Source organism: Macaca thibetana, chromosome 5 (assembly GCF_024542745.1).
Source record: "Macaca thibetana thibetana isolate TM-01 chromosome 5, ASM2454274v1, whole genome shotgun sequence".
Lineage (NCBI taxonomy): Eukaryota > Metazoa > Chordata > Mammalia > Primates > Cercopithecidae > Macaca > Macaca thibetana.
This window is the reverse complement of record NC_065582.1, coordinates 25,252,440-25,324,528: the sequence shown is the minus strand read 5'-3', so window position 1 is coordinate 25,324,528 and position 72,089 is coordinate 25,252,440.

Sequence of the window (72,089 nt, the reverse complement as noted above, 5' to 3'; positions counted from 1 at the left end):
GTATTTTCAGAAACAAAACAAGCAAGACAAAACCCTCTTCCCATTGCTATTAAGGGAACAAACCACCAATAGAACAAAAGGAGAGAAAGTCATGGGAATACAGAACTCAACAGGGAAGTCATTCCTGGGTTTATGTCAATCTGACAGTTCAACAGATGTGACTGAATAAAGACTGAATTTCTTAGAAATCAGTTTGTGAAGATTTCATTGTACTATTAACACTAGGCAACTATAGACAATCTGGAAAGTACAGATTGCCATTGTAAAAGAAAAGTACAGGACCTCCAAAATAAAATCGTCAGTATCAATGAGGAGAATTCCAGATTAGCCTAGAAAAAAATCATTTATTGACCATACCTCACTAAAGTTTTTTTAGCAGTTGCCAGATTCAGATATTTAGTCAAGATGTTCCACCTAGGTACTAGACTTTCTTCTATATGCTGGAAAGCCAGAGATGAATTAAAATACAGTCCATGACCTCAAAGAGCTTACAGTCTAAGGAACTAGAATTCTTCATATCCTGTGTGCATGTGTACATGAGTTTAGTGTATTGCACACTGTATATTGTTGCCATTTTATAGAATCATTTATCCATTAATTCTCTATTGATCCTTTTACTGTATTTCTTGATAAACTTCTTTAAGACAATGTTATTGAGAAATAGTAGTAGAAGCAGATTTACCTGATTATTCTGTCTGGATAGCAGTGACTTATCTGGTAACAGATCAGGCCACCTGTTATACCATGTAGAGGCCAAAGCAACTCCATCTTGCATGGTAATTCACCACGGTGGATTCTGATTAACCCCTGTTCTGGGAAGGCCTCTAAGACTTCCAGTTCATCTATTGTTCCTTGTGTAGAGCAGGTACTTACTGTAAATCCTGCCCCCAGGTAAAACAACCTTGATGTTATTGTACTTCAATTGTCCCACACCTCCCTTCCGAACCACCCCTTCCCTATGATACACAAGCCCTCCGTCCGAGGGGTTTGAGGGGTAATGGCACAGGAATCCACCATCTTGTCTTGCCACCACTCAAGACACAGACATGGCTTCTGTTTGTCAGTCCTTATTAAATGTTTCTTTCTAAGAAACTCAGTTTGCCTGCCTCTTTCTTTGGCCTCTCAACTTCCTCGGACTTTAGGGATAGGTCTGCATAGACCTGCCTGCTACAAGACATACCCTCTGAGGACTATGGCCTTAACAAGGCTTATTTGAAGCTGGAAGTGATACACATTTTTAACAATGGCACATTATTACTTTCTAGTAGGAAAAAATCATTGTGAATGGTTTTACAGAAAAGTGATATTACATGTGAAAGGTAAAATAGTTATTAACCTGTCTTTAAGAGATTTCAACAAGAATCTAAATTTTCTTTTTATAGGGAGAATCCAATTCTTTCACAAAGTATGTCATCATCACTTGGGCATAATTCATTGCCAAGGAATGACTTCTCACACAGATACTGGTGTTAGTAAGGTATTTGCATTTTTCATGCACTTCTCTGCAGCTCAGAGCTTTATATTTGGAAAAACAAATTAAGGCTAAAGTTATAATCCTAATCTGTTCCTACCTTCACTGAAAACCAATACCTCTCTGGCATGATTTCACTCTTCTAGCCCAGGCTGAAACTGCCATTTTGGTATATTTAAAAGTATCTCTTCTAACCGTATCAAAGAAATTCTTTCAAGCTGAGTTACATGTTAGTGAATTTTGGCATTTCTGGAGGAGGAAGTTGGCTCTATTTTGACATAAGATGTGATGATCATTTTTAAATGGACAAGATAGACTTCAGTCAAAAGACGTTGATTTGTTCCTTCTAAGGTGATTTAGTATTCTGAAACAGGCAGCTGTGGTATGCTTTTAAATTTTCTACCTGACTCGGAGAGAAGGAACGGAAAGAGGCAGTTTGATTATTATATACATATATGCATGTGTGTGCATGCATGTGTGTATACATGCATACATTCTAAGTACATATGTGTGTGTGTGTGTATATATATATCCCAGAATATATATGCAATGAATGTAAAAGTCTTGAGCTAGTTTTTTCCTTCACAGTAACATGTGAGAGCCCACCTTGAACTGTTTTCCATCATGTTTAATTGCTGAGCAACAAAAGGTTCCCCAAGTCCTCACAAAGAGTCTTTTCATGGCTTACAATTAATGCATCTCCTTTGACAAAGTCACTAGCAGGAAGGATAAAACAGAGCTTAAGTAGCGAACACACCTCCATTTGTTGTAAAGCCAAGCTAAGCTTTTTATAGCTACTTTTCATTTTCTTTGTCTTGAGCTAAGTAACTTCCAAACAAGGGGAATCTCTCTGTAGCTACAATGTGACTAGGGCACAGGGTTAGCCTTTTGGAGTAATCCAACCCAGTTTTCTTCCTTGCTTTTAAATACTAAGCATGAAGTCATAAATTAGAAAATGCATAGATTTTCAGTTATAATCGCATTTATTAAGATCTGACAGAATAACTCTATCTAGTTAAATCTAGTTGCAGTTCCCTAAGATTTATTAAAGGAAGCTGTAATACATTGCTTTCAAGGAAGAGCCAGGCACGCCTACTGTATTCAGAGATTATGGTGATTTAGCAGAAATGTGCAGGATATTTCTTTTTCCTTCTGACTTATTTTATGACATTTTTGAATGCTTCAAAAATAATAAACTATAAAATGAAATTTTTCTCTCTCAAAGATTGTCTTTTGGGTTTGGTGTTCCTCACTATCTAAAATGCATTACTATAAAAATTTTGCAGGTGCACATATCTTTGTCACAGCAGAGAACTTTGTAACAAACAAATTACAACGAAGTCCATTTACAGTGGAGTCAGAGGTGTTCCTCATTTATTTTCCGATCTAAATTGTCCCATAAGGGACTGTAATCTTGGTATCTTGGTTCTTGCATAACAATTAGTGGAAAATAATTTTAATGATAGATTTTTTTTTCTTTCTTTTCAGACAGAGTCTCACTCAGTCACCCAGGCTGGAGTGCAGTGGCTGGATCTCAGCTCACTGCAGCCTTTACCTCCCAGGTTCAAGCAGTTCTCCTGCCTTAGCCTCCTGAGTAGCTAGGACTACCGATGTGCACCAGCATGCATGGCTAATTTTTGTACTTTTAGTAGAGACGGGGTTTTGCCATGTTGGCCAGGTTGGTCTCGAACTTCTGGCCTCATGTGATCTGCTCACCTAGGCCTCCCAAAGTGCTGGGATTACAGGTGTGAGCTACCACTCCCAGCCCGTACATTTAATTCTTAAAAACTATAATAAAATAAACAAGACTATATACGTGACTAAATAACGAAGGTAATAAAATTCACCGGTAAGTTGTCTATTGTCTTTTTAAAAAATTTTACCAAGAATAAAAAAAATATGATGTTGCAAAAGCTGTTCAGTCACAAGAGCAGTTCATATTGGAATGCTTCGGCCAGGCACTAAGATCACTTCACAGAGGCTCCAAGTAAATCAAGCAAATAGGAAAATACATATTTACAACTTTCTATGAACATTCAAAAATTACTTGCTTCAGCCGGGTGTGGTGGCTCACACCTGTAATCCCAGAATTTTGGGAGGCCGAAGCAGGTGGATCACCTGAGGTCAGGAGATCAAGACCAGCCCGGCCAACATGTGAAACCCCGTGTCTACTACAAATACAAAAAACTAGCTGGGCATGTTGGCATGCTGGCGTGCATCTGTAGCCCTGGCTACTCGAGGAGCTGAGACAGGAGAATCACTTGAACCTGGTAGGCAGAGGTTGCAGTGATCCGAGATCGCACCACTGCAGAAGGTAATGGGGGCGGGTCATGGTAGCTTATGCCTGCAGTCCCAGTGCGATGGGAGACTGAGGATGGAGGATCGCTTGAGCCCAGGAATTTGAGCTGCAGCGAGCTATGACTGCACCACCGCACTCCAGCCTGGGCTACAGAGTGAGCCTCCGACTCAAAATAAGTAAATAAATAAATAAAATTACTTGCTTCAAAGGTGTGTATGGGTGCTTTCTTTTCTAGGCTCCTCTTGCCCCTGTATCTCACATGAGTTAATTGTTCCAACAGGGAAGGATTTGTGAGCAGGAAACCCAACGTTCTCTGTATCTTCAGGGCCTAGTCGTATATGTTGGCATACAGCAGATACTCTTCTAAATTGCAACCAAAAATATGATGGAATGATTAAGTTGATGTGAAATTTTTTTCTTAACTTTTAGGTCTCTTTACATTTCTCAGTGAGATATAGAGAAATAGTTAGAAATATAATCCTTTCCCAGTTCTTAGATGTGAACTGCCTGCCTTTGATTTTTAGACATGCCCTTGGGCTCTCTGGCTGCCTCTTTTTCTTCTACACTGTGTACTCTTTGCGCTTTCTCCATTGCTCTGATGCTTAGGAGCTGGCTTTCCTGTATGACCCCATCCATTTATTTTCTTGTGGAAATACTAGAGTTTGTTTTGGTTATTTCTTTATTAGCATAGTTGAATGCTAATTGCATTTCAAGAACTTTTTTCATTTTCGTATCTTTTCTTTGCTGCCTTAAATCAAATGTGGATCCTTGCTTTTTTAGTAGAGAGAAGACTTCAGAGGATTAGAGACTATAAATTGTTTGTTTTAACAGAGATCTAATTTGATCTAAAAAAGGAGGAGACATTTCCATTGTGATTTGTTGTTGTTATTGTTGTTAGTTTGCTCTTTAAGAGACAGGGTTTCTCTCTGTTGTTCAGGCTGCAGTGCAATGGTGCAGTCATAGCTCACTGCAGCTCAAATTCCCAGGCTAAAGCAATCCTCCAGCCTCAGCCTCCCATGGCACTAGGATTGCAGGCATAAGCTACCATGACTCACTCCCGTTATCTTTTGAGCTGGAAAGTTAAAATCATGGGAATGAGGATTAAAGAAAGTAAATCAAATGAGAGATAATAAATAAAAAAGAATAGTTAATCCTTAATGATGTATTAACTGATTATCCAGGTAAATGCATCTTGTTTCCTTTAATTCTCTGTTTCTGGCCAGTTTACAGATTAAAAACATAAGTTAAATCAACTTTCACAAGTTAAACATTGTAATCTCCATCACCGATAATACAAGTAATAGAAATTGCTACCTTTTTTTATTAAATAGAATGTGTTAATCTCTGTACTATGCACTTAACCTGCATTAGCACACATTCAATCTTCCCAGTGATGCTGAGTTAGACATAATTACTGTTTTATAGATGCGAAAACTGAGATTTATAGAAGCTGAGATCATACAGCTACCTAGGGACAAAGCCGTGTGACTCCAAAATCTGTGCTTGTAAACATTATACTCTTCTATGTATTTAATAACTACTACTCCACCACTCTGTAAAGGACCCAACTATTTGGGGAACAGGTTTGAAACAATTATTAAAGCTATGTTTGAAATTATATCCTCATTTTATTTACTCATTCTATTCTTGATATGTTTTCGCTTGTAAGATTAGGGTTATCTTAAATATCTGATCGTAACAAACCATAACGCAACCATGACCACGAATGTCCAGATGGCAATCAACTCTGGCCAACCTACCATATTTCTGTAGTTTGCTTCCCTCTCCAAAATGACAATTTTATTCTTACTCTTCTCTTCTCTTTTTCTCTACCTTCTTGTCATATCAAATCCACTGACTCAGCTGATGATGTAGCCTCATTTTCTTTCAGAAAATACGTACCACTGCAACTTTCTCACCTTCCCATTGTGAGCCCTACCTCCCTTCCTGCACCTGAATCACAAGGATAAAATGATTCGCCCTTATCAAGGACACCCCTTCCATTTGTTTTCTGGATCCCAAGAACCCTTCAAAGATTTTTCTCGTTTCTTTGTCTCCTTTCTCTCCTGCATCACCTTCCTTTCCACTGAATCTTTTTACTGAAAGTGTCTTCCGTTTTATTGAATTGTTCTTACTAGTGTATGAATAGGCTTGCACTTTCCCTCTTAAAAGAACCAACTCTCTCTGTAGCCTTCATTTACCTTCAGCTGTGGTCCTTCAAATTGTCCTCTTCACTGCAAAACTTGTTGAATTTTCTGTAGCAACTGTCTCTATTTTGTCGCTACCCATTTTCTTCTCAACCCACTCCCATCAGGCTTGTGTTCCCACCAATTCACTGAGACTATACTTGACAGCATGACCAATGAAGTCCATTCCCCAAATCCAGTCATCACACCCTCTGACATTGTTGTCCTGAGCCCCTATTAACCTTAATATGGAAAGTGTTAGGTTGAAGAGGCCAAAGAAGAGACCAAGGGCCAGCAAATGAGATGTGGGGTTTTACTGGGGGCTTACATACAGGGGAGAGAGTGCTGTGGTGGCAGACTAGACAGGAGAAGTACCTTACATACAGAACGGTCCAGTGGCAGCAGGTTGGACAACATATCAGCCTTCCTACGGTCTAGTGGCTATGAGCTAGGCAGGAAAACTGCAACCACTCGCGAACTGCACTTTCACTTAACATCCTGACTTTAATGACCCCCATCCAGCCACCTTCATTTAACCTATAACTGAAGAACTCAATGCCCTGTATGGCCCACGTTTCACAGGACGGGATGGAGGCTCAGATGTTTCTCATAGATAAGAAATGAAACTCCCGGTGGGCCAAGCCTAGATTCCCTAGCTCGGAACACACATTAAGGTGCATCTGCCATCCAGGGTCATTCTAAGGGTGTGCTTAAGCTATTGCCATCTGGTGTGTTAACCCTGCAGACACTGACTTGTTATGGCATTTGGCCACTTTCTTCTTTTTGAATAATTTTCTTCTCTTAGCTCCCAAGACATCATCATTTCTTGTTTCTTTCCTGCCTGATTGTCACTCATTCCCTTTCTCTTTTGCCTCCTTCATTTGACCTTTAGATGTTGAGCTGCCTGTGGGCTTTTCCATTTATACACCTTGTTAAGCAACCTCATGGCTTTGAATACGCTTGATACTGAAATAACTTCCAAATAGCTCTAGCCCAGGTTTTCTCCCGAATCCATTCACCTACTTAACGTGTCATTTAGATGACTAATAAATATCTCAAACTCACATTTTTTTCTTCCTGTTCTTTCTCTGGTCTCATCCAGTATACGGAACTACCATCCTTCAAATTACTTATGTATCCTTAATTCATCTCATTTCTTCATTTTCCATATCCAGTACACCCATCACAGTATTTTTGCTCTACCTTCAAAATATTTTCTGTCTAATACTCTCAATCATTACGACTATCACCTTAGACCAAGAAGCTTGAATTACTGCTGTGGTTCCCTCACTGGCCTACTGTTTTCAATAGTATCTTTTCTATTAGTGACATCTTGCATTCACCTGTTTACGTAATTCCTCAATACAATCAGAGAAAATTTTTTTTAAGTTACGGGAACATAGGGGCTCTTCAACATAAACATAATTTTTTAGTCCATGAAAGATTCAGGTAAGGATACCTTTGTAGATGTCTCATGATTAATTCAGCTAATTTGAAAATTTCCTGAAGAAACTAAGATATCAAAGAGCACAGAGAAAAAGTACTCTCATTTTTTATTCCCAGAGAAATAGACTTAGGTTTCACTATTTTACATACAAATGACATTTTTATTATGACTTCTTTGCTGTGAAAAATTGAGAAAAAAGCTTATGCTAGTGGGTGCTTACCTAAAGGTCAAGAATATAGTTCATACACTATAATGAATCTTGGTGTATTACCATGATGGTGAATAAACAAAAGGCAAGCAACCACTTCTACCATTGCAATGCTCCTCCTGTTTTACTTGGCTCTTACAAAAACACCAGTCAAGGCTGGACGCGGTGGCTCACGCCTGTAATCCCAGCACTTTGGGAGGCGGAGGCGGGCTGATCATGAGGTCAGGAGATCGAGACCATCCTGGCTAACACGGTGAAACCCCGTCTCTACTAAAAATACAAAAAATTAGCTGGGCATGGTGACAGGCGCCTGTAGTCCCAGCTACTCGGGAGGCTGAGGCAGGAGAATGGTGTAAGTAAACCCAGGAGGTGGAGCTTGCAGTGAACCGAGATGGCGCCACTGCACTCCAGCCTGGGTGACAGAGCAAGACTCTGTCTCAAAAATAAATATATAAAAATAAACATCAGTCGAAATATGCCTGCCTATTTTTTTCACTGTCTGAGCATCATTGCAAACAATTACAACCAGACTTTTCTTATTATTACTTATAAAAAACAATTTTCATTAAAAATACATCATTTTAGCTTGTAGGTAAGGAAAGTTGCTTGGCTCACAGGCTAACCAGGAGGGGGATTTGAGGCCACACCTTCTACCTAGATGTGTGTCTTTGTTAGTTAATGCTCTGTTTTACTTACTGCTATGACTTCTGATTGACGTCAAATCAATGACCTTTAAACCATAAAAAAAGCATTAAACTGAGAAAAAAAACTTTGTATGAGAGAACTGGATTCCAAGCATATTAAGAAACAGAAGTGACAATAGTTAATTTGATTATGGTATGAAAATTAGGTAGTAGAGATTTTGAAGATGCCCACTGGCCACATCTTCACTCACTCACTCACTCACAGGTTTGTTGGTCTATAAAAGTCTTAAGAAATCTTCTAGTAGTGTCTCCTCTGTAGTACACACACGTAAGATTTTCTAGATGTGCTTATTTGTGCATTCCGAGGTCTACTACTCCTTCAATTGTTCATTTCTTTGATTCATTCTTTTTCCTGACTCTTCATTTTTCTCAGACCCTAGACACTGCTAAATGAATGTCTTTCAATTTACTCCCATATAATGCCTCTCATTTACTCTGTTTGAAGGACCAGAATAAAGGAAATAGAGAAGAGGAAGGTTTTGTATTGTGAACTATCAATTGACTGCATCTCTAAAATGTATAATGAAAAGCATTTGCAAGTTTCTATTTGATTTACTAAAATTGAGTTATAGTTACAATTTCCTAGCAACATGTCAGTTAAGTGGGTAAGACCTGCATTGCTGTTGCTTAGTAAACCAGCTAACTGGAAGGCAAATTTTTATCAAGTAGTATGCGGTACTCATACTAACCAAACAGTTATCCTAAAGCTGTGATGACAATGATAGGTATTCGATATATTAAAGGATATGTGCAAAATTTATAGTGATTTTTTGATTCTTTATATCAATTATTTACTATACACTTCTCACTAAAAATTAATTATTAGCTTTTTGGTGAGTATGGTGCTTTCTATATATACCTTTTGGGTTATTTCTCACCATTTGAGTATAGGCTGGCTATGTGTTAAGTTACTTTTAAAAAGTAACTTAGATATTTTGGTTTCAAACTCTTCCATGCTGATTAGGAAGGCCTGGCTTGTTTACAGCTCTTCTTTTTAACAGGCAAATAATAATTCATATTATTAGTGGTTGGTTTAGACATATTTTGCCTCTTAGAATTTGAGAAATCTCTCTAAGGGCTAAAGCAACACATTCATTCACATACCACGCTGAGGCTTTTGTGTTAAATTTGCAGTTAGGCAGCTGGTACATGGGGCAATCAAAGACAATTTCAATGATTCTTAGCATTTAAGTGTTCTAGAAAACACTTGTGTTATAAAACAATGAACATGGGAGCTTTCTCTGTCTCCAGCCGAGGTAGAAGTAGAGAGGTTGTGGGTGGGAAAAATTATTTGATTTTCATCATATTTGGGGGAAAACTAGAAATTCCTGTGGTCCTTTGGGACAATCATGTATGCAGACACTGGAACCCCTACTTTGTGTTATCTGCCATCAAACTTCTCATAATATTACCCAGCTTCTCTCCTTTCCTATAAATTAACTCTTCTCTTTCTAACCAATGTGAATATTTTTGCTATTTAGATGTTTAGTTCTGTTGACTATTCCATTTCTGTGGTTTGAAAAAACACCTCTTTGCTGTTCTTTAAGTCAGTTATTGAGATGACATTGTGTTTTGTTACAAGCAATGGTTCCCAAACATAGTCTTTAAAAGATGATATCAGAAATTATATATCTATTGAAGCAGTGAGATGGAAAAGAAAGAAATTGGGGGACGGAGCAAGATGGCCGACTAGGAACAGCTCCAGTCTCCAACTCCCAGCGCAAACGACACAAAACACCAGTGATTTCTGCATTTTCAACTGAGGTACTGGGTTCATCTCACTAGGGAGTGCCAGACAATTGGTGCTGGTCAGCTGCTGCAGCCCGACCAGCGAGAGCTGAAGCAGGGCAAGGCATCGCCTCACCTGGGAAGCGCAAGGGGAAAGGGAATCCCTCTTCCTAGCCAGGGGAACTGAGACACACAACACCTGGAAAATTGGGTAACTCCCATCCCAATACTGCGCTTTAAGCAAACAGGCACACCAGGAGATTATATCCCACACCTGGCCGGGAGGGTCCCACACCCACGGAGCCTCCCTCATTGCTAGCACAGCAGTCTGTGATCTACCGGCAAGGCAGCAGCAAGGCTGGGGGAGGGGCGCCCACCATTGCTGAGGCTTAAGTAGGTAAACAAAGCTGCTGGGAAGCTCGAACTGGGTGGAGCTCACAGCAGCTCAAGGAAACCTGCCTGTCTCTGTAGACTCCACCTCTGGGGACAGGGCAATAACAAACACAGCCGAAACCTCTGCAGACGCAAACGACTCTGTCTGACAGCTTTGAAGAGAGCAGTGGATCTCCCAACACGGAGGTTGAGATCTGAGAAGGGACAGACTGCCTGCTCAAGTGGGTCCCTGACCCCTGAGTAGCCTAACTGGGAGACATCCCTCACTAGGGGCAGTCTGACACCCCACACCTCACAGGGTGGAGTACACCTCTGAGAGGAAGCCTCCAAAGCAATCAGACAGGTACACTCACTGTTCAGCAATATTCTATCTTCTGCAGCCTCTGCTGCTGACACCCAGGCAAACAGGGTCTGGAGTGGATCTCAAGCAATCTCCAACAGAGGGTCCTGACTGTTAGAAGGAAAACTATCAAACAGGAAGGACACCTACACCAAAACCCCATCAGTTCGTCACCATCATCATCAAAGACCAGAGGCAGATAAAACCACAAAGATGGGGAAAAAGCAGGGCAGAGAAGCTGGAAATTCAAAAAATAAGAGCGCATCTCCCCCGCCAAAGGAGTGCAGCTCATCGCCAGCAATGGATCAAAGCTTGACGGAGAATGACTTTGACGAGATGAGAGAAGAAGGCTTCAGTCCATCAAACTTCTCAGAGCTAAAGGAGGAATTACGTACCCAGTGCAAAGAAACTAAAAATCTTGAAAAAAACGTGGAAGAATTGATGGCTAGAGTAATTAATGCAGAGAAGGTCATAAACGAAATGAAAGAGATGAAAACCATGACACGAGAAATACGTGACAAATGCACAGCTTCACTAACCGACTCGATCAACTGGAAGAAAGAGTATCAGTGATTGAGGATCAAATGAACGAAATGAAGCGAGAAGAGAAACCAAAAGAAAAAAGAAGAAAAAGAAATGAACAAAGCCTGCAAGAAGTATGGGATTGTGTAAAAAGACCAAATCTACGTCTGATTGGGGTGCCTGAAAGTGAGGGGGAAAATGGAACCAAGTTGGAAAACACTCTTCAGGATATCATCCAGGAGAACTTCCCCAACCTAGTAGGGCAGGCCAACATTCAAATCCAGGAAATACAGAGAACGCCACAAAGATACTCCTCGAGAAGAGCAACTCCAAGACACATAATTGCCAGATTCACCAAAGTTGAAATGAAGGAAAAAATCTTAAGGGCAGCCAGAGAGAAAGGTCGGGTTACCCACAAGGGAAGCCCATCAGACTAACAGCAGATCTCTCGGCAGAAACTCTCCAAGCCAGAAGAGAGTGGGGGCCAATATTCAACATTCTTAAAGAAAAGAATTTTCAACCCAGAATTTCATATCCAGCCAAACTAAGTTTCATAAGTGAAGGAGAAATAAAATCCTTTACAGATAAGCAAATGCTTAGAGATTTTGTCACCACTAGGCCTGCCTTACAAGAGACCCTGAAGGAAGCACTAAACATGGAAAGGAACAACCGGTACCAGCCATTGCAAAAACATGCCAAAATGTAAAGACCATTTAGGCTAGGAAGAAACTGCATCAACTAACGAGCAAAAAAACCAGTTAATATGATAACGGCAGGATCAAGTTCACACATAACAATATTAACCTTAAATGTAAATGGACTAAATGGTCCAAGTAAACGGCACAGACCAGCAAACTGGATAAAGAGTCAAGACCCATCTGTCCGCTGTATTCAGGAGACCCATCTTACATGCAGAGACGTACATAGGCTCAAAATAAAGGGATGGAGGAAGATTTACCAAGCAAATGGAAAAAAAGCAGGGGTTGCAATACTAGTCTCTGATAAAACAGACTTTAAACCATCAAAGATCAAAAGAGACAAAGAAGGCCATTACATAATGGTAAAAGGATCAATTCAACAGGAAGAGCTAACTATCTAAATATATATGCACCCAATACAGGAGCACCCAGATTCATAAAGCAAGTCCTTAGAGACTTACAAAGAGACTTGATAATAATGGGAGACTTCAACACTCCACTGTCAACATTAGACAGATCAACGAGACAGAAAGTTAACAAGGATATCCAGGAATTGAACTCATCTCTGCAGCAAGCAGACCTAATAGACATCTATAGAACTCTCCACCCCAAATCAACAGAATATACATTCTTCTCAGCACCACATCGCACTTATTCCAAAATTGACCACATAATTGGAAGTAAAGCACTCCTCAGCAAATGTACAAGAACAGAAATTATAACAAACTGTCTCTCAGACCACAGTGCAATCAAACTAGAACTCAGGACTAAGAAACTCAATCAAAACCGCTCAACTACATGGAAACTGAACAACCTGCTCCTGAATGACTACTGGGTACATAACGAAATGAAGGCAGAAATAAAGATGTTCTTTGAAACCAATGAGAACAAAGATACAAGATACCAGAATCTCTGGGACACATTTAAAGCAGTGTGTAGAGGGAAATGTATAGCACTAAATGCCCACAAGAGAGAGCAGGAAAGATCTAAAATTGACACTCTAACATCACAATTAAAAGAACTAGAGAAGCAAGAGCAAACGCATTCAAACACTAGCAGAAGGCAAGAAATAACTAAGATCATAGCAGAACTGAAGGAGATAGAGACACAAAAAAACCCTCCAAAAAATCAATGAATCCAGGAGTTGGTTTTTTGAAAAGATCAACAAAATTGACAGACTGCTAGCAAGACTAATAAAGAAGAAAAGAGAGAAGAATCAAATAGATGCAATAAAAAATGATAAAGGGGATATCACCACCGACCCCACAGAAATACAAACTACCATCAGAGAATACTATAAACACCTCTACGCAAATAAACTAGAAAATCTAGAAGAAATGGATAATTTCCTGGACACTTACACTCTTCCAAGACTAAACCAGGAAGAAGTTGAATCCCTGAATAGACCAATAGCAGACTCTGAAATTGAGGCAATAATTAATAGCCTACCAACCAAAAAAAGTCCAGGACCAGATGGATTCACAGCTGAATTCTACCAGAGGTACAAGGAGGAGCTGGTACCATTCCTTCTGAAACTATTCCAATCAATAGAAAATGAGGGAATCCTCCCTAACTCATTTTATGAGGCCAACATCATCCTGATACCAAAGCCTGGCAGAGACACAACAAAAAAAGAGAATTTTAGACCAATATCCCTGATGAACATCGATGCAAAAATCCTCAATAAAATACTGGCAAACCGGATTCAGCAACACATCAAAACGCTTATCCACCATGATCAAGTGGGCTTCATCCCTGGGATGCAAGGCTGGTTCAACATTCGCAAATCAATAAACATAATCCAGCATGTAAACAGAACCAAAGACAAGAACCACATGATTATCTCAATAGATGCAGAAAAGGCTTTTGACAAAATTCAACAGCCCTTCATGCTAAAAACGCTCAATAAATTCGGTATTGATGGAACGTACCTCAAAATAATAAGAGCTATTTATGAAAAACCCACAGCCAATATCATACTGAATGGGCAAAAACTGGAAAAATTCCCTTTGAAAACTGGCACAAGACAGGGATGCCCTCTCTCACCACTCCTATTCAACATAGTGCTGGAAGTTCTGGCTAGGGCAATCTGGCAAGAGAAAGAAATCAAGGGTATTCAGTTAGGAAAGGAAGAAGTCAAATTGTCCCTGTTTGCAGATGACATGATTGTATATTTAGAAAACCCCATTGTCTCAGCCCAAAATCTCCTTAAGTTGATAAGCAACTTCAGCAAAGTCTCAGGATACAAAATTAATGTGCAAAAATCACAAGCATTCCTATACACCAGTAACAGACAAACAGAGAGCCAAATCATGAATGAACTTCCATTCACAATTGCTTCAAAGAGAATAAAATACCTAGGAATCCAACTTACAAGGGATGTAAAGGACCTCTTCAAGGAGAACTACAAACCACTGCTCAGTGAAATCAAAGAGGACACAAACAAACGGAAGAACATACCATGCTTATGGATAGGAAGAATCAATATCGTGAAAATGGCCATACTGCCCAAGGTAATTTATAGATTCAATGCCATCCCCATCAAGCTACCAATGAGTTTCTTCACAGAATTGGAAAAAACTGCTTTAAAGTTCATATGGAACCAAAAAAGAGCCCGCATCTCCAAGACAATCCTAAGTCAAAAGAACAAAGCTGGAGGCATCACGCTACCTGACTTCAAACTATACTACAAGGCTACAGTAACCAAAACAGCATGGTACTGGTACCAAAACAGAGATATAGACCAATGGAACAGAACAGAGTCCTCAGAAATAATACCACACGTCTACAGCCATCTGATCTTTGACAAACCTGAGAGAAACAAGAAATGGGGAAAGGATTCCCTGTTTAATAAATGGTGCTGGGAAAATTGGCTAGCCATAAGTAGAAAGCTGAAACTGGATCCTTTCCTTACTCCTTATATTAAAATTAAATCAAGATGGATTAGAGACTTAAATGTTAGACCTAATACCATAAAAACCCTAGAGGAAAACCTAGGTAGTACATTTCAGGACATAGGAATGGGCAAAGACTTCATGTCTAAAACACCAAAAGCAACGGCAGCAAAATCCAAAATTGACAAAAGGGATCTCATTAAACTAAAGAGCTTCTGCACAGCAAAAGAAACTACCATCAGAGTGAACAGGCAACCTACGGAATGGGAGAACATTTTTGCAATCTACTCATCTGACAAAGGGCTAATATCCAGAACCTACAAAGAACTCAAACAAATTTACAAGAAAAAAACAAACAACCCCATCAAAAAGTGGGCAAAGGATATGAACAGACATTTCTCAAAAGAAGACATTCATACAGCCAACAGACACATGAAAAAATGCTCATCATCACTGGCCATCAGAGAAATGCAAATCAAAACCACAATGAGATACCATCTCACACCAGTTAAAATGGCGATCATTAAAAAGTCAGGAAACAACAGGTGCTGGAGAGGATGTGGAGAAATAGGAACACTTTTACACTGTTGGTGGGATTGTAAACTAGTTCAACCGTTATGGAAAACAGTATGGCGATCCCTCAAGGATCTAGAACTAGATGTACCATATGACCCAGCCATCCCATTACTAGGTATATACCCAAAGGATTATAAATCATGCTGCTATAAAGACACATGCACACGTATGTTTATTGCAGCACTATTCACAATAGCAAAGACTTGGAATCAACCCAAATGTCCATCAGTGACAGACTGGATTAAGAAAATGTGGCACATATGCACCATGGAATACTATGCAGCCATCAAAAAGGATGAGTTTGTGTCCTTTGTAGGGACATGGATGTAGCTGGAAACCATCATTCTTAGCAAACTACCACAAGAACAGAAAACCAAACACCGCATGTTCTCACTCATAGGTGGGAACTGAACAATGAGATCACTTGGACTCGGGAAGGGGAACATCACACACCCGGGCCTATCATGGGGAGGGGGGAGGGGGGAGGGATGGCATTGGGAGTTATACCTGATGTAAATGACGAGTTGATGGGTGCTGACGAGTTGATGGGTGCAGCACAGCAACATGGCACAAGTATACACATGTAACAAACCTGCACGTTATGCACATGTACCCTACAACTTAAAGTATAATAATAATTAAAAAAGAAAAGAAAAGAAAGAAATTATAGAGACACTTAATATATGTATTCTCCCTTCTTCAAGTGCATTTGTGTGCATGTGTGTGTGTGTTCCTTGGCCTTATCCTATTTCCCAGGTGATTCTTCCACAGAGCACTGTGTAGGAATGGCCACTATGTAACGGTACATCCTAACCTCCCTCACAGGACTCTTACAGAAAGATGAGGGAAGTCCCGAAGTTACCTGATGGGTCAGATAGTCAAACAGTACACATTTTAATATGGGGTGGAAAGAGACAGAAACTTTTATCTTTGTGTAAGAAGATCTTTCTTTAGGTTATTTCTCTCTTGTGAATCTTTTCCTTTTTACAGTCTTTCCCTATGGGATTGGTGTATTAAAATGGGACCAGGTGTTCTCCAGCTTGTGAGCAGACACTGAAATAAGACCAAGGCTCAGGAGAATGAAGGCAGGAAGCAGTGTCTACATGAGCTTTTCATCTAGGGCAAGTCCTTTACCTGATAATCAGGTAGAAGTGAAAAAAAAGCAGATAGGGTCCTTGTGGCCTTTATGAGGTTCAGGGAGCAGAATTCTAGTTAGTAATAAAATAGTCATTTGCCTTTATATCATCTTTGCTGTACATGCCCCTTGAGGAATTTGCTAGCATGGCTACCACATGGAAGACAGCGTGGGGGAATTGGTGAAGTTAGGGTTCTGCTATCATGTCCTGGGAGACATTATTAACCAACAATGCTACAGAAAGAAAATGTGGGCTGGTCACAGTGGCTCATGCCTCTAATCCCAGCACTTTGGGAGGCTGAGGTGGGTGGATCATGAGGTCAGGAGTTTAAGATCAGCCTGACCAACGTGGTGAAACCCCATCTCTACTAAAAATACAAACATTAGCTGGGCGTGGTGGCAAGTGCTTGTTATCCCAGTTACTTGGGAAGCTGAGGCAGGAGAATCACTTGAACCTGGGAGGTGGAGGTTGCAGTGAGCTGAGATCATGCCACTGTACTCCACCCTGGGTGACAGAAGGAGACTCCATCTCAAAAAAAAAAAGAAAAAGAAAGAAAGAAAATAAAAGAAATAAAGAAAAGAAACTGTGTATGTTGTAGACAGCAGTACAATAAAATTTCTTGAGTGCCTCTGAGTGTGTCATTATCCTAGAAGACCCTTACTTAAGCTTGTTGAACTGGCATGTTACACTAAAAAACAAAACAGCAACAAAAAAGTCAAAACTTCCTATAAGAAAACAAGATTATCAGTATTAAAATGCCTTTCTAAAGTCCTTGTTCTTGATTCTAACAATCACTATAAACTATCAGCTCTTTAATTTTGAAAAGGAAGTTTTGTCTGGGTTCTATATGACTTTGTGTTGGTTATGAGAGCCTCAGTACCATTCACTTCCAAAGCAGACTTCAACTACTGAAATGTAACTTGCACCACAAAGAGAAAAGAAGCTTTGCAGTTCCTCCCCCGGCAGTAGCATGTCTGCGAATGGGATCGTGGCTCTCACAAAGGTTTGGTTTAGCCCAAATTTCATCCTATTTGACCTGACCATTTAAAGGGCTGACCTTTTATAATACAGAAACTTAAACATATTCCACATCTCTTTTACGGCTGCACTGCTCTCTTTCCAACTTGGTTTTTTTTGTTTTTTTAGGTATGAAAGGGTTTAGATCAGATACTGAGAACCTCATAACACTAAAGGGAGCTTAATTAAAGTCAGTGGAAAATGCACAGTAAGAGAAAATAAAAGCAGCAAGTAACAGAAATCACACAAGCTAGATCTAGAAGCCCATCTGGGATAAACCCAGGAGGCATAATGCCTTCCAGACCATCTATCAGATTAGGGGAGAGAGAATTAAAAGTTGAATCTAAGTTAAAAGAGAAATACGTCATGATAAATATTGCTAACTCCAATTCTGCATTCAGAATATCCTAAAAATCTAGATGTCCAACAGTGTCAAATCCCTTTACTTTTTTCATTTATGTTAAATTAGATTTTTATGATCCTGTGGCATGTCATGAGGCAGGCCTCCTAGGAAGCCTTTTGCAGGTGGACATGGGTGCTGGGTTTGTGGATGGAAGGGTGGTTTGGAGCAGAATCCCATATGTGGCATTTACTATACAGGTATGAATATTTCTGTGAGCAAAGCCAGCAGAATCACTGGGCACTTAGGATATGTTAGGTCTATAGCAGTTGTAAATTTTTTAGGTCACTGTCTTCTTTTGAGTCTCTAACGGTCTCTATCCACCTTATTATTCAACTATTACTTTGCATGATTTGAGCCTTTGATGATGTGACATGGCATGGAGGACCAATGTGAATAAAAATAACTAAAGGGATTAGATCCAACAAGATCTTCAACATTTAAAAATGTTTCCTGCAATTTCTAATTATGTTTGCCATTTGTTGATCATGTGTGTTTCACGATCTAGGTTATAAAAAGAATCAGACATTTTTCAAGTGGCCATTTGGCTGTTCGGAGTTCTGTTAGAAATCCCAACAGATTTCTGTGCATGTTACATAGTTGCTGTGGGAATATCATGAGCTTGCTGTCCTTTCAGTAGCATAGCAACAATTCCAGGCATGACTGTTCCTCAGCAGGTTCAGCAAAACAGCATGTACACTGCTTTCCTATAAAGCAGGAGAGGCTGAACCAGAGTGTGACTAAGGCCTGGCCTTGACCAATTATGCTGGTGGAAATGCGAATAACATGCAGGGCAACTACGCCCTGCTTTAAAGCATTCCTCTGTTGCTGCCTTAAGATGAGAAGTGTGTTTAAGGGTTCTTGTTATGATTTATGTCCATACACATGAAATATACTTTATGATATTGAGATAAATGTGGCCTCTTATATTTCATTTAATTTGAAGGGTTGTGAAAAAATGGCAGTCTCATAAATAACTAAAGATCTACTGCAGATGAATGAGAGTTGCCCATTGGTGTGATCATCTGGATGTTACCTTCTTTGTTTAATTTAATTCCTTCCTCTAGACAGTGATCTTCTAAAAAATCAAAACAAAATAATCTCCTGCAACAAAAACAACAAACAGCTGGCATTTGGGTATCCTCCCTATTTGCACAAACTCAACTAAGCATTCTATAGCATCCAACGCTTACAACTACAGCATCCAATGCTTACAAGCCCTATGAGACAATACTATTATCCCCATTTTGCACATGCATAAACTGAGGCTCACAGAAATTGACTATTTCATCAAAAACACAGAAAAAGTTAGAGATGGGATGTGAACACAGGTCTACCTGACTGTAAACCTGTTCTATAAGTGGCATTCTCTATTTTCCCAAGAATCATGACTTGTCATTGTATACCAAATGCCTAACACAGGGCTAGACACTTTTAGCTTATAATAAATATCTTTGGACTGATTTGATGAAGCTTAACAAAGATATTCAGTTAGTCTGATTATAAGATTATGGAAGACAAGAAGTTTCCATCTGTTTCTCCAGGCACTTTAAAATTATATTTGGAATTCTTTTACAGAAATCAGAATTTCAGGAACTCAGTTTAAAACTCAAGAGCCCTATAGATCTGATATGGACAGCAGTCTTACTTGGGGACTTAGTTCACATGTCCCACATGACAAAGTGGCAAACGGGGCAAACAAAGGACATTTTGATGAAGGATTTGAGTGAGATGAGTAAGTAGGGAAAGGAAATGGCTAAATTTGTTGTTGTCTCAGAGGCTAATGGAAAATATCCGTGCTTTGCTGAGCGTAACTCACTGCATAAAAGATGTAGCAGAGTTGCTTAACAAGGTCACTCAGCTCTGGGAAGATTTTTGATCTATGCTCAATCAAATCCTTTCACCTGTAGTGGTAGGTCAAACCTTGCACGTGGAGTCAACCAAATTAGTCATCCGAAATTCAAGTGCCCAGATTGCACTTTCTTAGGATTTAGTTCCTTGTCACTGTCACCACCTGGGAATGACACTCCTAATTGAGTGTATTCAGTAATGCCCAGAGGCTATTCTGCTGTAAACCCCAGAGGACACCTATTTATCTTATTTAGATTCAGGCTATTTGCTGAAGAAAGGCATTCACGTCAGCAGAAAGAGCCAACTTCGGAAAATAAGGAAGATTCCACCAACATGACATCAATTATCACTGCATCCTTTTTTGCATAAACCAAACCAAACCAAACCAAAAAAATTTAAAAAACACTGAAAGCACAAATATAGGATTAAGAGTTCAGACAGCGTTTTTGGTTTCAGCTGCCAATATAGAGCACCAGCGCTTTGGCCCAAGTCCTAGTCACTCAGTTTAATGTTTCTATCCAGAACACATACAAACAAAAAGAGATGTCAGAAACACCTATGCATAGGGATGCTGGATTCATTGCAGTCAGCCTCCTGAAGATAATTGAACTTCACTATTTTAATATTATTATAGTCAGCTATGATGACATAACTTGCCTGATTCTGTTTCTAACTGTATTATAGCATGTTGACTACATACTACTGTGCTGTAACAAAAGACTTGTTCTCACAGGATTAGATCTGGTGACTTCAGGTAGAGCAGCAAAATTCGTCAAAAATTGTTACCACCATCTTGGCTGAAGTATTGAGTTTAATTATTATCTCTCACCTGAACTATTGAGATTGATCAACTGATCTTCGCAATTCTTATAACTCCCCACACCAATTATTCCTACTCATTGCTGAGATATGAATCACAACTTTACCTATGAGACTTTCCCTGCACATACAATTTTTATGCCTCTTTATTGCCTACAGAGTGAAATCTGAAGGTCTTAACACAATCATTCAATTATTGATCTCATATATTCAACTATTCTGCTGTGGAACAAGCATTTTTTCTGTGTGCAATGTAGTTTTTCCTGTTTTTGTCCATGCGTTTACCGTCTACTGAAATTCCTATCTTCCCTATGTTTAATTGTGAACTTTCATCTCAAAAGTGATTTTTTTCACGAAGTTTTCTGATTTCCTTAAGGAGGGATATTTTCTTTCCTTTGCATGTCTCATGGTAATTATCTCTATTTTGCTTTTTTGTCTTTATTTATTCTAACTTTATTATTATTTATAAATTTATATTATCTCCTAATTAGGTTGTAAGTAACATAAGGTCAAGGTTACATTTTATCTTTGTCTTGCATGTAGAATCTCAGTTAAAATTTATTGAATTGAGTTGGACTCTTGCTAATTGGCTGCATTAATCTGTTTTCACATTGCTATAAAGAACTACCTAAGACTAGGTAATTTATGAAGAAAAGAGGTTTAATTGACTCACAATTCCACAGGCTTAACAGAAAGCATTACTGGGAAGCCTCAGAAAACTTACAATCATGGCAGAAGGCAAAGGGGAGGCAAGCAGCTCTTACCATGGGGGCAGGAGAGAGAGAGAGAGAGGCAGAGGTTGGGGAAAACTTTCACATCCTTTTAAACCATCAGTTTTCTTCAGAACTCACTCACTATCATGACAACAGCATGGTGGAAACTGCTCCCATGATCTAATCACCTTCCACCAGGTCCCTCCCTTGACACATGGGGATTACAATTCGAGATCAGATGGGTGGCAACACAGAGCCAAACCACATCAACCATCCCTGACCCCTCCCAAATCCCATGTCCTTCTCACATTTGAAAACACAATCATACCTTTCCAACAGTCTCCCAAAGTCTTAACTCATTTTCACATCAACCCAAACTTTCAAATCCAAAGAATCATCTGAGACAAGGCAAATCCATTCTGCCTACGAGCCTGTAAAATAAAAAGCAAGCTAGTTATTTTTTAGATATAATGGGAGTAGAGACCTTGGGTAAATACTCCATTCTAAAAGGGAGAAATTGGCCAAAACAAAGGAGCTACAGGCCTTCTGTAAGTCCAAAACTCTACAGGGCAGCCATTAAATCTTAAAGCTCCAAAATAATTTTGTTTCCCTCCATGTCTCACATCCAGGGTATGCTGATGCAAAAGGTAGGCTCCCACAGACTTGAGGAGCTCTGCCTCTGTGGCTCTGCAGGGTACAGTCCCCACATGAATGCTTTCATGAGCTGGCATTGAGCGCCTGTGGCTTTTCCAGGAGCACGGTGCAAGCTGTCAGTGGATTTACCAATCTAGGGTCTGAAGGACAGTGACCCTCTTTTCACAGCTCTACTAAGCAGTACCCCAGTGGGAACTCTGTGTGGGGTCTCCAATGCCACATTTCCCCACTGCATTGCCCTAGCAGTGGTTCTCCATGAAGGCTCCGCCCCTGCAGTAGACTTCTGCCTGAGCATCCAGGCATTTTCATACATTCTCTGAAATCTAAGTGGAGGCTCCCAAAGCTCAACTCTTGCCTTCTGCGCACCTGCAGGCCAAACACCACATGGAAACTACCACAGCTTGGGGCCTGCACCCTCTGAAGCAATGTCTTGAGTTGTACACTGGGGCCTTTTAGCTGGAGTTGCTGAGATGCAGAGTGCATGTCTCAAGGTTGCACAGAGTAGCAGGGCCCTGGGCACCACCCACAAAATCATTTTCCCCTCCTAGGCCTCTGGGCCTGTGATGGGAGGGGATGCTGTGACTATCTCTGAAACGCCCTAGAGATGTTTTCCCCATTGTCTTGGCTATTAACATTTGGCTTCTCTTAACTTGTGTGAATTTCTGCAGCTGGTGGCTTGACTTTCTCCCCAGAAAATGGGGTTTTCTTTTTTACTACGTGGTCAGGCTCTAAAGTTTCCAAACTTTTATACTCTGCTACCTTCCTTTTAAATATAAGTTTCAATTTCAGGCCATCTCTTTGGAATGCCTATGACTGTATGCTTTGAGAAACAGCCAGGTCAACTCTTGAATGCTTTGCTGCTTAGAAATTTCTTCTACCATATACCCTAAATCATCTCTCTCAAGTTCAAAGTTCCACAGTGCTCTAGGGCAGGGATAAAATGCCACCAGCCTTTTTGCTACAGCATAGCAAGGATGGGCCAGGCATGATGGCTCAGGCCTGTAATCCCAGGACTTTGGGAAGCCGAGGTGGGTGGATCACCTGAGGTCAGGAGTTGGAGACCAGTCTGGCCAACATGGCGGAACTCGATCTCTACTAAAAATACAAAAATTGGCTTGTTGTGGTGGTGCATGACTGTAATCCTAGCTGCTTGAGAGGCTGAGGCAGGTGAACCCGGAAGGCAGAGGTTGGAGCAAGCCAAGATCATGCCACTTCACTCCAGCCTGGGCAAAAGAGCAAGACTCCATCTCAAACAAACAAACAAACAAACAGCATAGCAAGGGTGACCTTTGCTCCAGTTCCCAATAATTTCCTCATCTCCATCTGAGACCACCTCAGCCTGAACTTCATTGTTCACATCACTATCTGCATGTTGGTCAAAACCATTCAAAAAGTCTCTAGGAAGTTCCAAACTTTCCCACATCTTCCCATCTTCTTCTGAGCCCTCCAAACTGTTCCAACCTCTGCCTGTTACCCAATTCCAAAGTCGCTTCCACATTTTCAGGTATTTTTATAGCAGTGCCCCACTCTCTTGGTACCAATTTTCTGTATTAGTCAGTTTTACACCGATATAAAGAACTACCTGAGACTGGGTAATGGTTCACAGTTTTGCAAGCTTAACAGGAAGTATTACTATGAGACCTCAGAAAACTTACAATCATAGTAGAAGGTAAAAAGGAAGCAAGCACTTCTTACCATGGTGGCAGAAAGAGAGAGCGAGAGGGAGGAACTGCCACATACTTTTAAAACATCAGGTCTCATGAGAACTCACTCACTATCATGAGAAAAGCATGGGAGAAAACCCCCCTTCCTTAATCCAATCACCTCTCAACAAATCCCTCTCTCAACACGTGGGGATTACAATTCGCAATAAGATTTGGGTGGGGACACAGAACCAAAACATATCATAGGCCATTTTAATTTCTTCTAGATTTCCACTAGTGAAAATTTCCACTATTTTCACCTAGGGAATACAGGGTGTCATTGGTGATGATCTAGCACTTGCAAATTTCAAGTAGTATTTGAAATACTGATGTCTGTTGAATGTGATCCATTTCTAATGTTGAAAGGAAGTGGGTTAAAGCTCATGGGGAAGGGTAATATTTTCGCCTGAAATTCCCTCTACTTTAAATTCTCTTTGTCATCAAAGGAATTAGACTTCTGCAGCATTTAATTACGTATGGCACTCCAAACTACTTGGCATTGTACAAAACTAGTTAAACACTGTTTTGTTGAAAATGATAAGTAGAGCTCATTTTCATGTAATTTTGTATACATTTGGTCTGGGAAGAACTAGAGAATGGAGATTATACCCGGTAGCCTTTTTATATTTAATTGTTTGTTATTTTAATTCTCAGTGTTCTCTTCTGGCATTTCAAGTACTCCAGAGACTAAACTGACACCCATGAATTAGAATGCTTTATAACTACACTGAAACTTGACTCAAGAATAGTAGCATTTCAAGCTGAATTGAACAAAAAATTAATCTAGGGGGCTGTCATACTTTATTAAGGATACATAGTACAAGTATTTGCTAACTGTTCAACAGGCTCTTCAATTATGTCTAGTTCTCTCAGGCTGACGTATTTAAAAAAACATTCAGGAACTACAATAAAGTTTCAAGCAGAAACATAAATTGGAATTACTATAAGTTCAAAACTACTATTTGAAATATTATTTTGGCAATTTAAAAAATCACAATTTAAACTTTACGTATGAACTCTTAAATATCTAACATGGTCTATTGTCTTACACCTGTAAAGGCTCAACAACATCAAACTAATAATTATACCAAATAATTAACTTCCTCAACTTCTCATGGATGATATCTTATTTCACCACCTTTTTTTTTTTTTTTTTTTTTTTTTTTTTTGATATGGAGTCTCACTCTGTTACCCAAGCTGGAGTGCAGTGGCAGGATCTCAGCTCACTGCAACCTCTGCTTCCCAGGTTCAAGTGATTCTCCTACCTCAGACTCCCATGTAGCTGGGATTACAGGCGTGCATCACCACACCCAGCTAATTTTTGTATTTTCAGTAGAGTCAGGGGTTTCCCCATGTTGGTGAGGCTGGTTTCAAACTTCTGATCTCAAGTGATCCACCCGCCTCGGCTTCCCAAAGTGCCATGAGATTACAGGCTTATTTCGCCACTTTTGTTAGTCTTTCAGGGCTATCTAGAACAATTAAGTAATTTTAAGACAAAATAGGGAAAAATCTTTTATTTTATTTTATTTTTATTTTCTGAGATGGAGTCTCGCTCTGTCTCCCAGGCTGGAGTGCATGATGCAATCTCGGCTCACTGCAACCTCTGCCTCCTGGGTTCAACCCATTCTCCTGCCTCAGTCTTCCTAGTAGCTGGGATTACAGGGGTGTGCCACATTGCCCAGATAATTTTTGTATTTTTGGTAGAGACGGGGTCTCACTATGTTGGCCAGGCTGGTCTGGAGCTCCTGACCTCAGGTGATGTACCCACTTCAGCCTCCCAGAGTGCTGGGATTATAGATGTGAGTCATTGCGCCTGGCAAAAAAATTTTATTTTTAGTCATAGACTAGATAACGTTTTTTTAGGATGGCAAATTCTCTGAACTGCAACTTGACAGCAAATACCTACATTTGTCTATCCATCTATATCTATATCTGAATCTATACATCTATATCTAATCTATATCTACATATCTGTATGTTACCACTGAGGAACAGGTGTTTATATCTATTCCTGAGGATATTAGAACATGTGTATTTGCCAACCCATTGCAGCTTTGAGGTGTTGTCATAACAGGCTTTTTGTAAGTATGATACATCTAGCTCTCCATTTCTGTTATGATTTTACTCTTTTTTGGAATATAGTAGCAAAATTAGTGACTTTTAAAATAAACACATACTAAATTTAGAAAAAAAATAGAATAATATGTCTTGAACTGCTTGAGAAATGTTTTTAAGACTTCCTGCAGGGATATTGTCCAGTAGCCAAGCTGAGCTAATGTAACAGTCATCTCAGCACAATGCCGGGTACCATACAGTTGGCATCACTCACTCACAGCTATGTGGTGCTATACTGTGCAGAAGGTTCAGGATGATGCTCAGTGACATTGTTTCTTGATTGTTAACCCCAGAAAGTGGCTCCTGGGTGAAGAATCAGTGAGTAGAGATTACCAAAGGAGACTATGTTTAAAAAAGGCAACAGGTTACTGACATTGGCAAGGCGCTTTAGCTTAGCAAAATCTTAGCAGAAAAATATGGGATGGAGCCACAAAATTAAAGAGACTGCAAAGTCTGGAACATCTCTCAATATGCAGACTTTGTATGCAATGTGCTAGAGAAGAGCGTAACTGAAAATTGTAGGTAAATTCTGGCTGGTGCTCCTCTATATCTTGTTATAATTTAAAAATAAATATTTCTGAACATTTGCTTAAAATAAGCTACTTATTTCGATGTTACAAAATGGCAAAAATTCATACTTGACAATGTTTCAACATACTGGAAACTCTTAATTTTTAATTTCTTATGAGAAAACTAATTTTTCTTTAAGCTTTTAAAAAGTAGCTTGATGTTTTTAATGATTCTAACCAACCTGTTAATAGAAAAAAAGCTAGCATCCTGGAGACAAGCATATCACAGTATGAAGAGTGGATAGAAAGTGTTTACTTTGCTATTTTTTATTCACAGGCATTTTATATAGACCACCCTGTATCATCCTATGTTTACAAATTTGTGCTTAGCCTAATATTTTAGTCCAAGTCCTGGAAGGAGACAGATGAAGAGAGTTTAAAGAGGGGGCTGTTTTAACACTGGCGATACCTTAATTAGGAATGGTGAGGCACTCTGCTAATAGTAATCATGGAAAACCTTCACCATTATTGGCCTGATGGGACAAGGGAAGGCAATATTTATTAGGATCCTGGGAGAGCTTTGGTTTTGTGAAAAGAAAATAAAAACCCCAATTCGCTATGCCAAAAGGAAAAAATGAAGCTGAAAGTTGAGTCATGCAAGAAACTGCCTTTCCTTTTGTTCCTAAGCAGATAGCTACAGATAAAAGTTTAAGTATCTCCACAGGTAGCTACTCTATATTCACCTTGTCTTATGTAGGGTGCTGATATACTGAGTGCAAGGTGAATACATAATTCACTTTTCCTCTAGCTGCTCCTTTTCTCTGACAACATATGATTACCATACACTCCTTCTTTCCCCTCCAGCCCACTTTTCCCCTTTAAATATTGAAGCCCTGAGAATCACCTTTGGAGAAAAGCACAAACCACGGGCTATGTGATTCCATGTTCTTTTCTTCTGGGCATGTTCTTAAACTTGGCAAAATAAACTTCTAAGTTGATTAATTCCTGTCTCAGATACTTTTTGGTTTGCAGCTTATAAAAGGGACACCCAACAGAAGATAATTGTAGCTACTCCTAATCATGCTGGCCTAGAGAGGGCCATGAGAATAAACACATTCTCTTTCCACCAGCATTCCAACATCCTGCTGCTGCCTTCCCTGGGCCAAACCTCACCAGAATCCAGAGACGAGGAAATTAGTCCCTGATCTTTAGGCATCAGCCTCCTGGAACGTAGAACAGGGTAGAAGTAGGTAGCGTGTGCATCTGCAGGGACCACTGGAAATGCCAGTACATCTACTATATCATCAAATGTTTTAAATAATGACAATGAACTTGTTCGTTTATGTAGTTGATAAAAATTCTGGCAAAATGTCTCAATACCTTAAAAGTCTCAATTTTAAGAATGTATTATAAGAAAGTGCCGGCCGGGCGCGGTGGCTCAAGCCTGTAATCCCAGCACTTTGGGAGGCCGAGACGGGCGGATCACGAGGTCAGGAGATCGAGACCATCCTGGCTAACACGGCGAAACCCCGTCTCTACTAAAAATACAAGAAAATTAGCCGGGCGAGGTGGCGGGCGCCTGTAGTCCCAGCTACTCGGGAGGCTGAGGCAGGAGAATGGCGTGAACCCGGGAGGCGGAGCTTGCCGTGAGCCGAGATCGCGCCACTGCACTCCAGCCTGGGGCACAGAGCATGACTCCGTCTCAAAAAAAAAAAAAAAAAAAAAAAAAGAAAGTGCCATAAATATTCACAAAGACTAAGCTGCAAGAATGTTCTTCAAAAGTGTTTATAGTAGTATCAAAATAAAAATAATCTAAATGCCTAAAAGCAAGAAATTGATTAAGTAAACTCTAGTTTATCAATACAAGGAAGTAACATTAAGTCACATAAAATGACATTAAAGTAAATCTTGTGACATGGAATTGCATTTCATCAGAACTTTTCATAAAATAGACTGATGGTAAGACATTTTTTGTACATCAAAAACAATATATGTCTGCAAAGCAAAATGATTAGAAGGATAGTCACCAAAAAATTGTAATTATTTTTCCATCTGGTAAATTATAGATTATTTCTTTTAAAGAAACAGTTTCATTTGTCATAATTTCAATGTTTTATGATAAATATATATTAATTTAGTAGTTCAAATAATGCTTTAAATTAGGTAAAATAAAGACTTCTGTTTAGACACATACAAAACAAAATAAATGGAGATAATTTTTCTCCCACAGATGGATAAAATAAAACTTAATTTAAAAAACTTTTCTACTTAAAGAGGAACTCTTGAAAGATTTGCATAAGGAACGAGTCAATTTTGTTTTAGTGAGAGAAATTAGGCCCACAAAGATGTCTGTTGGGATTTTAGGAATCAATAATTTACGCAAGAATCAGGAGGACGGCTCTAACAAACTCAGCATTATTATTGACGGGACTTTCAGGGCTTAGGTGCAGAAGCAGTAAGTTCTGATCCTCAGCCTCAGACAGTCTTGTCTGTTTCAGGTGGCACCAGGCATCCCCCTCAGGCTCTGTCCCTGTGTGGTGAGGAGAAACAGAGCAGATGTGTGCCCTCAGCAGGGGAGGTACTCACAGAAAGAATGAGTTTGTAAACCGTGCAGGCCCAGCTCCTCGTCTAAACTCAGCAGTTAGAAAGTCATTTCTCCTTCTCACAGAATGGAGACATTCTAATAAAAGACCTACGTGGAAAGAAACCTGCTTAATACACCACACATATCTAAAATATCAATACATCACACATATTTAAAAAATCAATGCATGATCATTTATAGGTTATTATAGTTTCATTGACATCAAGTTAATAGTAATGACTTTGAAATTAATTCAGCAGAGATTATAACTCCTACTCAAAGACAGTGATACAGAAGATTTTCTTGACCCCTTCTCAGGACTTCCAACAGGAGTGCCTCGTTTACTCAGCCTGCCCTGCTCAACCCCTCACAGGAGGGAATGTGCAAGCGAATGAGCACAGGAACTGGGGCAACAAGTGCAGGAACTGGCTGCTTTGGCACCAGCAGTAGCAAGCTCCACTCACTCAGGTCCACTGGGCTCCACACCTCGCAGGAGGGAGCAAGCAAGCTAGTGAGTGCAGGAACCAGAGTGAGTGAATGCAGGAACTGGCCGCTTTGGCACTGGCAGGAGCAAACTCCATGCAGGCCCTGCAGCAGCATCCAGGTGGGGTACTTGTGACCCCAAGGCCCCAGAGGGCATGTTACAGTGCTCTCTTAGCTCTGCTGTCTGCAGACAGCAGTGTGTTACCAGTTCAGTGCCCTTTGCCTCATCATGTGGGGTGGCTACCTTCTGCCAGCTAGGGAAAAGGGCCAGCGTGACCACCTTTTTCGGTACCCACACCCTGTGCATCCTGAATTCTTGTCTGGTGCCCAGGTGGAATGAGGTCATGCGGATGAATTGAAGGACGGTGAATGTGGAGAATTTTGTTGAGTGATGAAAGCAGCTCTCAGTGGAGAGGGGAGCTGGAAAGGGGATGGGAAGGGCAGGTTCTTCTCCTCTGAAGTCAAGCCACCTCTCTGCCTCTCTCTTCTGAAGTCAAGTTACCTCATACCGCCCCCATTTCAAAGTCGCCTCTCCCCAGCATCCAACCACTTTTTCCCGAAGTCCAATTACTTCTTCTCTCTGCTGACTGAGTCTGGGGTCTTTATAGGCACAGGATGGGGGTGGGGTGGGTCATAGGTAGTTTTGGAAAAGGAAACATTCGATTGGTAAAAAGATAATATTTAGAAAGAACCAATTGGGAGAGAGCAGACACATAGGGATGGAAGTTCTCACTTTGGGCTGTAGGTTTCAGGCTTTTTAGCTCGAAGGTGGGGTTTTGCCAGGGACCTGCCCCGTCTGCCTACAATTTCTCTGCCTCCTGTCACTATCACCAGGTGTGCTGTTAGGAATGTAAATATGAATAAAACATGGATTCTGTGAAGGGTCACGTTCTAGAGGAAGTAGCAGAATTGCATTACACAAAACTAACCAGCAGTTCTCTACATTCAACTGTCTAGTCCATTTGTGTATCTTTAAGGTCCTAAAGGTCAACAGGTCTACAGCAAAATTAGTTCTCCTTCCTCATGTCACTGCACCTGTTCTTTGTTTTCTTCTTTGGTGAACGGCACTGTCAACCCCAGTGGTCCATGTTAAAACCTCCAACTCATTTTCAGCTTTTTTTTCTTTAGTTTTATGTGTCCAATTGATTATCAAATCTGATCAAATCTATCACTTATAATCACTTGATTTCATAATTCCTTTCCCTTTTAATGGTTTTTGATCCATTCTCATTCATCTGGGTTTTATCAAATGCTTCCTAATGAATTTCCCTGCCCACAGACTCACATTCTATACTGCTTCCTCCACTGGCATTAGAGTGACTTTTATCATATGCATAATTAATTACATTTGCCTTACATAAAGATTTTTGAATGACTCTCAAGTTTGAATATAGCCTAACCACTTAGCTTAGTGGGCAAGATTCTGTATTATCCTGTTACCATCTAGTTTTTGAACCTCATTTCTCAGCATATTGTTTGTTGTTTATTTTTGTATTAGCATTCCCATTATAACAAAGTTTCCTAGGATGTAATACTATAAATGTAGTTTCCTAGGATGGCATTGTCTCTTTTTAAAAACTTTTTTATTTATAGCAGACACATGATAATTGTACGTATTTACGGGGAACACTGTGATATTTTAATGAATGCATACATTTCATAATAATCAACTTGAGGTAAGTATCACATTCATCATTTTAAGCTAGTTTATTTGTGGTGACAACATTCAAAATCTTATCTTTTAGCTATCTTGAAATATACACTACATTGTTATTTGCTATAGCAATCCTACTGTGCAATAGAACACCAGAATTTATTCTTCTTGTATAACTGTAACTTTGTGTCTGTTGACCAACCTCTCCCACACCCCTTCTTCCTGCTACCCTTCCCAGCCTCTGTCACCACTATTCTACTCTCTCCTTCTAGAAAATCAACTTTTTTAGATTCCACATATGAGTGAGATCGTGCAGGATTGGTTTCATGTGGCATATTATTAAATGTCTGGTCTTTGAACCAATTGTTACCTCTGCTATCTCTCCCATTCTGACTAACTTCAACCTGTCCTGAAAATCCCACTAAAGTACCATTCTAGTGGGTCGATTTGTGGTGCTCCAAAAATCTGGTACCTGTGGATGGATCCTTATCTGAAAAAAAATAAGTGTTTGCAGATATCAGTAAGGTAAAGATCTTGAGATGAGATCATTCTGTATTACGGTGGGCCCTACATCTAATTACCAGTGTTCTGATAAGAGACAGAAAGGAGAAGAGACTGAGACACAGAGGAGAAGGCCATGTGAAAAAGGAGGCAGAGATTGGTATTATGCTGCCACAAGCCACGAAACGCCTACAGGGACCAAAAGCTGGAAGAGGCAAAAAAGGATTCTCCCCTAGAGCTTGCAAAGCAAGCATAGATTTGCCAGCACCTTGACTTTATTTTATTATTCTTCTTCTTGTTATTATTTTACATTTCAGATTCAGCAGATACATGTGTACATTTGTTACATGGCTATATTGCATGATGCTGAGGTTTGAGCTTCTCATGATCTCATTACTGACGTAGTGAACATAGTACCCAATAGGTAATTTTCAACTCTGGTCCCTCTCCCTCCTTATCCTTTTGGAATCTCCAATATTTATTGATCCTATCTTTATGTCCATTTGTATCCAGTGTTTAGTGTCCACTTATAAGGGAAAAAAAAAAACACGGTATTTAGTTTTCTGTTTCTGTGTTAATTCTAATTCTGCTCAGAATAACGGCCTCCCGCTGCATCCACGTGGCTGCAAAGGGCATGATTTTTGTTTGTTCATTTCTTATGGCTGCATAGTATTTCATGGTGTGTGTGTGTGTCATTTTCTTTATCCAGTCCATTACTGATGGGCACCTGGATTGATTCCATGTCTTTGCTATTGTGAATAGTTCTGCTATAAACATATGAGTGCAGATGACTTTTCGGTAGAACAATTTATTTGCCTGAGTATATGCCTAGTAATGGGATTGCTGGATTGAATGGTAATTCTACTTTTAGTTCTTTGAGATATCTCCAAACTGCTTTCCACAGGGGCTGAACTAAAATTTGCTTTCCCACCAACAGTGTGTAAGAGTTCCCTTTTCTGCACAGACTCGCCAATGTCTGTTATTTTTTGGCTTTTTAATAATCACCATTCTTACTGGTGTGAGATTGTATCTCACTATGGTTTTGATTTGCATTTCTCTGACGATGAGCATTTTTTCATATGTTTGTTAGATGTTTGTCTTTTTTGTTGTTGTTATTAACTGAATTTAAGTTCCAGGATACATGTGCAGGGTATGTCTTCTATTGAGAAGTGTCTGTTTATGTCCTTGGCCCACTTTGTAGTGGGGTTATTTGTTTTTTTAATTGTTGATTTATTTAAGTTCCTTATAGATTCTGAATATTATCCTTTGTTGGATGCATAGTTTGATAATACTTTCTCCCGCTCTGTAGGTATTCTGCTTACTCTACTGATAGTTTATTTTGCTGTGCAGAGCTCTTTTGTTTAATGAGGTCCCAACTGTCAATTTTTATTTTTGTTGCATTTCCTTTTGAGGACTTAATCATAAGTTCTTTGCCTAGGTCAATGTTGAAAAGGATATTTTCTAGTTTTTTTTCTAGGATTTTTACAGTTTGAGGTCTTACATTTAAGTTTTCAATCCATCTTGAGTAATTTTTGTACATAATGAGAACTAGGGGTCCAGTTTCATTCCTCCACATATAGATAGTCAGTTTTCCCACCCAGCACCATTTATTGAAAGAGTATCCTTTCCTCGGTGTTTATTTTTGTTGACTTTGTCAAAGATCAGTTGGTTGTAGGTGTGTGGCTTTATTTCAGGGATCTCTATTCTCTTCCACTGGTCTATGTGTCTATTTTTGTACCAGTAACACACTGTTTGGGTTACTATAGCCTTGTAGTGTAATTTTAAGTTGTGTAATGTAATGCCTCCTGCTTTGTTCTTTTTGCTTAAGATTGTCTTGGCTCTTTTTGGATTCCATATGAATTTTAGAAGAGTTTTTTCTAATTCTGTGAAAAATGACATTGATAATTTGATAGGAATAGCATTGAATCTATAGATAGCTTTGGGCCATATGACCATTTTAATGATATTGATCCTTTTAGTCTATGAGCATAGGATGATTTTCCATTTTTTTGTGTTATCTATGATTTCTTTAAACAGTGTTTTGTAGTTCTGCTTGTAGAGATTTCACCTCCTTGGTTAGATGGATTTCTAGGTATATTTTCTGTGTGTGGCTATTGAAAAGAGATTGTGTTCTTAATTTGGTTCACAGCTTGAATATTATTGGTGTATGGAAGTGCTACTGACTTTTTGTATGTTGATTTTGTATCCTGAGACATTGCTGGAATCATTCATCAGGTCTAGGAATCTTTTGGTGAACTCTTTAGGGTTTTATAGGTATAAAATTACATTGTCAGTGAAGAGGGATAATTTGACTTCCTATTTGGATGCATTTTATTTCTTTCTCTTATCTGATTACTCTGACTAGGACTTCCAGTATATATTGAATAGTAGTGGTAGGAGTGGGCATCCTTGATTGTTCCAGTTCTCAAACAAAATAATTCTAGTTTTTGCTCATTCAGTATGAGGTTGGCTGTGAGTTTGTCGTAGATGGCTTTTATTATTTTGAGGTATGTTCCTTTGATGCCTAGTTTGTTGAGAGTTTATATCTTGAAGGAATATTGGATTTTATTGAGATGGTCATATGGTTTTTATTTTTAATTCTCTTTATTTGACACTTGTTTTTAAACTTACAGCTTCCAGAGCTGTAAAAGAATAAATTTCTGTTGTTTTAAGCCATTCAGTTTGTGGTAATGTATTATGGCAGCCTAGGAAATTAATACAACCACTTCCTTAGGAAAGTTTCCTTTTGGGAAGGAGTGTCAAATTATGGCTAACACATGAGGGTTCTGGCCACAGGCAGAGTTGCATATGAAACTCACTTTATTAAAAAATAACTGATTTGGTGTTAGATTACTAACCTCTCTAGGCCTCAGTTTTTCTTTTCATCTGTTAGAAGGGGTAATAATGTTTACCTTACAGAATTATAATAAGAATTAAATGAGACGATCATGGAAAATGGCAGCATGATATAAGAGCTCAATACATGAACAATGGTGTTATTATTCTTCTAATACCTCTACTCCCAGTCAAAACTAAGCACCCTGTTTTTGTGTGTTTCCACAAACACAAACGTAGAGATTTTACCTATCTCTATTACAGTGTTCATTACTCTATAACGCTTTCATTTGTAAATCTTTTTCTTTAGCTGCCTAAAAACTCATTAAAAGCAGAATCATGTCTTGCTCTTTCTCATCTTCCCAGTGTGTGGTACAAAGCCAAGCATATGGTAGACATCCATAATGATTGAATTGAGGGACTGTGGCACCATGATGCTTTCCAGGATGGGGCCTGGTACAGCACTATGGAAGAGTGATAAAATGATGCTGCCAGTGCTCTAAAGGATTCACAGGTCTACAGAACTGATGGACAAACTCTTGCAACTTATACCTAGAAGAGACAGCAAGTGGCCCATATAAATCCATTTATTATTGAACTGTTTATTTACAATTTTAAGATCACAGAATCTTAAACTAATGTGGACCTTTATGTTCATGACCTTGCTCAAGAAGTTCTTGTTCTTTAAGTCTGCACTGAGATTCTCACCTCTCTTCCCCAACCAAGTTAGTTACTTTCTTGCTTGTTTTCTATATGTTTCTACTATTGTATTGACAGCACTGAACAATCAATATTTACTTAGTTGTCTGGGCTATAAACTGTGAACAAGGCCCATGTTTGCACCTCTGTATCCTCAGTGCCTAGCAAGGTGCTTAAGCACGTAATAGGCAACCAGGAATATTTCTTGAATAAACCAACAAATGAGTGAATAGATTCTATTGTTTACAGGTGATTTTTTAAAAAGATCCAGAGATATTTCGTTGTTCACCATTACTTACTTGAAAATCTGGGGTTAGAACCCAGACTCCTAATGCCAAGCTTTGTGCTTGCACTACAAAATTAAAAGCCAAATACATTTTTGGGACTAATGAGCCAATATCCAATATCCATTCTAATTCTCACATAATGTTGCATACCCTGCAACAAAGTCAATCATTCACCACTTCTTATTTATCAGCCCATTGAGACTTGGAACACAGAGGAATTGCAAAGCCCGAATTTCTTGTCATGGACTAAACTGCTCTCTTCCTATGAGGTTGCTTTCCCACTTAAATCATAATTCATGTGCTGTGCTTTCTTCATTTAGGCTTCATGGAATGTCAAACATTTTTTATCATAGACTGCATAGCGCAACCAATTTATAGAATGACATTGGGTATGATAATCTTTTCCATAAGGCTAGTCCCACAGAGGAGAGGATTCTGTCATGATATTTTGATGAAACCTAATTATGTCCCCCTTCCTTAAACCTCCTTCCATCATACCAAAGAATGACTATCAGGAGAGTGCCAGCTGGACCACTCTCTTCCTTCACTCAGACACTGACTGTCAAGAACTTTATTTACCACCAAGATGGAAAGTATCTTTCCTCCTGCCTTAGGGCTTCTACATATAATTTTGACAGCCTTTACTTTATCAAAGAAATTGTGTCAATTTAAAAACTGTAGCCTTCCTTACTGTGGTTGAATATCAAATTTTAGATACAGAAGGATCTCTTTAATGCCAACTTAAAAGAAAATTTAAGGCCAAATTAGAGAAGATTTATACTTTTGAAAGGCCATTAGTGTTATAATGATCACTGTGGCATTCTTTCAGCAGGAGTTCCTTAAAAATCAAGTTTTGCCAGATACCACAATTATTTTAAGATATTAACTGGTATACATGCCACATGCATGCCAGGCACTACATATATATCATGACTATTGAAGGAAGAGGAAGGTAATAAGATCCCAACCTGAATAATTTTGTGCAAATGTTTCTGATACATGAAACAGCTGGTGAAGAAACACAGAAGCAAGCATCTCTGAAGCTGAGGTGTCTCATCAAATGACAGAGCCAGTGCCATTAGGAAAGCAGCAGACATGCCTTCATAGAACAGAGCTCACCATGTCTCTGTATATGGCGTTTCTCCTGCTTTTCTTGAAAAAAAGCAGGACTTCTATGCCATGGCTGCATGTCAGAAATATTAGTGGAGCTTTTTAAAAACTCTGATAATTGGGCTCTATTCGAGTCCAATTAAATCAGAATGCCCAAGGGTAAGGTCCAGGCATGGGTACCTTTAAAAGCTCCCCAGGCCATTCTATTATGCTTTAAAGCCACATCCAAATGAAATTTTAACCTGCAGCCACCTTAGGGGGTTGACATAGTCCCCAGGAATATATTCAGAACACTGTCTCATGACCTTCCCCTGTCAACAGGCAACCAAAATGGTTATAAATTGTGATCGTTTGCATCAGTACTCTCTCTGCTCACCACTGCAAGCTCCTTCCCTAAGGCATAGTTTCCAAACACCTTCAAAATGCCAATTTAACTAAAAGGTCAAATCAAAGTAAGATCAGGGTGAACAGAGGAGCCTATAATGTGCCCAGAACAGTCTCTAGCCTGAAATGCCTAAACACACAAGCATGACCAGAGGGCGATCAACAGCACAGCAGAAATGTTGTAGGCAGTCCAAAGTCTTTTTTATTTTTTTCAATTTCAGCAGATCTCGTTTCCATTTAATCTGACTGTCATGGTTTTCCTTGGGTGGGTCCCCTATTGCTGCACGGAGTCTTTTTACTGATGCTTCTGCTTAATTGGTTGCATCCTCCTTGGAATATGAACCCAAGGTAACGTTACTAGGAAAAATTTTAGGTATCTCCTGAACCAGTTAATACAGAAAGTCTTTATATGACCAAATCAAGCCCTTTCAGCTTTGAACCTGAACACCTGGTCCACAGCATTCCACGAATGTCAGCTGCTGAGGCCAGGGCCCATCACGCAGCCCTGTGATGCCTAGTGACCCGAAAGGAAAAGTATTTGGGTTGCTCCTTCCTATTTAAGATTCACTACTTGTGCTGACTAGAGTAGGCAGACAGCAGCTGTGGTAAAACCTCTATTTGTTCCAGTTGGTTCTTTCATTCCCTATTGGGCCATCTTGTAAATTGGCAGTTATAAGTAATGACAAAGAGACCCTTTCAAGGTTGGCAGGTGTGATGAGTAAGTAACATGCAGACATATCACCTGCAGTAAAACAATCTCTCAGCTGTCCCCCTGAGATGGAAACAAAACTCTTCACCTTTCAGTTCTTCCCAATATTCACTGAAATCTGTTTCTCTGCACCATGAGCCTTGAACCTTGGTTTGATTTAATCTCATAGAAGCTTCTATTTTCTTGGTTTATAAAACATCTGAGCTATTTAAAAGGAAGTGGAGTGAGCTGGCATAGCTACTGACCTCATTTTGGTAAGTGAAATCACTGGCTGATGAAAAACATAATCAACCATGATAGAGAGAGCCACTGATGAGCAGACCCTGGACAGACTAACATTTCAAGGTTGGCTCAGATTATCGCCACCAAATCTAACAACCCAGTAATAAATCCACCAATTCATCAATGAGAAAAAAACCCAATTGTTTGAGAGAATCATTGCATTTTAAAAGTTGAATTCACTTCATCGCATTGAGTAAAATAGATCTATATTATTTTGCTCTATTTTGTGTATGGCATCAAAGGTAAATGGTATGGATTTTAATGTGATTTTTATGTAGTTCACTCCCTATTTGTCAGGTATCAATAACTGATTTTCTGGATTATTGAAAAAAATTTAAACTGATGAGGGCCATTGATTTGAGAGTATTATAATTCAAACTCCTTTTTTTTCCTTTTGAGTGGTTATTGATCCTGATAGGTTTTGTTTGTTTGTTCTGTTCTGTTTTTAGTTACCATTATAGCCATATTTCTGGCACCAAATTTAATAATAAATTATCTTTATCAACTCCCGGAAAAATGTATTTAATTTTTATGTGCTTAGTTATAATAGCTTTTTAAGGCAATATGGATTAAAAGGCAAGGTTCATAATTCTTGACCTACTATTTAAAAGAGTTATAATACATTATTACATCTATAATATTATTAGGAACTCTTAATCCAGTAATGATTCACCTGCCAGACAGTGAATGAGTCATTTCTTTTGAAACACTGATTTATCATCTTAGTAGGAATTTGACTATTTTAGAAATGAAATGGGCTATAACCTTGGGAATCTTTTTTTTTTTTTTTTTTTTTTTTTTTTTTTTTTTTTTTTTTTTTTTTTGCTGTTGCAAGAATGGTATTCATCTGGGAAGCTAATAGAAAGAACAATTAACAGGATATGACCAATGAATGGTGCCACTGGTGCACAGTCTGGATTACTTTTTAATTTTTCTTATAAATCTCCCCAGTATTATTAAGCCACCATGTGGAATAATGGCCAATGACTCACCGCTTTTAAAATGGAAAGGACTCAAATCTATCTTAGCCTTGTGTCATTCTCTTTGTCTTGTAGGCAGCTCATCTGACATTTACAGTAATTGTATATTTTAATGAAAATTTTGTCTTTTTTTTTTTTTTTTTTTTTTTTTTTTTTTTTGGTCTTTCTCTTGCCCTTACCAGTCTATCCCCAATTCTTGGAACCACACTGGAGAGTACAAAAACCCTGTCAAGGTTATGGACTAGGCATATATTTGGCTTATAATTGAAAGTCCTGAAGTCCTTAGGGAAAACTATTGTATTTCTCAAGATTATTTCAATATCAATGATAAGTGAACACAATAAGGGAACTACCTCTCTTATTTAATTGAGCTCTCTGTTAAAGAGCGAGCCAAGAGTGTCACTGTCTGCTTTTAGTTCAAAGGGACCCTGGTCTGGGTTGGTGTGGATAAGGATGTCAGACTTTTGGGGGTCAAGACTTGGGACATCTGAATAGAGCATGGTCAGGAATAAAAGGTTTCAGTTTCAATGATATCTGAAATAGCAATTATAAGCAATGTATTCTAGGCATTCAAACAGGCAGTAACTTGCTGAAAGTCAAAGTTGAAGACCGTGGTGTTTTTCAAAGTGGGCAGCTGTTATTTTTTCCTTCTGTCAGGGGACAGTTTCTCTTTTCTTTTGAGGAGCTTCATTTCCTTCCACCTCAAAAAACTATTTTATTCTATCCTCTTGGTCACAGGAGTGATAGCATGGCACAAACTAGGGCACTTAGAGTCTTTTTCTTGGATGTCAAATGTAGTCAGGGGACAGAAGCCCCATTCTCCTAAGTAATGAAACAGAGAAAATGGAACAGAATGGAGAACTGAGAAATAAAGTCACACACTTACAGCCATCTAATCTTTGACAAAAGTGACAAAAATAAGCAATGGAGAAAGGACTCTCTATTCAATAAATAGTGCTAGAATACCTGGCTAGCCTAGCCATATGCAGAAGAACAAAACTGGACCCTTACCTTTCACCATATACAAAAATTAACTAAAGATGGATTAAAAGTTTAAATGTAAGACCTCAAACTTTAAGAATCCTAGAAGAATAAACCTAGGAAATACCATTCTGGATATGAGCCCTGGAAAAGAATTTATGACTAAATCCTCAAAAGCAATTGCAACAAAAACAAAAATTGACAATTGAGACCTAATTAAACTAAAGAGCTTCTGCACAGCAAAATAAACTATCAAGTAAAAAGAAAACCTACAGAACGGGAGAAAATATTCTTAATCTACGCATCTGACAAAAGACTAATATCCAAAATCTATAAGGAACTTAAATAAATCAACAAGAAAAAAATACCACTAAAAAGTGGGTAAAGGACACTAACAGACACTTCTCAAGACAAGACATACAAGTGGCTGAGAAACAAGAAAAAATGTTCATCATCACTAATCATCAGAGAGATGCAAGTAGTCAAAACCGCAGTGAGACACCATCTCATACACTCAGAATGGCTATTATTAAAAAGTCAAAAAAACCAACAGATGTTGGTGAGGCTGTGGAGAAAAGGAGACACTATACATTGTCGGTGGGAATGTAAATTAGTTCAGCCCCTATGGAAAGCAGTTTGGAGATATCTCAAAGCACTTAAAAGCAGGCCTACCATTCAACCCAGCAATCTCATTACTGGGTATATAAAAGAAATCAAATTGTTCTACCAAAAAGACATGGGCATTCGCATATTCATCATGGCACTACTCACAATAGCAAAGACATAGCATCACCTAGATGTCTATGAGTGGTGGATTGAATTTTTAAAATGTGGTACATATACACTGTGGAATACTAATGCAGCCACAAAAAAGAGCAAAATCGTGCCCTTTGCAGCAACATGAATGGAACTGGAGGCTGCATTCCTAAGCAAATTAATGCAGGAACAGAAAACCAAATATCATATGTTCTTACTTATAAGTGGGTGCTAAATACTGGGTAGTCATGGACATTACAATGGCAACAATAGACACTGGGGACTACTAGAGAGCGGAGGGTAGAAGGGGGCCAAGGGTTGAAAAACTGTTGGTTACTATGCTCAGTACCTGGGTAATAGATTCATTTAGAACCTAAACATCAGCATCAGGCAATATACCAAAGTATTCAGCTTGCACATGTATGCCCTGAATCAAAAATAAAATTTGAAAAAGAAAAAAAATGTGTATCCAATGATGTTTTCATATTACCTCAGAGCTCTGGGATGGTGCCAAATGCAAGGATATAAGAGGCAAGAGAGTCTATTGAGTATTTGTGAATTAAAGGTAGTGGAATTAACTTTACTCTGCATTCTTTTATCTGAAATGAGTTGACCCAAAATATGCTATGAGTATTTTTTCTCCAGCTCCAAAATACATAATAATTTGGAAATTTGGAATCATTTGAAGAATGATTGGTATAAATTTCAGTGCAGGTTTTTCTTATTTTGGTTGTGAACACGTTTTCTAGCATCAGTTCTTAAAGATAATTTGTACAGTGGCTGAAAGAAAAGAAAACCAGTATAATTGATAAACTATGCATGTCAAAACAGGATTTGGTGGGTGTGAGTTAAACACTCTTGTGGAAGTATCTGAATCTCCCTCAAATGTCAGAGGAGTACAGTGAGCTAGGATCCTCTGTCTTTAAAAAGAATGTTTTTTCTTTAGGGACTTATCTGTCTATGATTAGGGATAAAATAGTTACAGTGGAAATGTAGTGTGCTGGTAATATGGACATGTTAGAAACCACATTCAGGATCCTAATAGGTTGTGTCAACATTGAAATCTTTAAACATCAGTAGTTGCCTGTATTCTAGGACCAGTGAGGAGTGCTTGGTCTCCCGCAGTGCTAACTGCTCTCCTGAGGGAAAGCTGATAGACAGGGCAGAGATGTTTTTAGGAAAGCCTGAAAATGCACACCAGCAGCATGACTAGAAAACTAAAAGACAGATGAATCTATAGCTTCATTGTCTAACAACTCGGCATCTCAATGGTAGATTTCTACCAGCAAAGGAATAGTCGAAGTTGTAAAATGATTTTAATCTGTGTCATGGGTAATCAGGACTTCAAAGTATTTAGGTCTTGACTATATATTATTTTTGATATATATGATTTAAATCAAACAATTTCCTGCCATCCCCTTGAAGTCACAATTCAAATGTTAACCTGAAGTGCCTCCTTGTTTATTGAAATGACTTCACTACAGGCCGCACACTCTATAGTGACCAGAAGCTTCATTGTAGAAGGTTCACACAGTCTGGTTTAAAGCAGGGATTTGTTTTGATACTTTTTCCCCCAAAACAGTTTAAATCAACATCAGAACATGATGTTTAGTTGTTTTATTTATCAAAATAATTGAAGGAGAGACGTGAAATTATAAGAGGTATGGCAATTTGAATTATTAAGATTTATTATATTCATGATGCATTTTAAAACATCAGGGCAAACAGCCTATCACAAAAATTAACATATGACTAAAAATGCTTTCTTTTAAATGTTTTTCTTTAGCAATAAAAAATGTTTGTTTTATAAAAACAAATTTCATTTAAAAGTTTAAATTAGTTATAAGTAAAAAATATACTTATTAATAAAAATCATTTGGTCAATATGTTGGAACAGGGGATTCTGCAGACAATTTAGCTTCACTCTTCCTGCCTTATTTAAAGACAAAAATCAATACAAAATATTCTTTCTAGGGGCACGCCCAAGATGGCCAAATAAGAACAGCTGCAGCCTCCAGCTACCAGCCTGAGTGACACAGAAGATGGGTGATTTCTGCATTTTCAACTGAGGTACCAGGTTCATCTCACCGGGTCATGTCAGAGAGTTGGGACTGGTCCACGAGTGCAGTCCAACCAGCGAGAGCTAAAGCAGGGTGAGTCATTGCCTCACCTGAGAAGCACAAGAGGGAAGGGAATTCCTTTTCCTAGCCAAAGGAAATTGAGACACACAACACCTGGAAAATCGGGTAACTCTCACCCTAATATTGTCCTTTACCAAGTGTCTTAGCAAACGGCACACCAGAAGATTATATCCCACACCTGGCCCACCGGGTCCCACACCCACAGAGCTTCCCTCATTGGTAGCACAGCAGTCTGAGCTCTAACTGCAAGGTGGCAGCGAGGCTGGGGGAGTGGCGCCCACCATTGCTGAGGCTTAAGTAGATAAACAAAGCCACTGGGAACCTCGAATTGGGTGGAGCCCACCACAGCTCAAGGAGGCTGGCTTGCCTCTGTAGACTCCTCCTCTGGGGACAGGTCATAGCTAAACAAAAAGCAGCAGAAACCTCAGCAGAGGTAAATGCCCCAGTCTGAAAGCTTTGAAGAGAGCAGTGGATCTCCCAGCACGGAGGTTGAGATCTGAGAATGGACAGACTGCCTGCTCAAGTGGGTCCCTGACCCCTGAGTAGCCTAACTGGGAGACATCCCCCACTAAGTGCAGACCAACACCTCACACCTCACACAGTGGGGTACACCCCTGAGATGACCAGAGAAAGAATCAGACAGCAACACTCACTGTTCAGCAATATTCTATCTTCTGCAGCCTCCGCTGCTGATACACAGGAAAACAGGGTCTGGAGTGGACCTCAAGCAAACTCCAACAGACCTACAGCTAAGGGTCCTGATTGTTAGAAGGAAAACTAACAAACAGAAAGGACACCCACACAAAAACCCCATCAGTACATCACCCTCATCAAAGACCAAAGGCAGATAAAACCACAAGGATGGAGAAAAAGCTGCGCAGAAAAGCTGGAAATTCAAAAAATCAGAGCGCATATCCCCCTTCAAAGGAATGCAGCTCATCGCCAGCAATGGAACAAAGCTGGAGGGAGAATGACTTTGACGAGTTGAGAGAAGGCTTCAGTCAATCAAACTTCTCAGAGCTAAAGGAGGAACTATGTAACCAGTGCAAAGAAACTAAAATACTTGAAAAAAGATTTGATGAATGGCTAACTAGAATAACCAATGTAGAGAAGTCCTAAAAGAACTGATAGATGTGAAAACCATAACACAAGGACGTGACAAATGCACAAGCTACAGTAACTGACTCGATCAACTGGAAGAAAGAGTATCAGCGATTGAAGATCAAATGAATGAAATGAAGCGAGAAGAGAAGTGCAGAGAAAAAAAAGTAAAAATTAATTAACAAAGCCTCCAAGAAATATGGGATTGTGTGAAAAGACCAAATCTACGTCTGATGGGTGTGCCTGAAAGTGACGGGGAAAATGGAACCAAGTTGGAAAACACTCTGCAGGATATCATCCAGGAGAATTTCACGAACCTAGTAAGGCAGGCCAACAGTCAAATTCAGGAAATACAGAAAACGCCACAAAAATGCTTCTCCAGAAGAGCAACTCCAAGACACATAATTGTCAGATTCACCAAAGTTGAAATGAAGAAAAAAATGTTAAGGGCAGCCAAAGAGAAAGGTCAGGTTACACACAAAGGGAAGCCCATCAGACTAACAGCAGATCTCTTGGCAGAAACTCTACAAGCCAGAAGAGAGTGGGGGCCAATATTCAACATTCTGAAAGAAAAGAATTTTAAACCCAGAATTTCATATCCAGCTAAACTAAGTTTCATCAGTGAAGCAGAAATAAAATCCTTACAGACAAGCAAATGATTAGAGATTCTGTCACCACCAGGCCTGCCCTACAAGAGATCCTGAAGGAAGCACTAAACATGGAAAGAAACCACAGGTACCAGCCACTGCAAAAACATGTCAAAATGTAAAGTTCATCAATGCTAGGAAGAAACTGCATCAACTAGCGAGCAAAATAACCAGCTAATATCATAATGACAGGATCAAGTTCATACATATCAATATTAACCTTAAATGTAAATGGACTAAATGGTCCAATTAAAAGACACAGACTGGCAAATTGGATAAAGAGTCAAGACCCATGAGTTTGCTGTATTCAGGAGACCCATCTCACACTGCAGAGACACACATAGGCTCAAAATAAAGGGATGGAGGAAGATCTACCAAGCAAATGGAAAACAAAAAAAAGCAGGGGTTGCAATCCTAGTCTCTGATAAAACAGACTTTAAACCATCAAAGAGACAAAGAAGGCCATTACAAAATGGTACAGGGATCAACTCAACAAGAAGAGCTAACTATCCTAAATATATATGCACCCAATACAGGAGCACCCAGATTCATAAAGCAAGTCCTTAGAGACTTACAAAGAGACTTAGACTCCATACAACAATAATGGAAGACTTTAACACCCCACTGTCAACATTAGACAGATCAACGAGACAGAAAGTTAACAAGGATATCCAGGAATTTAACTCAACTCTGCACCAAGCAGACCCCATAGATATCTACAGAACTCTCCACCCCAAATCAACAGAATATACATTCTTCTCAGCACCACATCACACTTATTCCAAAACTGACCACATAGTTGGAAGTAAAGCACTCCTCAGCAAATGTACAAGAACAGAAATTATAACAAACTGTCTCTCAGACCACAGTGCAATCAAACTAGAACTCAGGACTAAGAAACTCAATCAAAATTGCTCAACTACATGGAAACTGAACAACCTGCTCCTGAATAACTACTCGATACATAACGAAATGAAGGCAGAAATAAAGATGTTCTTTGAAACCAATGAGAACAAAGATACAAGATACCAGAATCTCTGGGACACGTTTAAAGCAGTGTGTAGAGGGAAATTTATAGCACTAAATGCCCACAAGAGAAAGCAGGAAAGATCTAAAATCGACACCCAACATCACAATTAAAAGAACTAGAGAAGCAAGAGCAAACACATTCAAAAGCTAGCAGAAGGCAAGATATAACTAAGATCAGAGCAGAAGTGAAGGAGATAGAGACACAAAAAACCCTCCGAAAAATCAATGAATCCAGAAGCTGGTTTTTTGAAAGGATCAACAAAATTGATAGACCACTAGCAAGACTAATAAAGAAGAAAAGAAAGAAGAATCAAATAGACTCAATAAAAAATGATAAAAGGGATATAACCACCGACCCCATAGATATACAAACTACCATCAGAGAAAACTATAAACACCTCTACACAAATAAACTAGAAAACCTAGAAGAAATGGACAATTTCCTGGACACTTACACTCTCCCAAGACTAAACCAGGAAGAAGTTGAATCCCTGAATAGACCAATAGCAGGCTCTGAAATTGAGGCAATAATTAATAGCCTACCAGCCAAAAAAAGTCCAGGACCAGAGGGATTCATAGCCGAATTCTACCAGAGGTACAAGGAGGAGTTGGTATCATTCCTTCTGAAACTATTCCAATCAATAGAAAAAGAGGGAATCCTCCCTAACTCATTTTATGAGGCCAACATCATCCTGATACCAAAGCCTGGCAGAGACACAACAAAAAAAGAGAATTTTAGACCGATATCCCTGATGAACATCGATGCAAAAATCCTCAATAAAATACTGGCAAACCGGATTCAGCAGCACATCAAAAAGCTTATCCACCATGATCAGGTGGGCTTCATCCCTGGGATGCAAGGCTGGTTCAACATTCGCAAATCAATAAACGTAATCCAGCATATAAACAGAACCAAAGACAAAAACCACATGATCATCTCAATAGACGCAGAGAAGGCCTTTGACAAAATTCAACAGCCCTTCATGCTAAAAACACTCAATAAATTCGGTATTGATGGAACGTATCTCCAAATCATAAGAGCTATTTATGACAAACCCACAGTCAATATCATACTGAATGGGCAAAAACTGGAAGCATTCCCTTTGAAAACTGGCACAAGACAGGGATGCCCTCTCTCACCGCTCCTATTCAACATAGTGTTGGAAGTTCTGGCTAGGGCAATCAGGCAAGAGAAAGAAATCAAGGGTATTCAGTTAGGAAAAGAAGAAGTCAAATTGTCCCTCTTTGCAGATGACATGATTGTATATGTAGAAAACCCCATCTTCTCAGCCCAAAATCTCCTTAAGCGATAAGCAACTTCAGCAAAATCTCAGGATACAAAATCAAAGTGCAAAAATCACAAGCATTCTTATATACCAGTAACAGACAAACAGAGAGCCAAATCAGGAATGAACTTCCATTCACAATTGCTTCAAAGAGAATAAAATACCTAGGAATCCAACATACATGGGATGTAAAGGACCTCTTCAAGGAGAACTACAAACCACTGCTCAGTGAAATCAAAGAGGACACAAACAAATGGAAGAACATACCATGCTCATGGATAGGAAGAATCAATATTGTGAAAATGGCCATATTGCCCAAGGTAATTTATAGATTCAATGCCATCCCCATTAAGCTACCAATGACTTTCTTCACAGAATTGGAAAAAAACTGCTTTAAAGTTCATATGGAACCAAAAATGACCCCACATTGCCAAGACAATCCTAAGCCAAAAGAACAAAGCTGGAGGCATCATGCTACCTGACTTCAAACTATACTACAAGACTACATTAACCAAAACAGCATGGTACTGGTACCAAAACTGAGATATAGACCAATGGAACAGTACAGAGCCCTCAGAAATAATACCACACATCTACAGCCATCTGATCTTTGACAAACCTCAGAAAAACAAGAAATGGGGAAAGGATTCCCTATTTAATAAATGGTGCTGGGAAAATTGGCTAGCCATAAGTAGAAAGCTGAAATTGGATCCTTTCCTTACTCCTTATATGAAAATTAATTCAAGATCGATTAGAGACTTAATAGTTAGACCTAATACCATAAAAACCCTAGAAGAAAACCTAGGTAGTACCATTCAGGACATAGGCATGGGCAAGGACTTCATGTCTAAAACACCAAAAGCAACGGCAACAAAAGCCAAAATTGACAAATGGCATCTAATTAAACTAAAGAGCTCCTGCACAGTAAAAGAAACTGCTATCAGAGTGAATAGGCAACCTACAGAATGGGAGAAAATTTTTGCAATCTACTCATCTGACAAAGGGCTAATATCCAGAACCTATAAAGAACTCAATCAAATTTACAAGAAAAAAACAACCCCATCAAAAAGTGGGCAAAGGATATGAACAAACACTTCTCAAAAAAAACATTCATACAGCCAACAGACACATGAAAAAATGCTCATCATCACTCGCCATCAGAGAAATGTAAATCAAAACCACAATGACATACCATCTCACACCAGTTAGAATGGCAATCATTAAAAAATCAGCAAACAACAGGTGCTGGAGAGGATGTGGAGAAATAGGAACACTTTTACACTGTTGGTGGGACTGTAAACTAGTTCAACCATTGTGGAAAACAGTGTGGCGATTCCTCAAGGATCTAGAACTAGAAATACCATTTGACCCAGCCATCCCATTACTGGGGATATACCGAAAGGATTATAAGTCATGCTGCTATAAAGACACACGCACACATAAGTTTATTGCGAAACTATTCACAATAGCAAAGACTTGGGATCAACCCAAATGTCCATCAGTGACAGACTGGATTAAGAAAATGTGGCACATATACACCATGGAATACTATGAAGTCATAAAAAAGAATGAGTTTGTGTCCTTTGTACGGACATGGATGCAGCTGGAAACTGTCATTCTCAGCAAACTATCGCAAGAACAGAAAACCAAACACCGCATGTTCTCACTCATAGGTGGGAATTGAACAATGAGGTCACTTGGACACAGGAAGGGGAGCATCACACACCGGGTCCTATTGTGGGGATGGTTGAGGGGGGAGGGATAGCATTAGGAGATATACCTAATGTAAATGACGAGTTAATGGGTACAGCACACCAACATGGCACATGTATACATATGTAACAAATCTGCACATTGTGCACATGTACCCTAGAACTTAAAATATAATAAAAAAATTAAAAAATAAAAAATAATAATTGTTACAACACAATAATAAAACAATAATAATAAATTAATTAAAAAGTATTCTTTCTTCCCTCACAAACAGTTCCTTTTTCCAGAATGAATGAATTATATCTCAGAAAGAAATATTCATTTTCTAACTGTAGAAGCAGTTACTGCTATTATAAGCTAGATTTTCGCTTCAATAGCAACGGATGTGCTGAGCACTCCAGCGTAGGTCACTTGGGGAGATATTTGTTAAACCCTCATCAGTCTCTTGACGTTCACTGTGGTTGGTATAATATTATGGAGCCACGTTTACAACATCCCTGTGTCACTTATGGCTAGCTGCCATGAGAGATTTCCTTTTTATCACAATGATTGGGACCGAAATGTTGGTCGCATCAGCAGAGGCCAGATTATAGAACAAGGGGACTGAGGTCTCTGTAGCTTGAAATGGTTGGGTATGTAAACCTAGGAGAAAACATGGGAGATGATTGTTTGGGTGGGAATTAAAGCTGGGTTTCAACTTGGGAAATTGATCTAGAGAGAAAGGAAAGGCAGGACGAGCATGCTGTTGGCAAAAGATCAAACTGAGGGGAGTCTCAGAGACCTGCTCACCCAGATGATGGCTGGAGGTTCAGGTAAATAGATAATGGGATATTGAGGAGGTCCAGGAGCAACTATCAGGGACCTGGTTGTGGGAATTAATATTGGGATATAGCAAGCAGAAATCTAGAGTTTGTGTAAATTTGGATGGCAGGCAGGGAATTTCATCATTGAAATAAGAATATTATACAAGGATCATTGAATTTACCCAGATTCCAGCACTGGGTAATGGAAGAGTCAAGTCACTGAGGACCTGTGTCTTGGTAAGGAAGCCCACACTGCACTGAAATGTGAGAAAGGGCTCCGTCCTAGGGAACTCAGTCAATCCAAAGTTGTTACGGCTTTTCTATGCCCTGAAGATGCTGGATTATTTCCAGTTCTGGCTGACAGACTAAAAATAATGTCACTGATACTAATCATAGCAGCAAAGACTTAATTAACTGAGAATTTACTATGTTCTAATCACTGATCTACCTGTTTTGTAGGTACCAGTTCATTTAAATCTCACAGCAACCTTTTGAGGTAGGTTCTATCTTAACATACATTTTATAGAAAAAGAAATTAAGACTAAGTAACTTGCCCACAGCCATGTAGCTAGTAAGTGGTGGGGCCAGCTTCTAACTAAGCAGTCTGTGTGTGTGTGTTCTGGAGTCTGTGGTTATATCCACTTTGCACATGGCCTGTTACAGTTTTATTTACCATGCCAATGTCAAGCACTGTCCCTGGTTGGGATTGTGGGAAGCAGACTCTGAGATGGAGTGCAGTATGTAAGATGTAAGGCAGTACTCTATCTGCAGGGCCCAACAATGAAGCCTGCCTACTGTAACCACTCCCAAGTACCAGGGCACTTGGGACATACTCCTGAGATCAACACTTGTGGGAATGGAAGCAGGACTGGGCAGAGAGAAGTCAACCCATTGGGAGTGCTGGAGTGAAATGGCCTGAGGGAGTTGTCCTGTGTTGGATTGAAAGGGCCAGAGCTGCCTCAGGAAGGGCATGATCTTGGACAAGGGATGCTCTGCATCTGCAGGGCCTGGCAGTAAAGTCTGCCTATTGACACTACTTCTGATTACAAGGCAACTTTCTTAAGGGGGATCTCATCTGCACAGTGCATCTCTGTACCTATAACAAATACATTTCTATTTTCTGAAAATATCTAGAAAAGATTTAAAGTTTATTCTGCTACTCCCGCTCCTTCTTAAAGGAACCTTAAATCCCAATTTGCTTAATACAGTCCTGGTTTATACAAGTATAAATTATTAATAGCTTCTCCTTTCACTCTTAAAGTATCCTGGTTGGATATAAGTTATTTTACCTTCTTGATGCTCTTCTGTTCCTTCTTGTTCCTCTACTAATAATCTCTTATTAATTTAGTTTCTAAAAAATAATATTTTTAAAAAATAAGAGCTCTGACCCTGTTTACAAAATTTTTCAAAGATAAAACAATTGTCAGGTCTGGCATCACTTATCTAATGTTGTCAGCATGCTGGCTGAAAAAAAAAAAAAAACTCAGAAGTTTGACAATCACAACTACTTATTTTTTCTTATATGAATGGGATAGTATCACCAACTACTAAGAATACATTTCTTTAGTGTTGTAAAATATTATATAAGGATGACTCTTGGACTCCATAAGATTGGTTACCTAAATACAATAAGATCTGCTGAAATATTAAGTCATGAATGAATGAAATATCTTCAGTTCTCCTTGGTCTGTATTTAAATGAAGTAACATCAACACAAACATCTGAATTTTCCTAAGGCCTCACTCTCATTCCATATTCTTTACCTTGGAAGCAAAGTACCATTTCCCCTTCAGTGATTTTTTGTAAATTTTAAGGGGTATCCCCTATGACCTGAGAAATAAGCCCCTACATATCCTTCTGCTGTGGACTTCTAAGTAAGTTCCTTTGCTCGCAAGCCATTACAAAGTGGTGTCTGGCTGCCAAATGCTAATATCCAGCACCTGGCTGCTTCCCTGGTGACCCTCTCCGCAGGGTAAAGGTCCTCTCTGCCTCGAGGGCCCTGCTTCCTACCGCCTATCCTTTGGGATGTGGAGTTGCACCTTTCTCTCAAGGGTGGGCTCAGAGGCAGCACCAATTGAGTTTGAGCTTCCTCAACACAGGAAGTGTTGCACACCTTGTGTGCACACCTTGATCACAGCGGATTACATCTAATCATTGGAGTGGGGCCCAGGGCACAAACAGATTGTCTCTGTCCCCTTGTCCCTCTTGAGATTTGGCCCAGGCATCTAAACATAAAATATGAAAGTTAATATTTGCCCTGCACATATTAATTAATTAAACAGTTGCCTGGAAGATCACTGACTCATCAATTTGCCAAATGCAAAGATACAATTTTCAAAAAAATAGGTAAATCTCTTAGTAAGCATCTGTATAACATCGAGAGATTTTTAACTTATAAATGATATGGAATGGCAAAGCGGATTACACACACACACAGAAGGGAAGGAGACAGAGAGGAAGGGAGAAAGAGGTGTGTGGAAAATGATTGCTGGAATAAGGAGGTTAATTTAGAGTCAAAACTGGGTAATATCATACAATGAAGTATAATGACAAATCCTTTTTTTTCTTTTTCCATAAGTTATTGAGGTACAGGTGGTATTTGGTTACATGAGTAAGTTCTTTAGTGGTGACTTGTGAAATTTGGTGCTCACATCACCCAAGCAGTATACACAGCACCATATTTGTAGTCTTTTATCCCTTGCCTCCCTCCCACTCTTCCCTGCAAGTCCCAAAATCCATTCTTATTTCTTTGTGTCCTCACAGCTTAACTCCCACATATCAGTGAGAACATACGATGTTTGGTTTTTCATTCCTGAGTTACTTTTCTTAGAATAACAGTCTCCAGTCTCATCCAGGTCACTGCAAATGCTGTTAATTCATTCCTTTTTATGGCTGAGCATCGTACATATATACCACAGTTTATCCACTCATTCATTGGTGGGCATTTGGGTTGGTTCCACGATTTTACAATTGTGAATTGTGCTGCTATAAACATGTGTGTGCAAGTATCTTTTTCATATAATGACTTCTTTTCCTCTGGGTAGATACTCAGTAGTGGGATTGCTGGATCAAATGGTAGCCCTACTTTTAGTTCTTTAAGGAATCTCCACACTGTTTTCCATAGTGGCTGTCCTAATTTACATTCCTACCAGCAGTGTAGAAGTGTTCCCTGATCACCGAAGCCACACCAACATCTACTGTTTTTTGATTTTTTGATTATGGCCATTCTTGCAGGAGTAAGGTGGTATCACATTGTGCTTTTGATTTGCATTTCCCTGATCACTAGTGATGTTGAGCATTTTTTCATGTTTGTTGGCCATTTGTATATCTTCAGAGTTGTCTATTCATGCCCTTAGCCCACTTTTAGATGGGATTTTTTTTTTCTTACTGATTTGAGTTTGTTGCAAATTCTAGATATTAGTCCTTTGTCAGATGTATAGATTACGAAGATTTTCTCCCACTCTGTGGGTTGTCTGTTTACTCTGCTGACTGTCCCTTTTGCTGTGCAAAAGCTCTTTAATTAGGTCCCAGCTATTTATCTTTGTTCTTATTTCATTTGCTTTTGGGTTCTTGGTCATGAAATCCTTGCCTGAGCCAATGTCTAGAAGGGTTTTTCCAATGTTATCTTCTAGAATTTTTATAGTTTAAGGTCTTAGGTTTAAGTCCTTGATCCATCTTGAGTTGATTTTGCGTAAGGTGAGAGAAGATCCAGTTTCAGTCTCCTACATGTGGCTAGCCAATTATCCCAGCATCATTTGTTGAAAAGGGTGTCCTTTCCCCACTTTTTTTGTTTGCTTTGTCAAAGATCAGCTGGCTGTAAGTATGTGGGTTTATTTCTAGGGGTTCTCTATTCTGTTCCATCTCTATTCATACCAATACCATGCTGTTTTGGTGACTATGGCATTATAGTATAGTTCGAAATCAGGTAGTGTGATGCCTCAAGATTTGTTCTTTTTGCTTAGTCTTGCTTTGGCTATGTGGGCTCTTTTTTGGTTCCATATGAAATTTAGAATTGTTTTTTCTAATTCTGTGAAGAATGATGGTGGTATTTTGATGGGGAGTGCACTGAATTTGTAGATCACTTTCGGCAGTATGGTCATTTTTACAATATTGATTCTACCCATCCATGAGCATGGGATGTGTCTCCATTTTTGTCATCTATGATTTATTTCAGCAGTATTTTGTAGTTTTCCTTGTAGAGGCCTTTCAACTCCTTGTTTAGGTATATTCCTAAGTTTTTTTCTTTTTCTTTTCTTTTCTTTTTTAGCTATTGTAAAAGGGGTTGAGTTCTTGATTTGATTCTCTGCTTGGTCGCTGTTGGTGTACAGAAGAGCTACTAATATGTGTACATTAATCTTGTATCTGGAAACTTTGCTGAACTCTTTTATCAGTTCTAAGAGCCTTCTGGAGGAGTCGTTAGGGTTTTCAAGATAAATAATCACATCATCAGCAAACAGTGACAGTTTGACTTCCTCTTTACCGATTTGGATGCCCTTTATTTCTTTCTCCTGTCTGATAGCTCTGGATAGAACTTCCAGTACTATGTCAAAGAGGAGCAGTGACGGTGGGCATCCTTGTCTTACTCCAGTTCAACTTTTCTCCATTCAGTATTATGCTTGCTGTGGGTTTGTCATAGATGGCTTTTATTACATTAAGGAATGTCCCTTGTATGCCAATTTTGCTGAGAGTTTTTATCATAAAGGAATGTTGGATTTTGTCAAATGCTTTTCTTGCGTCTATTGAGATGATCATGTGATTTTTAAGTCTGTTTATGTGGTGTGTCACATTTATTGACTTGTGTATGTTAAACCATCCCTGCATCCCTAGTATGAAACCCACTTGGTCATGGTGGATTATCTTTTTGATAAATTGCTGGATTCAGTTAACTAGTATTTTGTTAAGGATTTTAGCATCTATGTTCATCAAGAATATTGGTTGTGGTTTCCCTTTCGGTTATGTCCTTTCCTGATTTGGGTGTTAGGGTGATACTGACTTCATAGAATGAATTAGGGAAGATTCTTTCTTTCTCTGTCTTGCAGAATAGTATCAAAAGGATTGGTACCAATTCTTTGAATGTCTGGTAGAATTCTGCTGTAAATCCATCTGGTCTTGGACTTTTTTATTGGTACTTTTTAAATTACCATTTCAATCTTGCAGCTTGTTATTGGTCTGTTCAGGGTATCTAATTCTTCCCAATTTAAGCTAGGAGGGTTGTATTTTTCCAGGAATTTATCCATCTCTTCTAGGTTTTCTAGTTTATGTGTCTAAAGGTGTTTATAGTATAGAATGATCTTTTGAATTTCAGTGGTGTCAGTTGTAATATCTCCTGTTTCATTTCTTAGTGAGGATATTTGGATTTTCTCTCTTCTTTTGGTTAATGTTGCCAATAGTGTATCAAATTTATTTATCTTTTCAACAAACTAGCTGTTTCATTTATCTTTTGTGTGTATATTTTTACTTCTATTTCATTTAGTTCTGCTCTGATCTTGGTTATTTCCTTTTTTCTGGGTTTGGGTTTAGTTTGTTCTTGTTTCTCTAGTTCCTTGAGGTGTGACCTTTGAGTGTCAAGTTTGTACTCTTTCAGTCTTTTTGATGCAGGCATTTAGGGCTATGAACTTTCCTCTTAGCACCGCCTTTGCTGTATCCCAGAGGTTTTGGTACGTTGTGCCTTTACTGTCATTCAGTTCAAAAAATTTCTAAATTTTCATCTTGATTTCATTTTTGACTCAATGCTCATTTAGGAGCAGGTTATTTCATTTCCATGTATTTGTATGGTTTTGAAGGTTCCTTTTGGAGTTGATTTCCAGTTTTATTCTGTGGTCTGAGAAAGTGCTTGATATAATTTTAATTTTCTTAAATGTATAGAGGCTGGTTTCATGGCCTATCATATGGTCTATCTTGGAGAAAGTTCCATGTGCTGTTGAATAGAATACGTGTTCTCCAGTTGTTGGATGAAATGTTCTATATACATCTGTTAAGTCCATTTGTTCCAAGGTATAGGTTGAATCCACTATTTCCTTGTTGAATTTCTGTCTTGATGACCTGTTTAGTGCTGTCAGTGGAGTATTGAAGTCCCTCACTTTTATTGTGTTTTTGTCTATTTCATTTCTTAGGTCTATTAGTAATTTTAATAATTAGTAATTTAGTTTTACAAATTTGGGAGCTCCAGTGTTAGGTGCACATATGTTTAGGATTGTGATATTTTCCTGTTGGACAAGGCCTTTACCACTATATAATGTTCCTCTTTTCTAACTGTCATTGCTTTAAAGTTTGTTTTGTCTGATATAAGAATAGCTACCCCTGCTGGGTTTTGGTGCCCATTTGCATGAAATGCCTTTTTCCACCCCGTTACTTTTAAATTTGTGGGTGTCCTTATGTGTTAGGTAAGTCTATTAAAGGCAGCAGATGGTTGGTGAGTTCTTATCCATTCTGCGGTTCTGTATCTTTTAAGTTGAACATTTAGGCCATTTACATTCAATGTTAATATTGAAATGTGAGGTACTGTTGCATTCATCATGCTCTTTGTTGTCTGTGTACTTTGATTTTTTTGTTTTTTGCTTTTGCTTTTTAATTTGTATTTTTGTTTTGTAGGTCCTGCGTGATGTATGCTTTAAAGAGGTTCTGTTTTGATGTGTTTCCAGGATTTGTTTCAAGATTTACAGCTCCTTTTAGCAGTTCTCGTAGTGGTGGCTTAGTAATGGTGAATTCTCACAGCATTTGTTTTTCTGAAAAAGACTGTATCTTTCCTTCACATATTATGCTTAGTTTCACTGGATACAAAATTCTTGGCTGAGATAATTGCTTTGTTTGAGGAGGCTGAAGATAGGGCCCCAATCCTGTCTGGCTTTAGGGTTTCTGCTGAGAAATCTGCCATTAATCTGATAGGTTTTCCTTTATAGGTTACCTGGTGCTTCTGTCTCATAGCTCTTAAGTCTTTCCTTCGTCTTAATTTTGGATAACCCTATGACAATGTGCCTAGGTGATAATCTTTTTGTGATGAATTTCTTAGGTGTTCTTCGTGCTTCTTGTATTTGGATATCTAGGTTGCTACCAAGGCCAAGGAAGTTGTCCTTGATTATTCCCCCAAATACATTTTCCAAGCTTTCAGATTCTTTTCTTCCTCAGGAACATCAATTATTCTTAGGTTTGGTCATTTAACATAATCCCAGACTTCCTGAAGGCTTTGTTCATATTTACTCTTTTTTCTTTGTCTTTGTTCGATCGGGTTAATTCAAAGACATTGTCTTTGAGCTCTGAATTTCTTTTTTCTACTTGTTCAATTCTATTGCTGAGACTTTCCAGAGCATTTCCCATTTCTAAAAGTGTGTCCAAAGTTTCCTGAATTTTGTTATTGTTTTTTCTTTCAGCTACTTATTTCCTTGAATATTTCTCCCTTCACTTCTTGTAACATTTTTTGGATTTCCTTGCATTGGTGTTTGCCTTTCTCTGGTGCCTCCCTGATTAGCTTAATAACTAACCTGAATTCATTTTAGGCAAATTAGGAATTTTCTTCTTGGTTTGGAGCCATTGCTGGTGAACTAGTATTATTTACTGGGTGTGTTAAATAGCCTTGTTTTGTCATACCAGAGTTGGTTTTCTGGTTCCTTCTCATTTGGATAGTCTCTGTCAGAGGGAAGGTCTAGGGCTGAAGGCTGTTATTCAGATTATTTTGTCTCCCGGGGTATTCCCTTGATGTAGTACTCTCTCTCCCTTTCCTATGGATGTGGCTTCCTGTAAGCCAAACTGCAGTGATTGTCATCTCTTTTCTAGGTCTAGCTATCCAGTGAGTCTACCTGGCTCCAGGCTGGTACTGAGGGTTGTCTGTGAGTCTTGTGGTGTGAACCATCTATGGGACTCTCAGCCGTGGATACCAGCGCAGTATCTGGGGCATCTCCCAAGTCCAGCAGGAGTAGTCCACTTCCTTCAAAGCTCTGTGGGTCCTCTCTGGATTGCTGGTTTGTTGTTGCAGTCAATCTGAAGCTAAAATTCACTATGTGAGCCTCCAAATGCTGCTCTGTCTGGAGCTGCAACCTAGTCTGGCCTCCCATCCACCATCATGATCCCGATCCCAGTGATAAATCTTGATTTATTTTTTCAAATAGAAATTTCACAGTAAGCCAGGCTGGAGTACAGTGGCACAATCACAGCTCACTGCACCCTTGACCCCTGGGCTCACAAGATCCTCCCACCTCTGCCTTCTGAGTAGCTGGGACTACAGGCATGCACCACCTTGCTGGGCTAATTTTTTTCTGTAGGCTCTTACAATGTTGCCTAGGCTTGTCTTGTGCTTCCGGGTTCCAACAATCATCGTGTCTCAGCCTACCAAAATGTTGGGATTACAGGCGTGAGTCACCACACCTGGCCTCCATCTTTTGTAAACAAAAATATTTGCAGCTTCTCCACTTTCTACAAGCAACATCTAATTTTTCAAAAATCTGAGTCCTAATAACTTGTAAATTCTCAAAGTTCCAGTTTCTAGAGAGTCAAATAACACTTAGGGAGGCAGTTGTCTCACAGGTGAGCTTGTTACACAATGTACTAGCATGAGTTTGAAAGAGTTTGCTGTAATATTCTTGCCTTACTTCCAAGTTGTGGACCATTTTTCCAAATGTAGACATACCATAACAGGGCATTGATTCCCTCCCTGGATCCCCACACATAAAAGTAAGGACGCTCAGAAATAGTTTGCATTTAGAAATATTATTATTAGTGTTTTCATCTGTGTTTCTTTGCTTTAATCCAGTATCGTTCTTTGTTGGCTCTTAATTTTGCTTTCTTTATTTTATGCTTTTGCTTTAGGTATGTCTTTTTACATAAACTTCTTTAAATCTGTTGTGAAAGATAGATGGGTATTAAAATATTAACAAATAAAACCCACAAATTACATCAAATACCATATAATTGGAAGTTGATAATGCTAACTTGATGAACTTGGCTTTTAGCTAAAATGTGTCTATTATTAGCTTAATGAAAAGTTTTATAAAGTCTTTTAAGAAAGAAAATTAAATCAAGTAATTATCAATTAATTGTTTAAAGGTTCTAATAATTGTGACATTTGCACTGAACTCTTACTTGGATTTGAATTCTAGTTTTAGTTTGTTATTTATATGACCTTAAGATACTTAAACTAGGGTTCAGTTCCTTATCTGAAAATGGAGATAATATAATCAGGTGATATTGGTTGAATTGTGTATAACCCTCTCCCCTACATTTATATGTTTAAGTCCTAATCTCAGAATATGACTATATTTGGAGATAGGATCCTTAAAGAGGTAATTAGGCTAAAATGAAGTAATTAGGGCAGGCCTGTAACCAAATGCTAGCTAGGCTGCTCCCAGCTTGCAAAGCCAAATGAACAAAGATGAGATACTGTGAAAGGAAAGTGACTTTATTCCAAAACTTTAGGCTGGGGAGAGGAAGGTAGAAAGGGGAACTTGGAATCGGAGGCATGTGGGAGTGATGCCGGGCACAAGGTTTATGTATCTTGTTCCAGTGGCTGTCTTGAGTCATGGTCCACTGGGAGCATGGGTTGACATTATCTCAACAATGGTCAGGTTGTAGACTAACTGCCTTGAGGTTATCTCTGGAATTTCGTAGCTGGGTTTCTCCATGCCTGATTTTTCTCAAAATTAGCTCCTGGAATTTCTAAGCAAGCTCATAATTACATAAGTGAGCACTATGCATGGGAGTTTCTGGTGGGAAAGGGAGGGAAACAAAGAGTTTCAATGTACATTTCAAGGCTGTATTTCAAGACTAAGGATGAAAAAAAAGGTTTCTGCAGTTTGCTTCAAAGTTACATTTGAGACTATATGGAGAAAAGAGAAAAAGGAAAAAAAAGTTTTAAAATGCATTTTGAAGCTAAACTGCTTAGTTACAGACCCTTCTCCAATATGACTGGAGTTTTATAAAAAGAGGAAATTTGGACGCAGACATAGACAGAGGGATGATCATGTGAAGACACAAGAGGGAGGTGGTGATCTACAAGCCAAGAGAGAATGCAGGAATAAATGCTTCTTTCACTGCCCTCGGAAGAAACCAACCCTGCTGACACCTTGATCTTGAATGTCTAACCTTCAGAACTGTGAAAAAGTAAATTTCTGTTTAAGCCACACAATATGGGTACTTTGTTATAGCAGCCCTAGCAAACTAATAAAACTAATGAGCAGCTGATATTCAGCTGGTAAGTAGCCTCCAGGATATGTTGTAGCTATGACCTGTCTATACTGATAAATCAGCATATGCCATGATGTTGTTAATATTTTGAATATTACCCCCTGAGAATGCCTACAATGTAGATCCTCGTAAGGTACCTGGTAAAGTACCTACCATATTACAGACACTCAAAAAATTGTATGAATAGTGTTTATAATTTTATTATTATAAGTTTGGGTTAAGTTGATCACTATAAACTTATGCCAAATAACACACCTTTCCCAGGTGAACATCTCAGTAAACTAAATTTATATGGTATGGTAGGGTGGTTTATGTAGGAACAGGAAAGTTGGAAAAAGAGGCAAGTATCTGATAAGCCATATGCAAACCTGGTATTTGTTCTTTTTTTTAATGAATAGAACCATTGATATCACAGGAAAGATCATCTTTGAAATTTTAAACTCTGCACTTTTATGTAAAAATGTCAAGAATAATGATTAAGAAAACTATTAGCTTTCCAGAGAACAGGATCTTCTTTCATGAGACTATAAGGAGTCCCAATTGCTCAGTATGAGGACAACTTGGTTTGCATTGCATTTTTGGCAAGACCATATGTTTCAGAAAAACTTCCCTAATTCTACATGTGGATAACCACATGGCACATAGCAATTATCAAGCCATTAGTGTCTCAAAGCACTTTGTGAATGTTAACTAAAAATGATTGTATTTTATAAATGCACACACTTTATGCATATAAACATTAAAAATAATGTAATCATATGCAATGTCTTATAATTGTGATTGTAAAGATATTTCCACTTCCAGAGCAGGAGGGAATATAAGAGCTTGCTAATTTGTTTGATATGGTAGCAACTTTTGCCAATTGGCTTGTCTCCAGAACTATTACTTGTTAATGTTCCTAAATGTGCTACTATCACTACTGTCTAATAACAGAACATTCTGCAGCGATATGAAGCATCTAAATTGAACCAAGAAAATATATGCTGTCCTGACTTTTGAACTATTTTGTTTTTTTCTATAGAGGGGAATATAAAGAATCGTACTGAGTAATATTTATTATTTATTTAAGTATACCTAATGGGCTATAGAGGACACTGGCAATTAAGGGCAGAGGTTTCTAATAAAGAAAATTTATTGGAACTGCTTTTCCACTGAAAACTTACTAAATCCTACACTGCTCCCATTAACCTACATTTTTGGAACATATTTATCATTGTGAAGAGTTTTGTCTCATCCCTTATATTTTATATGGCTCGTATATGAAATAAGTTTTTAGGTAGGGCCCACTCCTTTTTGAGTAGCTTTCTTCAGTCTACACTAAAACTCAGCTACTAAGAAAAAGAATTGTTCATAAAGTCTTCAGAGTTCTTCTGGGAAGACACAACGTGAATTTGAAATAGTCATTATCATGGGAATATTTAAATCTTTTTCTTTGGTTGTCATGGTTCTGTTGCAGGGAATGTCCACTATTATCTATCAAGAAACTCACATTTAGCTATTTCATAGAATTTCAAATGACTGGTAGTCTTGACTTAAATTTACATAATTACTTTTTTTGCAAGACTCATGTTAACCTTTCACAATGGCAGGTATCTCTGTCTCTGCATCCTAAGTATTTTATAAATCTAAGTTTTATTTCTACCACACTACAGGAGTATCTTGTGGAAAACTCACAGAAAATTAAACTTGCTGAGGTATTGTTGATTTGATGTTTAATAGAAGTATATTTAAAAAACTGTCTTTAATGACTACTTTCTCATAAGTCATAGATCCCAGGTTTTGTAATGCATATCATCAAATATTTTTTCTCATAATTCTTGGTAAAATGATATATTTCAGATAAGGGAGATAAGATATAGCTTATTGAGGCCAACTTGATCAGATTGCAAAAGGCAATTCAGGTACATAAATATGTGTTTCAAAGTTGTTGCTTTATAGTCAGACTAAGCATTAAGAATGTGTATTTATCCAACTATACACAGCAGGAACCGGATACAATGCACATACGGCTAATAGCAGTGGGGGAAATCAAACAAAATCGAGGAATGATAGCATCATACTTAATGGAAAAAAATATCATTGATTTTGAGCATATGAAAGAAATTGAAGAACTAAATGTAAAACCCCAAATAAGAAAAAAAAAAATTAGAAAAAAGGAAACATGGGCATACTTCTTAAATGTATCCAAACTATAAGCCGATTAAAGATAGTTCTGCCATAGGGTTCAGAAAATACTTTGAATTTCTGTGTGTGATACTTCTTGTCTTCAGAAATTATAGTGTATTCATCTATGATAAGGAAAGAAAATTTTAAATACATAGGTCCAATTTTGAATCACAATTGCAAAGATTTACTCTGCTTAAATACTTAGCAGATTTTTGTTTTATTATCATTAGAGACAGGGTCTCACCATGTTTCCCAGGCTGGTCTCGAACTCCTGACCCCAAGTGATACACCTGCCTTGGCCTCCCAAAGTGCTGGGATTACAGGCGTAAGCCACGGTGCCCAGCCCTTAGCAGATTTCTTTTTTTCTTTCTTTTTTTTCAGACGTAGTCTTGCTCTGTCACCCAATCTCAGCTCACTGCAACCTCTACCTCCCGGGTTCAAGCAATTCTTCTGCCTCAGCCTCCCGAGTAGCTGGGACTACAGGCGCATGCTGCCACACCTGGCTAACTTTTTTTTTTTTTTTTTTTTTTGTATTTTAATAGAGATGGGGTTTCACCATGTTGCCCAGGCTGGTCTCCAACTCCTAAGCTCAGGCAATTCGCCTGCCTCAACCTCCCAAAGTGCTAGGATTACAGGTATGAGCCACCGCACCCAGCCAGCAGATATTTTTTAAAGGTACAAAATTAAAGACAATTCCTCTCAACTATTTATTTTTGAATTCTCTTAAAGCTGCATAGCTAAGATAGTCAACTCCATCACTCAAATGGGGATTATCATTCCCATTGTAAGTATATGTGAAACAAATACAAACTTTTGTCTTTTCACATCTAAACAATGTGAAAAAAAATAGCTTGCTTCTTCATTGAAGCAAATGTCTTAACATTCTATTTATTTTGCTAATTACTGATAAAGCACTGGTAAAACAAATAATGGCATATCATTGCAATGAAAGCTTATTAAAAATAATGGAGTAGATCTATATTTCCAGTATGAAAGCAAAAGGTAGATTAACATGTATTATATGATACTAATGATTTAAACAAAGTTTAAAAAGACTCTCCTTTATATGACATTTTTCTTTGTGTGTACTAACATTTTTCTAGGAGGAAATCTAGAAATCTCTAGTGCAAAGTTGGGTTGTAGATTTGGGTGGGAAAATTTTCACTTTTAAGTGTATATTCTTATGTAACGTTTGATTTTTTTTTTTTTTTACCCATGTCGATGTTTACTTTTATAATTTAAAAAATGAATTTGATTTTTTGAAAGGTCATCTGGTTTTCTCAGACCTTGCTTTCTTAACACTGCACCCAAGGATGGGAGGTTTAAAACAACAGAAACTCAACCTGAACCAGCCTACACAAAAAGCAGGAGATATTGTTTCATTTTTTCATCTTTCATTTATGCAGCTCTCTGTGTTTTGGCTTCATTCCCACCTTTATAAGGTTGTGAAGGAGTCAGCTGTTGCAGCATTTAGGCTCCCATCTTCACGGCTTTCCCACTAGGCAGAAAAAGGGCTCTTCTTCCAAGTCACAGAGGAACCCTGATGATCTTAGTTTATGTCACTTGCCAAAGCTCTGGACCAATCCCTGACATAAGCAGTGATATTAGCAAATGTGTGACATGATTACCCTAAAACCCAAGGCCAGTTATTGTGGCAAAGGCAACACAACTAAATCAGAAGAGGGTAGCCTGTGTCCCAAAGAAAGGAGAGGTGCAAAACAGGCAAACACCTTAGAGCACACACATGCACACACACGCACATGGGGAAATGAGTTTAGATATTGTGATTGATAAAGTATGAGTTTATTAAAATGTGTTAAAAATCAATAGCTACTACTGATTTTGTCACTATAGGTTGTCATTCATACGATGACAATTTGTCATTATAGAATTTCTCAAACATCAGACACTAAAAATATCAGTCCCTTTTTGTAGGAAGAAATAAACAATTTTATTAACATTTAAAAAGTTCCTTACGTTCAAAAGAGTTGAGAGCAGTGGTTGAGGTATGAAGTAGGTTCTTGGCAGTATTAATGGAGAGTGGGTCCAGATTAGAGAAGAGACTTTTGTGGTAGAAAGAAGAAAAGTTAACAACCGCCAATTATGGGGCAGAGAAGAGGGATGAGTAAAAATCCCATCATACCAATGTCCTGGTAATTATTTAAAAGTCTTCACAACAAATTGCCCAGATAAATACCAAATGCAGTAAGAGCTATTTTGTCTTGCTGCTTTGTCTTTCACTCAATACGCTTACACTGAAATAAAACATCTTTGATTATTGTTTATTTAAAACTAGGGGATTACCGAGTAGAAGATGGCACAGGAATGCCAAACTTAGGGAGAACTGTGTAGAATAGGCAGACAGAAGCAGGATTTGTGGTTCGGGGTTTGGTTTTTGCAAAGAGCATTTTCTATACTAAATGCTTGATGGTACAATCAAAATGCTTTTGGAAGAACAGTACTGAGAAAATCCCACTGGCCTCCAAGGACAAGAAAAGGTGATCTAATATGGACTCTGGGTCCTGGTGCCACTGTTTTCCTCAGATAGTGAGAAACTGCATTTGTAGGTATGAGTAAATCGAGGTGCTAAGAGAGATTGAAGAGAATGGAGGGCCAGCTATTAACATCTGAAAAAATGTTTTTCACTGTAAGAAACATCACCACCATCATGGACAACACACATATTTTCAACACCAACTATCTGACACAGCTTCAAGATTTCTGGAATGCATTTAAATTGCCTGTTGCTTGCAACAAGGAAATTGTATCAGTCTCTGCTTTCTAATACAGCTTAGCGAATACTGGATCATAGAAATCATGGTTAATTCAATGCTTAATATTTGTTGGCCCAAAGAGAACACAATCCTATTGGAACATATTATAATAATAAGTTTGTCCAGGGACTTCCCAATCTGGGGTCTAGAATCTTACCTGAAAATGACATGGTCAGTCTTTTCTGGACAAATTCTTTAAGGAACTGTTTGTTTTAGGATTTTAAAGAAAGCCAACAAAAGAAATTTTAGTCTCTCATTATTAAATATCTCCAGACTACAGTAGCTGGAATAAGAAATAATGGCTCTGTGAGTTGGGAGTGGGGGGTCTGTGTCTTCCTTAAGGGCACGATGTAGGGGAGGCTGGTAGCGGCCATGGCCATGGTTTGACCAGACCCAACAGAGGCTGTGCAAAGCATGGTGGGAACAACCCAGAATTCCCTGGCGCCCTCCCCTCTGTGCCCCAGCCGCAGGACACACCAGCGCTTGCCCAGGCTGAGGTTCAGGAGTTAATGTGGCTCCCATGGGCTGGCCTCTAGGGTAAGGAAAGAAGAGTGAGCAAGGGGGAAATGCATAAGAAAGGAGGGAAAGACAAAAAGGAAGTGCGGATGGGGCCATCAGCTGCAGCTTCCCGTGCTGGGCAGGTCTGGTTAGGGGATCAAGCCTGGGGCACCCTTGGGAGGGAAACGTCTCAGGCAATTACACCAAGTGAAATAAGCCATGTACCGAAAGACAAATACCGCAGGATCTCACTTACATGTGAAATCTAAAAAAAGCAGAACTCACAGAAGCAGAGTGGAAGAGTGAAACCAGCCCAATTGTCCCATAGAACTGACGATTAGGGTTTTTTGAATAAACAGAGAAATTCACCCTCCCTGGACTCAGAACTTGAAGCTTAACATTTGTCTTACCTGAATTCCTTCCTAAGGAAATCCACCCTCTGGCAAGGAACTGAAACTCACCAGAAAACCACATTCACACAGTGAGACTCCAGACCTCTCATGTGTTATGATTGCTTCCTTACCCCTTCCTACTTCCTGTTTTCCCACACATAGCTGCATTCCTCCCGTGCTATAGAAACCCCCAATTTGAGTCGGTTGGCAGAGATAGAACCATCTCTGGCTGACAGCACCTGAATAAAAAAGCCTTCTTCCTTGGCAATGTTCTTCTCAGTGACTGGCTTTCTGTGCCATGAGCAATTGAACCTAGATGGAACACCTGGCCTTCGGGTAACAGAAGGACAGGAAGTTTCAGCTAGATTGAAGGAATAAGTTCATGAGATCTATTTACAAAATGATGATCATAGCTAATAACAATGCCTTATATACTTGAAAATTGCTGAGAGTAGATTTTAAATGTTCTCAACACAAAACATGAGTATGTGTGGTAATGGATATGTTAACTGCTTGGTTTAGCCATTCCACAACATATACATATATCAAAACATCATACCGTATCCTATAAATATATGTGATGTATGATTTTTGTCAATAAAAAAAGAATCAGAAAAAAAAGACAAAATGTACAGTAGAACTAAAAAAGAAGACAACCAATGGTCATGTGAAATTGTGATGGCTCACTAATAAATCCAGGACAAAGTTATCACTATTCAAGCATAAGCTTTCCTAAGACTGCTGCAAAGACATTTGATCTAAAGGCTTGGGTTGAGAATGTTATGGAATGAACTGCAAGGGACCCCTGTGGCTACTTTAGAGAAATTCTTTGGCCCTTGTTCTACTGCTTAAGCAAGTCCATACTGTCCTGGAAATTGGCCAGGATGATTGAGACCAGAGAAAAGGAGCAAAAGAAGAAAAAATGTTGAAGAAATATTATTACATAAGGGAAACAACTGAAAAAGGATTAAAGGAATGAACAGGCTGTGTAAAATCATGTAGCTTTAGAAGGACCCACTAAAGTTTCTTCCTTGGATATTATGACAGTATTATTTAATGAAAGCAATCTAACCATAATGAAGAATCATGCTAGTTCTTACCTCAGTATTGTAGTAACTTCCAATCTTTGCGGTAGAAAAGTTTATTGATGTCTGTTGACAGTTATTTTAAATTAGCATTTATTATGCTATCAGTTTTTTATAAATGAAGTAGTCATTTGCCATTTTGCAGTGTATGCATTAAAACGAAAACTTCCTGTGGAGAAATATGACTTTGGATTATTAACTCTATTTAAATAATGGCTTAAAATAAGATCCTGTTCTGGAGAAAGGAAATTTAAGAATGTAAGAGTCAGAATTATCTACTCTGAGGTGAAAATTGTCCTTTAGCTCAAAGAAGTACAGTGTATTAGTCACATCTTTTACCATTATTGCTTATTTCTTATAATACAATTATTTCTGGCTTTCTCAAAGGAAAATAATATTAACCACTTCTATTTTCTGCATTTTTCTGATTTTAACTTTTGGGATGCTAGTAATTATCCAACATTCTGCATTTCAACCTAATATTATAAAGAGTTCATTTGACTATGTAGAATGCCACCTACTGCATATAGCCATTTCTGTACTTATGAACACTGCCATTTTCTTAGACTTGTTGAGAAGAGTAAAACTAGGATTAAAGATGGCAGTAAAGATGCCAAACATTGTAGTATTTTAGAACCAGTTTATTCTTATTTATGCTTAGTAGAAATATAAAATAATTAAAATTTCTGTTTATTTCTATTACCACTTAAAAATTCCATTGTTTGTTTTAACTCATGGTAATTATATCACATTTTAAAATTGAACAAAGTAAAAATTAAAATTTCAAATACATATGTAACAAACCTGCACGTTATGCACATGTACCCTACAACTTAAAGTATAATAATAATAAATAAATTTTAAAAATAAAATAAAATAAAATAAAAAAGAAACTCAAGTACAGTTAAGTCATACTGCCAAAGTGATAAAGTCTTACAATTTGGAAAAAAAAAAAAATGTTGTGGATAGTAGTAATTGAGTGAGAAAGGTAAATTATGCCAAAATTAGAATGTGTTTTAACTAGAAGTAAGTAGTATAAGTGGAACGTTGTACTATTCAGTTAAGTTGTATGACTGGACCTTTTTACTATTAAACACAGCTTTTATGCTGGCTTAGTAAAAATAGTTTAGAAATATTCTGTTTTCTTTGATTTTTATAGAGTACTTTGAGGAGACTTGGTATTAGTTCTTCTTTTTAAATGTTTGGTAAAGTTCAGCAGTGAAGCCATTCCTGGGCTTTTCTTTGATGGAAGAGTTTTATTAGTGATTCAATTTCCTCACTTATTATTGGTCTGCTAAAATTTTCTATTGCTTCATAATTTAATCTTGGTAGGTTGTATGTGTCCAGGAGCTTATCAATTTATATCATGTTATCAAATTTTTTGGTATATAGTTGTTCATAGTAGTCTCTTATGATCCCTTGTATATCTGTGGTATCAGTTTTAATGTCTCTTTCTACACCTCGGATTTTGAGTATTTTCTCTTTTTTTGTAGTTTAGCTAAAGGTTTTTTTTTTTTTTTTAAAAGTTGGTTATCTTTATTAAAAACTAATTTATCTTTTTGCCAATCTTGAATTGTTGTTTTGTGTTGTGTTGTTTTTTAGTCTCTATTTTGTTTATTTCTGCTCTGAGCTTTAATATTTGTTTCTTTCTACCAGTTTTGGGTTTAGTTTGTTCTCGTTTTTCCAGTTCATTAAGATGAATTGTTAGGTTATTTATTAAAAAATCTTTCTTCTTTTCTGATGTAGGCATTTATTGCTATAAACTTTTCTCTTGGAAATGCTTTTGCTGTATCCTGTAGGTTTTGGTATGATGTGTTTCATTCTTGTTTGTTTCAAGGAAATTTATTCTCTCCTTTTTAATATATTTGAGGATATCATGCTAAGTGAAGTAAACTACACATAGAAAGACAAATACCACATGATATCACTCATAGAATCTAAATAAAAAATTGATATCATAGAACCAGAGTAAAACAATGATTATCAGAGACTGGAGAGAGGTAAGAGGAGGATGGGGAGAGGGTGGTTAATGGGTACAAAGTGATGATTAGATAGGAGGAATAAATTCTAAATTTCTATTGCACAGTAGTGTGACTATGGTTAACTGTAAAATATTGTACATTACAAAAAAGTGAGAAAAAGGGCTTTGGAATATTCTTACCACAAGAAAATGATAAATGCATGAGGCAAGGATATGCTAACTACCCTGATATGATCATTATATGACATAGGTATGTATGGAAACAAATTGTGCTACATATGTATGTATAATTACATGTCAAATAAAAAGATAAATAATTTTAAAAACCACGGCTTTTATAAATGCATGGTACAATAATTTTACTCACTGTCAGTATTTAATACATAGTTTGTATTTGTCTCACCTCTTATAAGTGTTAAGTAACAAAAAAACTGTCCAATAACTTTAATTTAAAAATAAAACTAAATATTAAATATGCTTTAAAAAAAAAAAAACAAATAAATACATGACTCGATGCCTCACTTAGAATTTGTTTTTTAGATATTTAAATTTCTTGCATAGGAATTGCACTAAGGTACAATTTGCTTAATGAATTTTTATTGAGATTTAATTCATTTGTTAAACTTTTGTTGAAAACCTACCTACTATATACTCTGTGCTAAATAGTAAGGATGCAAAGGAAGTAATTCATTATTTTTGTTAATTTTATAGTTTGATGGAGGAAGATCAAGCCCAGTAGATCCTCATTATTTGCAGATTCTGTATTTACAAAGTCACTTCTTTGCACTTGCAAAGGTTATTTGCAGACAAATGCAGGGTGGCAAGAAGTTGAAATGTTTGGTGCACATGTTCCCAGATGACGCTGAACAAGGCAGTGCTCTGCCTTCTGGGTTGAGCTCCCATATTGCAAACAAGTGTCTTTAACATGGTGTATCTAGTGCCATGTTTTTGCATTTTTGTGTTGTACAAAAATATTCCTAGCAGCATTATTAATAATAATAATAACAAAGAACAACACCACCGTCAATCAGAAGTGAAACTGAAAAGAAGCCTCATGGAGCCCAGAGGCCAAAAAAAAGAGCTCCTAGCAGCCAAAGCTGGAACAATTAGGCCAACATAATTAATTAACTAATGATTAAGATGACATTGGATTATATTATAACTCAAAGTTAGAATTAGAGATAATGGTTACATAACATTGTGAATACATTAAATGACATTGAGTTGTATACTTTACAATGGTTAATTTTATGTTATGTGAATTTTACCTGAAAAAAAAAAAATGAAAAGAAGAAGAGGTGATTAGCATCAGGATTGGCAGCAACCCATAAAGAGCAAAATAATAATAAACTCAGAGTAGCATGACATCACTCCATAGCAGTTCTTGTTTTTTATATTAAAAAAATATACTGTGGAAAATAGTGGACTTCCCAAGAATGCAGTCCCATTTATAATAGCCACAAAAAGAATAAAATACCTAGGAACACAGTTAATGAAGGAGGTGAAAGATCTCTACAAGGAGATTTACAAAAAAAAAAACAAAAAAAAAAAAAAAAAAAAAACTGCTGAAAGAAATTAGAGGCAATACAAATAAATGAAAAAACATCTCATGCTCATAGATGAGAAGAATCAACATCATTAAAATGGCCATACTGCCCAAAGCAATGTACAGATTTAACACCATTACTATCAAACTACCAACATCATTTTTCACAGAATTAGAAAATCATTGTAAAATTCATATGAAACCTAAAGAGAACCTGAATAGCCAAAGCAATCCTAAGCCAAAAAAAAAAAAAAAAATACACACACAAAACAAAGCCACAGACATCACGCTAGACTTCAAACTATACTACAAGGCTATCATAACCAAAACAGCATGGTATTGGTACAAAAGAGACACAGAGACCAATGGAACGGAATAGAAGACTCAGAAATAAAGTTACACACCTAAAACTATCTTAAATCTTTGACAAACTTTACAAAAATGAGCAATGGTGAAAGGACTTCCTGTTCAATAAATGGTGCTGGGATAACTGGCTAGCCATAAACAGAAAAAATGAACTGGACTCCTATCTATCGCCATATAAAAAAATTAACACAAGATGAATTAAAAACTTAAATGTAAGACTTCAGACTATACAAATCCTAGAAGGAAATCTAGGAAATACCCTTCTTGATATAGGCCTTGGCAAAAAATTTATGGCTAAGTCCTCAAAAGCAATTGCAACAAAACCAAAAATTGATAAGGGGGACCTAATTAAACTAAAGAGCTTCTGCACAGCAAGAGAAACTGTCAACAGAGTAAACAGACAACCTACCAAATGGGAGAAATATTCACAAACTATGCATCCAACAAAGGTCTAATATGGAGAATCTATAAGGAACTTAAATCAACAAGCAAAATGCAAATAACCCTATTAAAAAAATGAGCAAAGGACATGAACAGATACTTCTCAAAAGAAGACATACAAGCAACCAACAAACATTTGAAAAAGTACTCAACATCAGTAATCATCAGAGAGATGCAAATCAAATCCACGATATATCACCTCACACCAAGAAGAGAAGGTTTCGTTAAAATATCAAAACATAACAGACGTTGGTGAGGCTGCAGAGAAAAAGAAACACTTATATATCACTGGTGTAAATTAGTTCAGCCACTGTGTAGAGCAGTTTGGAGATTTCCAAAAAAACAGAATTGGACTACCCCTTGATTCAGCCATCCCACTACTGGGTATATACCCAAAGGAAAATAAATTGTTCTACCAAAAAGACACATGCACGTATATGTTCATTGCAGCACTCTTCACAATAGCAGAGACATGGAATCAACCAAGGTGCCTGTCTACAGAGGACTGGATAAAGAAAATGTGGTACATAAACACCATGGAATATTACACAGCTATGAAACAGAATGAAATCGTGTCTTTTAGGGTAACATGGACGTAGCGGGAAACCATTATCCTAAGCAAACTAACACCAAAACAGAAAACCAAATGCCACATGTTCTCACTTACAACTGTGAGCTAAATATTGGGTACATGTAGTCATAGAAATAAGAATAGTAGACACTGGGAAATACAAAACAGGAGCGGGCAAGGGTTGAAAGACACCACCTATTGAGTACTAAGCTCACTACCTGGGTGATGAGTTCATTTGTATTCCAAACCTCAACATGACACATTCTTCCTTTGTAACAAACCTGCACATGTACTTTCTAAAAAGTTGAAAAAATAAATAAAAAGTAAAGCAGGTAATTTAAGTGTAACTTGGAGAATAAAAAAGAAAATACTAAATTTCCATGTCGAAGAAACAAGAGCACAAGGCATTGATATTTACAGACATGGGCTCTATATGGTGTACACTAACCACCAAGTGAAACTTGCATTGTATTAATCAAAGTATTAACAGTTTCTTTGGTGAATAAAGGGACTTTTATTTATTGAGTTCTGATTAAAAAAAAAAAGTGGGACATTAAAAAGCTGATAGGAAGCTCTTTGCACATGTGTGGGGCATTTTAAATATAGACAGTTTGTGGGACATCTAACGTCAGTATCTTCGGGTACTTTTCATAGGCTGGTCAGATTCTCCAAACAAGTAGGGTTGCCAGATGTAGCAAAAAAAAATATAAGGATGCCCAATTAAACTATATTTTCAGAAAAACAAAGA